The sequence below is a fragment of the Rutidosis leptorrhynchoides genome, chromosome 1 (genome assembly GCF_046630445.1).
Source record: "Rutidosis leptorrhynchoides isolate AG116_Rl617_1_P2 chromosome 1, CSIRO_AGI_Rlap_v1, whole genome shotgun sequence".
NCBI classification, from domain to species: Eukaryota; Viridiplantae; Streptophyta; class Magnoliopsida; order Asterales; family Asteraceae; genus Rutidosis; species Rutidosis leptorrhynchoides.
Window position 1 is genome coordinate 489301716 of NC_092333.1, and position 72089 is coordinate 489373804.

At 33.3% G+C, this 72089-nt stretch overlaps 1 protein-coding gene across 1 annotated transcript; it reads left to right on the forward strand.

The window, feature by feature from the left end:
* The first annotated feature begins 25308 nt into the window (after nt 1-25308).
* LOC139840634 (secreted RxLR effector protein 161-like) lies at nt 25309-26079 on the forward strand. The gene has a single exon (XM_071830890.1). The coding sequence runs from the start codon at nt 25309-25311 to the stop codon at nt 26077-26079; it is 771 nt and encodes a 256-aa protein (XP_071686991.1).
* Nucleotides 26080-72089: the final 46010 nt, after the last annotated feature.

Here is a 72089-nt window from a genome sequence, read left to right on the forward strand (position 1 = left end):
GGGCTGAGAATACATGCGCTGATTTATAAATGTTTTACGAAATAGGCACAAGTACTAAAACTAATTCTATGTGGGTTTAAACCAGAAATATACCCTTAGCTTGGTAACATTAAACTACTTGTCTATGTACGGTAGGCGCGAATCCTAAAGATAGATCTATTGGGCCTGACAAACCCCATCCTGACTATGGGATGCTTTAGTACTTCGAGGTTATTTTAAACACACCTGATCTGGTGTACTTCAGAGGGTAAAACATGAACGTTAAGGCTTGTTACCGGGTGCCTACAATTTATAGAATACTCTTATACACTTGCGAGTGTACATATATTTATAAACGGAAATCTTGTGGTCTATTAATATATTGAAATGATTGTTATGATAAACCTATGAACTCACCAACCTTTTGGTTGACACTTTAAAGCATGTTTATTCTTAGGTATTAAAGAAATCTTCTGCTGTGCTTTAGCTCATTTTAAGGATATTACTTGGAGTCATTCATGCCATATTTTGAAAGACGTTGCATTCGAGTCATTGAGTTCATCAAGATTATTATTATGTCAATTATAGTTGGATGTATTATGAAATGGTGTGCATGCCGTCAACTTTCGTTGTAAAGAAAGTTTATCTTTTAAAAACGAATGCAATGTTTGTAAAATGTATCATATAGAGGTCAAAATACCTCGCGATGCAATCAACTATTGTGAGTCGTTTATAATGTATATGAACGGGTCCTTTCAGTTCGTATCAGAGCGGTGGTCTTAGCGAACCAGGTCTGCATTAGTGTGTCTAACTGATAGTCGTTAGGATGCATTAATGAGCCTGGACTTCGACCGTGTCTGCATGTCAAAAGTTTTGCTTATCATTTTTGTCGGAAATTGCCTGCTTATCATTCTTAGTCTAGACACGTCTTACTGCATTGATTGCATGAATAGTGTATAGAAAAAATTCATATCTTAGCGTATCTGCTAATCCATATTTTAGCGTATCTGTTACTGTAAACTTTGCCTGACATATCCCGTAATTTCCTCCGTAATCTACGAAATCTTTTGCGCTATATATATAGATATTCTATGTAATTAGAATACCACCCGATAGCCGAAAAATCATTTCATATTGAAAAATTCTTTATTCAATCGAACGAAATGGAATTCGTCATTAGTTCAAGTCCCTCGAATTCCGATATGGAATCCCACTCAAGCTCCGAAAGCAGTGTGACCGGAATGGATCAACCAATTAGCCATCATCTATTCTGGATGAATTGGGGATAGGTTCGTAGCCTCTTCAATAATTGGAGACAAGAAGAAGGTGATCCCTTCCATCCACCACATTGCCCTCTTGGCGATGAACCTGAAGCACTTACCGGCGAACCGGTCCGAAACACCATTTTCTCTCTCATTTTCAGAGTATCTCATCACGATTATATACTACATCAAATTCTAGATTTTATTTATCCGCTCATCCGAACCGACAATCACCCCGGTGTAATAGAAGAAGTCAACGAGCTTCGCGCTCGAGTAGTGGCTTTAGAGAATATGGTGCAAGAGTTACAAACACCAACAAATAACGAAGTATTAATTCATAATTTCAATTCTATTGAATAAATACTCCGTAAAAGTTTGTAATTTCTAAAGTCTTTAGGGATTATTCAGTTCTAGTTTCAACCGTAAATCAAATGAGTTTAATTTAATATTAACTCATTAAATCTATGTTACATCTGAAGAAAATATGCACATATATATTTTCATAAAGACTGTAATAAAATTCTATTGTACAAAATATTAATTGTGAAATTTTTTTTAACGGGTAGGTAATACCCGAGAGATATATAAATTCACAATTAATATATTACATTTTTCGAATCTGATTAAGCAAATCATCAACTATACTCCCAAAATCTCACAACAATATACATTCTTGTATAGAAATCAAAGCAACCATTCTCACCCAAATTTGATTACGCATTCTGATTTTGACAAATCAAAATCCAAGTCATGATTTAACAGAAGACATCAATCTTAGATTCCTACATCTTTCAAAGCTATACTTTGACTTCAGAACCGTGTTAGAACATCATATGTATATTAATGATTACAAACTGTGTTCAAACTCTCCGGAGTTTTCGAAGACACTTCAAACAATGAACAATCGAGATGATGATCCAACCACATATTACCTACATTTATGTACCTAAAAAGCTCTCGAAGCCAAAGTCATAGTTCGACGCGTATCCGTGTCAGACCCTTTGGTATTTATTAGCTAAAATGACTTTTCAATTCCTTTTCAAAGTAGACAGTTTTGTCACAGCTCCAGCAAGTCAACTTCGACTTTTCAGTCGGACTAGTCTTATTATAACCTCGATAGATACGTTGCCCTTTCGTCATCGTTACTGGGGACCTTTCATATCTCGCCACCTTAGCAATAAACTTACCAACAACTTCAATTATCTTTGACTTTTCGAAAAATCATTATATTTATTGAAATCACATCATTTACTCATTCGCATCTTGTAACGAGAATTGTCATACGAATCATCGAAAAACAGTAACCAGTATTTTGAAATCTCGCAGCATGTCTACGCCAACAGTTATATGTGTACGTAAAACGTCTATCTCCTGGACTTACATACTTTGAATGTGAAGTTCTGAAAAATATTTTGAACTGCAAACTAGTTCTTGAAATGCTGACGAAGCATCAAAAACTGTAAACGATCTTAACAGTAAAAAGTTTGATGACAAAGAATAGTAAGGTGGAAAAGCTGAGAAAAAGAGAAGGTTTGGAACTGGAAAACGGATTGAACAGACTACGAAGGAGGCTGTGGACAAATCACAAAGACTAAATCTGCCTTTAAAGAATCCAAATGATTCAGTGCCTGCTAAAGTCATTAACGAATACCTTACTCTTTATTCTAAACCTTTACAGACAAATCTTCATCATCATCCATCAATATTAGAAATTCTAAGATATTATCATATCTTTCATTATAAATATCCGTGATATTTCTGAAGATATTTTCACAACTAATCTTATCTGAAGTCATTTATCTCTTTACGCTATCAGTGTTACATCATATAAGAAACTATTAGTTTCTATATTCTATAAACTTTCGAGTTTAAATTATGAATGTTTTGAAGTAGTGTTGGGAACTGAAGCATGAGTTAGTATAATATAATGACACTTGATCAATATGATTATATTACAGTAAGTCATGCTGAGTTTCTAATGGGACATGACGATTCACAGACCATGCCGTCATCATGTTCCATGTTACACGACTCTTGTATTCTATTTAATCTCTAAAAATATCAAGAATATATTTTCTTGATGATTCGGTCTTTTCAGGGTATTCTGGTAAATTAACAAATTAAGATCGTGCCATTACCATTTCCTTCTTAGAACATTAACCATGTTCATTCTGAAATTCATATCTGCGAATACTGGACCATTACAAACGTTTCTTAATCGCAAGAAGAAGAAACGAAAGGACAAAACTCCAAAATAGAAATTGGAGTATAAATCGCAGCAAATAGAAGGGAGCATTAACTGTGGATGTCAATGATTATAGAAGACAAAAGCAGGGGCTTTGAAATATAAGGGAAGATATAAAACCCAACAACCACCCAAAAATTATAAGCCGTATATATCGATGCATATAGCAATATAAAGACACGGAAGAACTAAAAACACTATAAAATCGAGAGTATAGTAGAAGTAAATAGATTCTTCCGGAGGCAGATGAAAAAGAAGAACGACAGATATGAAAGTGAGGAGTATATCGAGAATCAGTACTGGATGAAGCATATTGACAAATACTTTAAAATATGAGTTGAGGGAGAAAGAATAGAAGGTGTGAGTTGTAAGGAAACGGAGGTGGATTTATAGTGAATTACCCGACAGAGAAATCAAGATGGATTATCGTATTAATTCGAAGAGAATCATAATCTCCTTAATCACCGAAGCATCAAATCCAACATAGATTACAAAGATTTTCTTTAAATTCGGAGATCAATTGTGATGACGTCAAAAGATATGACGAATCACTATAATCTTATTTCCTTCATTTACGATAACTTACCTCATACGCTTTGAGTAATCGAATTATTTTATCCATACTTCTTAGACATGATAAAACTTCATAATCGTCATAATAACATTCTCATTGTTAGCCATAACGACCTCTATCAAATTTCGGGGACGAAATTTCTTTAACGGGTAGGCACTGTGACGACCCGAAAATTTCCGACTAAATTTAAACTTTATCTTCATATTATTCTGACACGATAAGCAATGTTTGTTAAGTTAAATCTCAAGGATTTTAAACTATGTTTATACATTCATTTAAACCTCGACCAAATTCCAATGATTCACGAACCATTAAATGAACATATATGAATATGTGTATATGTTATAAATTGAAAATGTCAACAAAGTATTTAAAAGTATAATGCTTTATATGAACGTATTTGTTTCAATATGATTATCGACGAAATTAAAAAAAAATATATTAAATGATTGAATTATCAGAAACATTGAATTATGATTACAAGTCTCTGTTGAGAGGTCCACTATGATTTGAGAAATCTATTCCTCTTAACGATATTCGGAATAATTTGTAAAGCTATTTATAAATAAAAATAAAAAGTGTCATTTACGAAAGTTAGACAAAAGCTAGTGGAGAATTGGTTTCCATAATATTCTATTAATCTATTTTCAAACGTACAAAAACGTTTTCAGTTTAAAAAAAACTTTATTATTAAAACGTATATAACTTTTATAAATATCTAGAATCACTTTTGACAACTCATTACTTAACCAGTATAATAAATATAACGATATTTATATTTTATTTCATTAAATATATATAACGATTTAAATTAATATTATATATATTTATACGCGTATTATACATACATAGTTTTTATACTTTTACTATACTTTAACTTTACCTTTACTTTATTTTTACTTTACTTTAACTTTAATAATTCACTTTAATAATTCATACTTTAATAATTCACTTTAATAATTCATACTTTAATAATTCATACTTTAATAATTCACTTTAATAATTCATACTTTAATAATTCACTTTAATAATTCATACTTTAATAATTCACTTTAATAATTCATACTTTAATAATTCACTTTAATAATTCATACTTTAATAATTCACTTTAATAATTCATACTTTAATAATTCACTTTAATAATTCAAAAATCTATTATAAATAGAATTCAATAGGTTTCATTATTTCATAGAAACTTGAAAATATATTTCTCTAAACTCTCTCAATCGATTTATATATATATATATATATATATATTTGCTCTGTATTATTTTAAGATATTATTAGTATACATAAAATATTACGACGGAGTGATGTCCGAGTGATTTCAAAATAGTTTTTTTGAATGAGTCGAAGCTAAGGAAATTATGGGTTATAGCTATGGAGGTGATGGGTATGGTTCATGGGTATGCTCGTGAGGTCAATCTAGTGTTTATCATCTCCGTTGCGTCTACGTACTTTCCTGCAATATTGAATCTCAATATTGATACGTGAGCACTCATAACTTAACTTTTATATATCAATAGTGTATCCCTGACTAGTGCTCGAGTATATAGGATTATGCATACTTGTACATTCGATATTGTCCTTAGATAGGTTTGTTGAATCCTGAATTAGATACATATGCTACTGAGATAGGGTATATGATATGCCTGTCATTAGAAAGCTAGCGAAAAATTAAGAACTTTTCATTTAGATATCGAATGGTTTCGATGAACGGATTTGAAGTTATAGTCAACTGAATTTTAGTATTATTGTTAAAATGATTATTATTACTATCGTCGTTATTATTTTAATAGAAATATCATTGTTATTATAAAATATCATTATTACTATTATGTTAATATTATCATTTTATCATAATAACATTTTTAGTAAATATAAATATTGTTATTTTTTATAGAATAATAATAATTATTATTACAAAATAATACAACTTTTACTTATTATTATTATGATCAATATTATTTTATCAAATAAATAGGGGATACAAAGATATTTTTCACCACGCGTAATATAATTACATTAATAATACTTACCACTATAGTTTTAAGATATTAAGTGAACTTTATAAATTTTACTACTTAAGATATATAAAAGTATATTTTATCATATATAAACGTTAATTTAAATTTTTATTAATAAATGACTTTTATTATTATAAAATCTAATAAATATATTTAAATATATAAAACGACTATAGTTAAGTTATAAACACGTATAAATTTTAGAAGTCATTTTGGGTTAAGTTGACTTTTGTTGACTTTTGCATATTAGTCTCGAGCATTAGGATTGTGGTACACTATGACTTGACCAAAAATTGTTAGACAAATATTGACCAACATATAAATATATATAATTAATATAGGTTCGTGAATTCGAGGCCAACCTTGCACTTGTTAAAAAACGTTATATGTATTTTTACTACGAAATACAGTATGGTGAGTTTCATTTGCTCCCTTTTTATATATATTTTTGGCCTGAGAATACATGCGCTGATTTATAAATGTTTTACGAAATAGGCACAAGTACTAAAACTAATTCTATGTGGGTTTAAACCAGAAATATACCCTTAGCTTGGTAACATTAAACTACTTGTCTATGTACGGTAGGCGCGAATCCTAAAGATAGATCTATTGGGCCTGACAAACCCCATCCTGACTATGGGATGCTTTAGTACTTCGAGGTTATTTTAAACACACCTGATCTGGTGTACTTCAGAGGGTAAAACATGAACGTTAAGGCTTGTTACCGGGTGCCTACAATTTATAGAATACTCTTATACACTTGCGCGTGTACATATATTTATAAACGGAAATCTTGTGGTCTATTAATATATTGAAATGATTGTTATGATAAACCTATGAACTCACCAACCTTTTGGTTGACACTTTAAAGCATGTTTATTCTCAGGTATTAAAGAAATCTTCTGCTGTGCTTTAGCTCATTTTAAGGATATTACTTGGAGTCATTCATGCCATATTTTGAAAGACGTTGCATTCGAGTCATTGAGTTCATCAAGATTATTATTATGTCAATTATAGTTGGATGTATTATGAAATGGTGTGCAAGCCATCAACTTTCGTTGTAAAGAAAGTTTTTCTTTTAAAAACGAATGCAATGTTTGTAAAATATATCATATAGAGGTCAAAATACCTCGCGATGCAATCAACTATTGTGAGTCGTTTATAATGTATATGAACGGGTCCTTTCAGTATGGTCCACACACTCGGTTCATAAGGTCCATGAACACAGCTGGTGCATTAGTTAAACCAAACGGCATGACCATAAACTCGTAATGACCGTAACGTGTTCTGAAAGCAGTCTTTGGAATATCATCTTCTTTCACCCGCATTTGATGATACCCGGAACGTAAGTCAATCTTTGAATAAACAGACGAGCCTTGTAGTTGATCAAATAAGTCATCGATTCTCGGTAGTGGGTAGCGGTTCTTGATGGTAAGTTTGTTCAACTCTCGGTAGTCGATACACAACCTGAATGTACCATCTTTCTTCTTGACAAACAAAACAGGAGCTCCCCACGGTGATGTGCTTGGTCGAATGAAACCACGCTCTAAAAGTTCTTGTAATTGGCTTTGTAGTTCTTTCATCTCGCTGGGTGCGAGTCTGTAAGGAACACGAGCTATTGGTGCAGCTCCTGGTACAAGATCTATTTGAAATTCAATGGATCGATGTGGGGGTAATCCCGGTAATTCTTTCAGAAATACATCAGGAAATTCTTTTGCGACGGGAACATCATTGATGCTCTTTTCTTCAGTTTGTACTTTCTCGACGTGTGCTAGAACAGCATAGCAACCTTTTCTTATTAGTTTTTGTGCCTTCAAATTACTAATAAGATGTAGCTTCGTGTTGCCCTTTTCTCCGTACACCATTAAGGGTTTTCCTTTTTCTCGTATAATGCGAATTGCATTTTTGTAACAAACGATCTCCGCTTTCACTTCTTTCAACCAGTCCATACCGATTATCACATCAAAACTCCCTAACTCTACTGGTATCAAATCAATCTTAAATGTTTCGTTAACCAGTTTAATTTCTCGATTCCGACATATATTATCTGCTGAAATTAATTTACCATTTGCTAATTCGAGTAAAAATTTACTATCCAAAGGCGTCAATGGACAACTTAATTTAGCACAAAAATCTCTACTCATATAGCTTCTATCCGCACCCGAATCAAATAAAACGTAAGCAGATTTATTGTCAATAAGAAACGTACCCGTAACAAGCTCCGGGTCTTCCTGTGCCTCTGCCGCATTAATATTGAAAACTCTTCCACGGCCTTGTCCATTCGTGTTCTCCTGGTTCGGGCAATTTCTAATAATGTGGCCCGGTTTTCCACATTTATAACAAACTACATTGGCATAACTTGCTCCGACACTACTTGCTCCGCCATTACTCGTTCCGACACCATTTGTTCCTTTCATTCTATTAACCCCTGGTTCGTAGACCTCACACTTCGCCGCGCTATGACCATTTCTTTTACACTTGTTGCAAAATTTGGTGCAGAACCCCGAGTGATTCTTTTCACACCTTTGGCATAGCTGCTTCTAATTGTTGTTGTTGTTGCGGTTATTATTGTTGTTGGGATGATTGTTGTAGTTGCTGTTGTTGTTGTTGTTGTTGTTGTTGTTGTTGTTGTTGTTGGGCCGTTTGTTGTAGTTGCGATTGATGTTGCGATTGTTGGGATAATTGTTGCGATTATTGTTGTAATTGCTGTTGTTGTTGTATTGGTGATTCTTATCACCGTTTTCCTCCCACTTTCTTTTGACTTGCTTCACATTGGCCTCTTCAGCAGTCTGTTCTTTAATTCTTTCTTCAATTTGGTTCACGAGTTTGTGAGCCATTCTACATGCCTGTTGTATGGAGGCGGGCTCGTGTGAACTTATATCTTCTTGGATTCTTTCCGGTAATCCTTTCACAAACGCGTCGATCTTCTCTTCCTCATCTTCGAATGCTCCCGGACATAATAGGCACAATTCTGTGAATCGTCTTTCGTACGTGGTAATATCAAATCCTTGGGTTCGTAACCCTCTAAGTTCTGTCTTGAGCTTATTGACCTCGGTTCTGGGACGGTACTTCTCGTTCATCAAGTGCTTGAATGTTGACCACGGTAGTGCGTACGCATCGTCTTGTCCCACTTGCTCTAGATAGGTATTCCACCATGTTAACGCAGAACCTGTGAAGGTATGCGTAGCGTACTTTACTTTGTCCTCTTCAGTACACTTACTTATGGCAAACACCGATTCGACCTTCTCGGTCCACCGTTTCAATCCGATCGGTCCTTCGGTTCCATCAAATTCCAAAGGTTTGCAGGCAGTGAATTCTTTGTAGGTGCATCCTACACGATTTCCTGTACTGCTAGATCCAAGGTTATTGTTGGTATGTAGCGCAGCCTGTACTGCGGCTATGTTTGAAGCTAGAAAAGTACGGAATTCCTCTTCATTCATATTCACGGTGTGTCGAGTAGTCGGTGCCATTTCCTTCAAAATAGTTAAATGGAACAAGTTAATCATACAGAATATTAAGAGTAGTTAATAGTATTTCGTAGCATAATATGAACTCATTTATAAAAGCTTTTTTCTTCATATTAGCGTTTTATAAGTTTAAATTCGGGTAGTACCTACCCGTTAAGTTCATACTTAGTAGCTAATATACAATTCAACTACTACAATTCTATATGAAAAACTGATTATAATAATATTTCGCGTTCAAACTTTTATACAATATTTTACAAACTTACAATACCGCTTATTTTACATAAAGCATGAAATATAGCACACAATAACTTTGATACAAGATAGTTGTGAAGATAATTCTAGCTAGTACACAAGTCGTTCAGCAAAGGCAATAAAGACACGTAATTCATACGTCCAGAAACAAGTCATGCATTCTGGTTTTACTAGGACTACTTCCCATCCTTGGTCTTGTGCAACATAACCGTTATGGCCGTTGATAAGACAGCGTGTTGTAATGTCGTCAAAGGGACGAGGGTTACGTAATGTCCAACAGTCCCGTAATAATCTAAAAACCTCATTTCTTACCCCAATTACCGACTCCGTCACTTGTGGAAACGTTTTGTTTAATAGTTGTAGCCCGATGTTCTTGTTCTCACTTTGGTGAGAAGCGAACATTACTAATCCGTAAGCATAACATGCTTCTTTATGTTGCATGTTAGCCGCTTTTTCTAAATCACGAAGTCCAATATTCGGATATATTGAGTCAAAATAATTTCTTAACCCGTTGCGTAAAATAGCATTTGGGCTCCCCGCAATATATGCGTCAAAGTAAACACATCGTAACTTATGGGTTTCCCAATGTGATATCCCCCATCTTTCAAACGAAAGTCTCTTATAAACCAAGACATTCTTGGAACGTTCTTCGAATGTCTTACAAACTGATCTCGCCTTAAATAGTTGTGCCGAGGAATTCTGGCCGACTCTAGACAAGATTTCATCAATCATGTCTCCGGGTAGGTCTCTTAAAATATTGGGTTGTCTATCCATTTTGTGTTTTTAAACTGTAAAATAGACAAGAGTTAGATTCATAAAAAATACTTATTAATACAAGCAATTTTTACATATATCATAAAGCATAAGAACACTATATTACATATATTACACCACACGAATACAACTATCTTATTCCGACTCGCTCGTTTCTTCTTCTTCTTCGGTTTTGGTTCGTTTTGCCAAGTTTCTAGGGATATATGATGTTCCCCTAATACGAGCCGTCGTTGTCAACATTGGTTTAGAAAAACCTGGTGGTTTAGAGGTTCCCGGGTCATTGTTACAACTTAAGGACTTCGGGCGTTGACGATACATATAAAGTTCATCGGGGTTGGAATTAGATTTCTCTATTTTTATGCCCTTTCCCTTATTATTTTCTTTTGCCTTTTTAAATTCAGTTGGGGTAATTTCTATAACATCATCGGAATTCTCGTCGGAATCCGATTCATCGGAGAATTGGTAATCCTCCCAATATTTTGCTTCCTTGGCGGAAACACCATTGACCATAATTAACCTTGGTCGGTTGGTTGAGGATTTTCTTTTACTTAACCGTTTCATTATTTCCCCCACCGGTTCTATTTCTTCATCCGGTTCCGATTCTTCTTCCGGTTCCGATTCTTCTTCCGGTTCCGACTCTTCTTCCGGTTCCTCTTCGGGAACTTGTGAATCAGTCCACGAATCATTCTAATTTACATTTGACTCTTCATTATTATTAGGTGAGTCAATGGGACTTGTTCTAGAGGTAGACATCTATCACATAATATCAAACGCGTTAAGAGATTAATATATCACATAATATTCACATGTTAAAAATATATAGTTTCCAACAAAATTTGTTAAGCAATCATTTTTCAAGTAAACACGGTCGAAGTCCAGACTCACTAATGCATCCTAACAAACTCGATAAGACACACTAATGAAAAATTCTGGTTCTCTAAGACCAACGCTCGGATACCAACTGAAATGTCCCGTTCTTATTGATTAAAAACGTTCCATATTAATTGATTTCGTTGCGAGCTTTTGACCCTTATATGAGACGTTTTTCAAAGACTGCATTCATTTTTAAAACAAACCATAACCTTTATTTCATAAATAAAGGTTTATAAAGCTTTACGTAGATTATCAAATAATGATAATCTAAAATATCCTGTTTACACACGACCATTACATAATGGTTTACAATACAAATATGTTACATTGAAATCAGTTTCTTGAATGCAGTTTTTACACAATATCATACAAACATGGACTCCAAATCTTGTCCTTATTTTAGTATGCAACAGCGGAAGCTCTTAATATTCACCTGAGAATAAACATGCTTTAAACGTCAACAAAAATGTTGGTGAGTTATAGGTTTAACCTATATATATCAAATCGTAACAATAGACCACAAGATTTCATATTTCAATACACATCCCATACATAGAGATAAAAATCATTCATATAGTGAACACCTGGTAACCGACATTAACAAGATGCATATATAAGAATATCCCCATCATTCCGGGACACCCTTCGGATATGATATAAATTTCAAAGTACTAAAGCATCCGGTACTTTGGATGGGGTTTGTTAGGCCCAATAGATCTATCTTTAGAATTCGCGTCAATTAGGGTGTCTGTTCCCTAATTCTTAGATTACCAGACTTAATAAAAAGGGGCATATTCGATTTCGATAATTCAACCATAGAATGTAGTTTCACGTACTTGTGTCTATTTTGTAAATCATTTATAAAACCTGCATGTATTCTCATCCCAAAAATATTAGATTTTAAAAGTGGGACTATAACTCACTTTCACAGATTTTTACTTCGTCGGGAAGTATGACTTGGCCACTGGTTGATTCACGAACCTATAACAATATATACATATATATCAAAGTATGTTCAAAATATATTTACAACACTTTTAATATATTTTGATGTTTTAAGTTTATTAAGTCAGCTGTCCTCGTTAGTAACCTACAACTAGTTGTCCACAGTTAGATGTACAGAAATAAATCGATAAATATTATCTTGAATCAATCCACGACCCAGTGTATACGTATCTCAGTATTGATCACAACTCAAACTATATATATTTTGGAATCAACCTCAACCCTGTATAGCTAACTCCAACATTCACATATAGAGTGTCTATGGTTGTTCCGAAATATATATAGATGTGTCGACATGATAGGTCGAAACATTGTATACGTGTCTATGGTATCTCAAGATTACATAATATACAATACAAGTTGATTAAGTTATGGTTGGAATAGATTTGTTACTAATTTTCACGTAGCTAAAATGAGAAAAATTATCATAGTTTTTAATTAACTAACCCAAAACAGCCCGCGGTGTTACTACGACGGCGTAAATCCGGTTTTACGGTGTTTTTCGTGTTTCCAGGTTTTAAATCATTAAGTTAGAATATCATATAGATATAGAACATGTGTTTAGTTGATTTTAAAAGTCAAGTTAGAAGGATTAACTTTTGTTTGCGAACAAGTTTAGAATTAACTAAACTATGTTCTAGTGATTACAAGTTTAAACCTTCGAATAAGATAGCTTTATATGTATGAATCGAATGATGTTATGAAAATCATTACTATCTTAAGTTCCTTGGATAAACCTACTGGAAAAGTGAAAAATGGATCTAGCTTCAATGGATCCTTGGATGGCTCGAAGTTCTTGAAGCAGAATCATGACACGAAAACAAGTTCAAGTAAGATCATCACTTGAAATAAGATTGTTATAGTTATAGAAATTGAACCAAAGTTTGAATATGATTATTACCTTGTATTAGAATGATAACCTACTGTAAGAAACAAAGATTTCTTGAGGTTGGATGATCACCTTACAAGATTGGAAGTGAGCTAGCAAACTTGAAAGTATTCTTGATTTTATGAAACTAGAACTTTTGGAATTTATGAAGAACACTTAGAACTTGAAGATAGAACTTGAGAGAGATCAATTAGATGAAGAAAATTGAAGAATGAAAGTGTTTGTAGGTGTTTTTGGTCGTTGGTGTATGGATTAGATATAAAGGATATGTAATTTTGTTTTCATGTAAATAAGTCATGAATGATTACTCATATTTTTGTAATTTTATGAGATATTTCATGCTAGTTGCCAAATGATGGTTCCCACATGTGTTAGGTGACTCACATGGGCTGCTAAGAGCTGATCATTGGAGTGTATATACCAATAGTACATACATCTAAAAGCTGTGTATTGTACGAGTACGAATACGGGTGCATACGAGTAGAATTGTTGATGAAACTGAACGAGGATGTAATTGTAAGCATTTTTGTTAAGTAGAAGTATTTTGATAAGTGTATTGAAGTCTTTCAAAAGTGTATAAATACATATTAAAACACTACATGTATATACATTTTAACTGAGTCGTTAAGTCATCGTTAGTCGTTACATGTAAGTGTTGTTTTGAAACCTTTAGGTTAACGATCTTGTTAAATGTTGTTAACCCAATGTTTATAATATCAAATGAGATTTTAAATTATTATATAATCATGATATTATCATGTATGAATATCTCTTAATATGATATATATACATTAAATGTCTTTACAACGATAATCGTTACATATATGTCTCGTTTAAAAATCATTAAGTTAGTAGTCTTGTTTTTACATATGTAGTTCATTGTTAATATACTTAATGATATGTTTACTTATCATAGTATCATGTTAACTATATATATATCCATATATATGTCATCATATAGTTTTTACAAGTTTTAACGTTCGTGAATCACCGGTCAACTTGGGTGGTCAATTGTCTATATGAAACATATTTCAATTAATCAAGTCTTAACAAGTTTGATTACTTAACATGTTGGAAACATTTAATCATGTAAATATCAATCTCAATTAATATATATAAACATGGAAAAGTTCGGGTCACTACAGAGAATACATGCGCTGTTTTTATAAATGTTTTACGAAATAGGCACAAGTACTAAAACTAATTCTATGTGGGTTTAAACCAGAAATATACCCTTAGCTTGGTAACATTAAACTACTTGTCTATGTACGGTAGGCGCGAATCCTAAAGATAGATCTATTGGGCCTGACAAACCCCATCCTGACTATGGGATGCTTTAGTACTTCGAGGTTATTTTAAACACACCTGATCTGGTGTACTTCAGAGGGTAAAACATGAACGTTAAGGCTTGTTACCGGGTGCCTACAATTTATAGAATACTCTTATACACTTGCGCGTGTACATATATTTATAAACGGAAATCTTGTGGTCTATTAATATATTGAAATGATTGTTATGATAAACCTATGAACTCACCAACCTTTTAGTTGACACTTTAAAGCATGTTTATTCTCAGGTATTAAAGAAATCTTCTGCTGTGCTTTAGCTCATTTTAAGGATATTACTTGGAGTCATTCATGCCATATTTTGAAAGACGTTGCATTCGAGTCATTGAGTTCATCAAGATTATTATTATGTCAATTATAGTTGGATGTATTATGAAATGGTGTGCAAGCCATCAACTTTCGTTGTAAAGAAAGTTTTTCTTTTAAAAACGAATGCAATGTTTGTAAAATATATCATATAGAGGTCAAAATACCTCGCGATGCAATCAACTATTGTGAGTCGTTTATAATGTATATGAACGGGTCCTTTCAGTATGGTCCACACACTCGGTTCATAAGGTCCATGAACACAGCTGGTGCATTAGTTAAACCAAACGGCATGACCATAAACTCGTAATGACCGTAACGTGTTCTGAAAGCAGTCTTTGGAATATCATCTTCTTTCACCCGCATTTGATGATACCCGGAACGTAAGTCAATCTTTGAATAAACAGACGAGCCTTGTAGTTGATCAAATAAGTCATCGATTCTCGGTAGTGGGTAGCGGTTCTTGATGGTAAGTTTGTTCAACTCTCGGTAGTCGATACACAACCTGAATGTACCATCTTTCTTCTTGACAAACAAAACAGGAGCTCCCCACGGTGATGTGCTTGGTCGAATGAAACCACGCTCTAAAAGTTCTTGTAATTGGCTTTGTAGTTCTTTCATCTCGCTGGGTGCGAGTCTGTAAGGAACACGAGCTATTGGTGCAGCTCCTGGTACAAGATCTATTTGAAATTCAACGGATCGATGTGGGGGTAATCCCGGTAATTCTTTCAGAAATACATCAGGAAATTCTTTTGCGACGGGAACATCATTGATGCTCTTTTCTTCAGTTTGTACTTTCTCGACGTGTGCTAGAACAGCATAGCAACCTTTTCTTATTAGTTTTTGTGCCTTCAAATTACTAATAAGATGTAGCTTCGTAAATGTTTTACGAAATAGGCACAAGTACTAAAACTAATTCTATGTGGGTTTAAACCAGAAATATACCCTTAGCTTGGTAACATTAAACTACTTGTCTATGTACGGTAGGCGCGAATCCTAAAGATAGATCTATTGGGCCTGACAAACCCCATCCTGACTATGGGATGCTTTAGTACTTCGAGGTTATTTTAAACACACCTGATCTGGTGTACTTCAGAGGGTAAAATATGAACGTTAAGGCTTGTTACCGGGTGCCTACAACTTATAGAATACTTTTATACACTTGCGAGTGTACATATATTTATAAATGGAAATCTTGTGGTCTATTAATATATTGAAATGATTGTTATGATAAACCTATGAACTCACCAACCTTTTGGTTGACACTTTAAAGCATGTTTATTCTCAGGTATTAAAGAAATCTTCCGCTGTGCATTAGCTCATTTTAAGGATATTACTTGGAGTCATTCATGGCATATTTTGAAAGACGTTGCATTCGAGTCATTGAGTTCATCAAGATTATTATTAAGCTAATTATAGTTGGATTTATTATGAAATGGTGTGCATGTCGTCAACTTTCGTTGTAAAGAAAGTTTGTCTTTTAAAAACGAATGCAATGTTTGTAAAATGTATCATATAGAGGTCAAATACCTCGCGATGTAATCAACTATTGTGAATCGTTTATAATGTATATGAATGGGTCCTTTCAGTTGGTATCAGAGCGGTGGTCTTAACGAACCAGGTCTTGCATTAGTGTGTCTAACTGATAGTTGTTAAGATGCATTAGTGAGTCTGGACTTCGACCGTGTCTGCATGTCAAAAGTTTTGCTTATCATTTTTAGTCGGAAATCATCTACTTACCATCCTTAGGAAATTACCTGCTTATCATTCTTAAGTCTAGACGCGTTTTCCTACATTTATTGCATAATAGTGTATAGACGAATTCTTATCTTAGCATATCTGTTACTGTGAACTTTGACTAACATCTTTCAAAGATTCCTCCGTAATTTATGGGATTTTGGTATTATATACACATATGTAAATTATGTATTGAAGAATACCAAATCTAAATTCTATAATCTATTTCATACCAAAAATTCTTTCCCTGATCATACGAGATGGATCTCTCAACCAGTTCGAACTCCTCAGATTCCGACTGCTATTCCGATATAAATATCTACCTGAGCTCCGAAAGCAGCGTCACCGGAATGGATCAACCAATCTCCCATCATCTATTCTGGATGAATTGGGGATAGGTTCGTAGTCTACTCAATCATTGGAGACAAGAAGAAGGCGATCCTTTCCATCCACCACATTGCCTTCTTGGCGATGAACTTGAAGCACTTACCGGCGAACCTATTCGAGACACCATTTTCTCACTCATTGCTAGAGTATCTCGTCACGATTATATACTATCTCATATTATGAATCTTATTATTCCGCTCGCTCCAACCACCAATCATCCCGGTGTACTAGCAGAAGTTAATGAACTTCGCGCTCGAGTAGTGGCTCTGGAACATATGGTGCAAAGATTACAAACACCATCAGCAGCACCAGCAGCATAACCAGTACCGCCAGTAACATCAACATCGCAAGCCTCAATACCCTAAGCACCAGCAGCATCACCGGCATCAACGGTATCACCATCATCAACACCAACAGTATCATTACCACCATCAACAATCACGTCCGCATCACACGCCTCAACATCACAACCTGTACCTCAGATATCAATATCACATGCACCATAAATACCAAGGAGTACCAACAACAACAAACGATGAAGTATTGATCGGAGAATCATTCTTTGGTGATTATGTAATTTCTAAAGTTTAGAAATTATCTATCCTAGCCTTAACCATAAATCAAATGAGTTTAATTTAATATTAACTCATTAAATCAATATTACATCTGAAGAAATATACACATATATATTTCCATAAAGACTGTAATAAAATTCTTTTGTACAAAATATTAATTGTGAAATTTTTTTTAACGGGTAGGTAATACCCGAGAGATATATAAATTAACAATTAATATGTTACATTCTTCGAATCTGATTCAACAAATCATCCATTATACTCCCTACTTTCACAACAATATACATTCTTTTATAGAAATCAAAACAACCATACTCATTCAAAATCTAATTACATATTCTGATTTTGAAATCTCAGAATTCGATTCAAGATATAACCGAAATCATCACTCTTAGATTCCTACATCTTTCAAAACTATACTTTGACTTCAAAACTGTCCTAGAACCTCATTTCTATTCATGGAACTCACAAAAAATATTTGTATCATTCAAAATCTTAGAACATCATATGTATATTAACAATTACAATATGTATTCAAACACTTCAAAATTCCTAAAGACATGCGAGATGATGATCCAACCACATATTACCCACTGTCATGTATCTGAAAAGCTCTCGAAACCAAAGTTATAGTTTAACACGTATCCGTGTCAGATCCTTTGATATTTATTACCAAATATAATTTTTCAATCTCTTTCCAAAATAGACAGTTTTGTCACAGCTCCAGCAAATCACCTTTATTTGTTTATACGAATAAACCTTATTATAACAATTACCCCTTCATCATTGTTACCGGGGAACCTTTCATATCTCGCCACATTAGCAGTAAACTTATCAACAACTTCATTAACCTTCGACTTAAGCCTCTCCGAAAAGCCACTATACTTATTCATTAAAACCCCATCATGTACTCACCTACATCCTGTAACAATAATTTTCACACCAACTACTGGGAATTAGCAATCAGTATCTTGAATTTTGCGACAATTTTACGTCAAAAGTTATACATATAACGTCTATCTCCTAGACTTACATACTTCGAATGTGAATTTTCTGAAAAACATCCCAAACTATGAACTAGTTCTCCGAAATTGGAAAAATGCTGATGAAGCAGCAAAAACTGTAAACGACTTTAACAGTCAAAAGTTTGATGATAAAGAATAGTATGGTGGTAAAGCTGAGAAAAAGAGAAGGTTTGAAACTGGAAAACGGATTGAGCAGACCATGAAGGAGGCTGTGGACAAATCACAAAGACTAAACCTGTCTTCAAAGGATCCAAATGATTCAGTGTCTACTGAAATCGTTAGCAAATAACTTACTTCTTATTCTAAACCTTCACAGACAAATCTTCTTCATCATCCATATTATCGTATCTTTTATTATAATATCTTCGATATTCCTGAAGATATTTTCACAACTATTCTTATCCGAAATCTTTTATCTCTTCGCAATATCTGCGTTACAACATAAAAAGAAACTTTGTTAGTTTCTAAATTCTAAAAAAAAAAAAAATTGAATTTAAAATAGGAATGTTTTTGAAGTAGTGTTGGGAATTGAAGCATGAGTTAGTATAATATAATGACACTTGATCAACGTGATTATATTACAGTAAGTCATGCTGAGTTTCTAATGGAACGTGATAATTCACAGAACATACCGTCATCATGTACTGTTTACACGACTCTTACATTCTACCCAATTTCCAAACATATTAAGAACATATCATCTTGATAGCTCTATATTTTCGGATATTCTGGTAATTTGCCAAATCAAGATCGTGCCATTAAGATTTTCTTCTTGGAACATTAACTATGTTCATCCAAAAATTCATATCTATGAATTCTGGACCATTATCTGCTTGACTTAAGGTCGGGAAGAGAAAACGAAAGCATGAAGCTCCGAAATATAATGGAGAATATAAAGCCCGATAACAATCTCGAAATTACAAACCGTGTATATCAATGCGTATAGCAATATAAAGACACGGGAGAATAAAAAACACAATAACCCCAAGGTAATGATAGAAGAAAATAACTTCCTCCGGTGGTAGATGAAAAAGAAGAATGACAGATATGAAAGTTAAGTGTATATCAAGAATCAATACTGGATGAAGCATATTAACGAATGCTTTAAAGTATGAATTGGGGAGAAAGACTAGAAGGTGTGAGCTGTGGAAATAAAGAAACGAAGGGGGTGGAATTATAGTAAAATATCAGACAAAGAAATCGAGACAGATTATCGCATTTAATCATAGAAGATCCTGATTTCCTTAATAGCCGAAGAACCAAATATTATTGCAAAGATTTTCTTTAAATCCCATGAATTCCGAAAATCAATCATAACTACGTCATCGGTTAAAACGAATATACGTTTACTCATTTCACTCTCTTGCGATAGCTTCACTTATACTCTTCGCGTAATCAAATTGTTTTATCTATATTACTCAATGATGATAAAACTCTATTTATCAACTCATATTCGTCATGAAAACATTTTTATAGTTTGCCATGACGACCTCGATCAAATTTCGGGACGAAATTTCTTTAACGGGTAGGTACTGTGACGACCCGGAAATTTTCGATCAAATTTAAACTTAACCTTTATATGTTTCCGACACAATAAGCAGAATTTGTAATGTTGAATCTCAAAAAGTTTGGAACTACATTCATGTAATCAATTACCCTTTGACCGTGTTCGACGATTCACGAACAATTATGTGTATATAGATATGTATATATAATATATAATATTAACTGAAAACATTAACAAAGTATTAGATATATGATACTTTACATGAACATATTTGTTTCGATATATTTATCGACAGAATTAAGAGATAATATCAAATAATTGAATTATCAGATACATTATGATATGATTACGGGCCTATGTTATGAGGTCCACTGTGATTTAAGAAATCTATTCTTTTTGACAACTCAATACTTAACCAGTATGATAAAGATAACGATATTTATATTTTATTTTATTAAATATATAAAACGATTTAAATTAATATTATATATATTTTTTTATACGCGTATTATACGTACATAGTTTTATACTTTTACTATACTTTAACTTTACCTTTACTTTACTTTTACTTTACTTTAACTTTAATAATTCACTTTAATAATTCATACTTTAATAATTCACTTTAATAATTCATACTTTAATAATTCATACTTTAATAATTCACTTTAATAATTCATACTTTAATAATTCACTTTAATAATTCATACTTTAATAATTCACTTTAATAATTCATACTTTAATAATTCACTTTAATAATTCATACTTTAATAATTCACTTTAATAATTCATACTTTAATAATTCACTTTAATAATTCATACTTTAATAATTCATACTTTAATAATTCAATTTAATAATTTATACTTTAATAATTCACTTTAATAATTCATACTTTAATAATTCACTTTAATAATTCAAAAATCTATTATAAATAGAATTCAATAGGTTTCATTATTTCATAGAAACTTGAAAATATATTTCTCTAAACTCTCTCAATCGAATTACATATATATATATATATATACTTAGTATTATTTCAAGATATTATTAGTATACATAAAATACTATGACGGAGTTATATTCAGACGATTTCAAAATAAGTTTTCAAACGGGATAGAGCTAAGGAAATTATGGGTTATAGCTATGGAGGTTATGGGTATTGTTCGAGGGTATTGCTCGTCAGGTCAACCTAACGTTTATCATTTTCGTTGCGTCTACGTACTTTCCTGCAATATTGAATCACAATATTGATACGTTCGTGAATCCGAGACAAACCCTGCACTTGTTCAGTGCCGTCATATACATAATTGCTACGAAATACAGTATTGTGAGTTTCATTTGCTCCCTTTTATATATATTTTTGGGACTGAGAATACATGCGCTGTTTTTATAAATGTTTTAAGAAATAGGCACAAGTACTAAAACTAATTCTATGTGGGTTTAAACCAGAAATATACCCTTAGCTTGGTAACATTAAACTACTTGTCTATGTACGGTAGGCGCGAATCCTAAAGATAGATCTATTGGGCCTGACAAACCCCATCCTGACTATGGTATGCTTTAGTACTTCGAGGTTATTTTAAACACACCTGATCTGGTGTACTTCAGAGGGTAAAATATGAACGTTAAGGCTTGTTACCGGGTGCCTACAACTTATAGAATACTTTTATACACTTGCGAGTGTACATATATTTATAAACGAAAATCTTGTGGTCTATTAATATATTGAAATGATTGTTATGATAAACCTATGAACTCACCAACCTTTTGGTTGACACTTTAAAGCATGTTTATTCTCAGGTATTAAAGAAATCTTCCGCTGTGCATTAGCTCATTTTAAGGATATTACTTGGAGTCATTCATGGCATATTTTGAAAGACGTTGCATTCGAGTCATTGAGTTCATCAAGATTATTATTAAGCTAATTATAGTTGGATTTATTATGAAATGGTGTGCATGCCGTCAACTTTCGTTGTAAAGAAAGTTTGTCTTTTAAAAATGAATGCAATGTTTGTAAAATGTATCATATAGAGGTCAAATACCTCGCGATGTAATCAACTATTGTGAATCGTTTATAATGTATATGAACGGGTCCTTTCACTCCACCTTCAGCCGGGTTCAGAATTCACCTATTTAAAGCCCGAATTTTTACCCTAATGAATCATTCTTGCATCCAGACAAATTCCAGCAACTTTTTGACGAACAAGGGTGATTTTTGGGGAATCCCAAGGTCATTCTAACGCATCAATCATTCCGAAAACACGTATCGATCCGTTTATCATTCAAGAACACAATTTTCATTAGGTTTAATTCTTATCATCATAATGAATACTCTTAATTATTTATTTGTGATTTTGTTTTTCACCATGGTTATTCACTAAGCTTTTTAATATTTGTCTAGATTGAATATTCGTATGTGTTTGGATGATACTTTAATGTTTTATTGATTAATGCATGATAATTATGAGTTTTAATTAAGAACCATTCTTATGGGATTTGATTATTGTTACTTGGCTTGATTAGTGATCTTGTTTGAACAAAGGGAACTCTATTTCAATTTAGTGATCTAATTTTCAATTGATTTGTCTTAACCAATTGGGTGCTTACTGGACCAAGGGGGTAAACCGGGTAATATAGATTGAACAAAATAGGGGTGAATTGTGTGGAGCGAACGCGTAACCAATTGAATCTTAATCTTATAATTAGCTAATTACTAAGTCACAAACGAAAGAGGTCTTTGGTGAAAGGGAACCCTAAGCCAATAAATCCTAGATTGATGTGTTTGCTAAAAGAGAACTCTGGGTAAACGTACTCTGTAATTGCATGTATTAACAAATAGAACTAGTGCTTAATAACAAATCATCCGAAAATGCGAATAGGAGATCTAGGCGAACATTCTTTTATCTATTGAATTCAAATATCTTTATTTCCGTTGAGTCTGCATTTATTTTATATAAACTTAAAAACATAAAAATATTGTCTTTTACTTTTAATCTATCCTTGTTTTGGCTAATCGTTAAATAGCCACAAAACAAATCATCTCGTACTTTCAATTTTCATAGATTAACTTAGTTTACTTTTATTAGTTGCAATCTTAATTCTCGCGTGTTAACTGTCCTTGGAAGGATTTCGGAATTACCAAATTTATATTATTGCACGATCGGGTACACTGCCCGTTAGTGTGTAGTATTCTTAAAACCGGCATTTTCCAGAGATAAATTATATACTAGAGATAAATTATACACTAACGGACAGTGTACCCGATCGTGCAATAGTATAAATTTGGTAATTCCAAAATCGTTCCAAGGACAGTTAACACGCGAGAATTAAGATTGCAACTAATAAAAGTAAACTAAGTTAATCTATGAAAATTGAAAGTACGAGATGATTTGTTTTGTGGCTATTTAAAGATTAGCCAAATCAAGGATAGATTAAAAGTAAAAGACAATATTTTTATGTTTTTAAGTTTATAGAAAATAAATGCAGACTCAACGGAAATAAAGATACTTGAATTCAATAGATAAAAGAATGTTCGCCTAGATCTCCTATTCGCAGTGTCGAATGATTTGTTATTAAACACTAGTTCTATTTGTCAATACATGCAATTACAGAGTCGGTTTACCCAGAGTTCTCTTTTAGCAAACACATCAAACTAGGATTTATTGGCTTATGGTTCCCTTTCACCAAAGACCTCTTTCGTTTGTGACTTAGTAATTAGCTAATTATAAGATTAAGATTCAATTGGTTACGCGTTCGTTTCACACAATTCACCCCTATTTTGTTCAATCTATGTTACCCGGTTTACCCCTTGGTCCAGTAAGCACCCAATTGGTTAAGACAAATCAATTGAAAATTAGATCACTAAATTGAAACAGGGTTCCCTTTGTTCAAACAAGATCACTAATTAAGCCAAGTAACAATAATCAAATCCCATAAGAATGGTTCTTAATCAAAACTCATAATTATCATGCATTAATCAATAAAACATTAAAGTATCATCCAAACACATACGAATATTCAATCTAGACAAACATTAAAAAGCTTAGCCAATAACCATGGCAAAAAACAAAATCACAAATAAATAATTAAGAGTATTCATTATGATGATCAGAATTAAACCTAATGAAAATTGTGTTCTTGAATGATAAACAGATCGAGACGCGTTTCCAGAATGATTGATGCGTTAGAATGACCTTGGGATTCCCCAAAAATCACCCTTGTTCATCAAAAAGCTGCTAGAATTCGTCTGGATGCAAGAATGATTCATTAGGGTAAAAATTCGGGCTTTAAATGGGTGAATTCTGATCCCGGCTGAAGGTGGAGCGGTGCTCCATATATGGAGCGGCGCTCCATATGCTGTTCACCTGATCTCTGGACTTTTAAAAGCTCTCGAACTGAAATTTCTTCCTACTGGAGCGGCGCTCCAGGTTTCTGAGCGGCGCTCCAGGCCTCTTTTGCTGATTCCGTGCTAAAAACTCACTAATATTCGTCCAAACTTGAATCGAACCAACCTCTTTCACTCGTTTCCATAGAAAATCACTAAAACCATCAAATATCTTCAAAATTCAACTCCTTGGGCTTAGAACTCGAACTTTCACAACACTTATCGAATTAACAGCAAATCGTATCCAAAAGGACCAAAATGTGCCCGATATCGCTAAGGAAAACACGTATTAAATATGCGATATCATTTAGGCAAAAGGAAGGTATTGTCTTTTTTGATACCTATGCTCCTGTTGCTAGAATTTTCACTATTAGATTGTTGTTAGCTCTTGCAGCTATAGATAATCTTGTAATTCATCAAATGGATGTGAAAACTGCATTCTTGAATGGTGATTTGGATGAGGAGATTTACATGAAATAACCTGAAGGGTTTGTGATGCCTGGAAATGAAAATAAGGTGTGCAAACTGAAGAAGTCATTGTATGGTTTGAAACAAGCACCTAAACAGTGGCATCAAAAGTTTGATGATGTAATTTTGTCTAATGGTTTTGCAATAAACCAAGCTGACAAGTGTGTATATAGCAAATTTGATAATTTCGGTAAAGGAGTTATAATTTTTTTATATGTAGATGACATGTTGATTTTTGGTACTGATCAACACCAAGTTGATACAACCAAAAAGTTTTTATCATCTAGTTTTGAAATGAAAGACATGGGGGAGGCTGAGGTGATTCTTGGTATTAGAATTAAACGAGGAAGCAATGGAATTTCAGTTTCTCAATCTCATTATATTGAGAAGATCTTGAATAAGTTTCATTTCGAAAATTGTTCACCTGTTAGTACCCCTATGGATCCTACTATTAAGCTATTTCCTAATAAAGGACATCCAGTGTCTCAGCTTGAATACTCAAGAGCTATAGGATCCCTTATGTATGCCATGATAAGTACTAGGCCTGATATAGCATTTGCTGTAGGAAAGCTTAGTAGATATACTAGTAATCCTAGCTCAGTTCATTGGCAAGCTTTAAATCGAGTATTTAAGTATTTAAAAGGAACTATGGATTATGGTTTGTTTTACAGTGGATTTCCTTCGGTGATAGAAGGTTATTCGGATGCTAGCTGGATCACTAATATGGAGGATCACTCCTCAACAAGTGGTTGGGTTTTTCTTCTTGGAGGAGGTGCCATTTCTTGGGCATCCAAGAAACAAACGTGTATTACGAATTCAACGATGGAGTATGAATTTGTACCGTTAGCTGCAGCTGGTAAGGAAGCTGAGTGGCTTAGGGATTTGATTTATGAAATTTCGTTATGGCCCAAACCGATATCCACCGTATCTATCAGATGTGATAGCGCTGCTACCTTGGCTAAAGCTTATAGTCAGGTGTACAATGGGAAGTATTGACATTTAGGTGTTAGACATAGCATAATTCGTGAGCTCATTATGAATGGTGTGATATCTGTGGAGTTTGTGAAAACTGATTCAAATTTAGCCGATCATTTAACCAAAGGGTTAGCTAGAGATCTTGTGCACAAGGCGGCTAAAGGGATGGTTTTAAAGTCCATTTGAAATCTTTCATATTAAGATACCCAATTCCCATCTAATATAGTATTGGATGCTGAATTCAATGTGGAAAGCTTGATATCTAAAGATTGGAACACATTATTCATTACATCCCAAGGTATGTGTTCAGTACTGCAAGTGAGTTAGATTGAAATTATATTTCTTAATAGTTCTTTGAAAAATTGCATGTGCAGGTGCGAGAATAAAGAACTACCTATATAAGCATGAAGTTTAGCTGCTTCAAGAAGTTAGGGACTTTATTTTGATATGCTTATTGAAGGATAGGACATAGGCTAGTAAAATATTGTGTCAAGTTAGAACATGAATGTGTAAACTGTTGTGTATATTTTCTTCATTATATTCACTATGAATAGAAAGGGTTCAATTTTTAGTAACACCCTTGATATTCGATTATATGAATTGAATTTATACTAATATGAAATTCAATCGTCACGACGTTTCATTTATGCATCAGTTTGTTTGTTATGAATTTACTTTAAGTTAATCAAGATTACACTTAAATGGGGGAGGATTGTTGGTGATTTGTGTCACCAATATGATTTAAGTGTAATGGGATTAATTTGTTAACCAAATTAATCTTGATAAATATCGAACAAGTTTGGGAAAGTGTTGAGTGCACACTTGTTTGAACTTATATTGATTATGACGAGGGTTCGGGGGCAGCGCCCCCGATAGCGGGGTCCAAGGGGTGGCAACCCCTGGCGGGGTCCAAGGGGCAGAGCCCCTGGCTGGTTTGACCCAAAATAAAAGCCCGGTTTTGAGCCGTTTTTAGCAGTTATAGATTGAACTGTCATTCGGCAGTTATAAATCCCGTTTTTGGTTATTTAATTTCCTGGTACGTTTTTCAAATTCACATACTCAAAAAACACAGATTCATTGTTCAAATATTCTAAGATTTATCCGATTGAAGATTTCGATAGTACCATCGAAATAATTTGATCTGAAAGTGATTACACGACTCTCAGAAATCCGAATTCGAAACTCTCGTTTACAACAGCTCCTTTGTGTAACATGTGACCCTTTAGTCATGGAGATGATGAGGCTTCCTTTCCTCTGATCCAATAGTCAACTTTCCCTTCAAGGTAACAAGGTATTTATCTTATATTATTATTTGTTATTTGTTATTTATTATTATTATTATTATTATTATTATTATTATTATTATTATTATTATTATTATTATTATTATTATTATTATTATTATTATTATAATAATAATAAAAAACTTAAAAGTTTTAAAACTTACAAAAAATTAGTGGGAAGCCTAGAGACAATCTGGGCCCCCACACCTCTAGTAATAGCAAAACCTATCCTAGTAAAAATATGAGCAGCAGCACCGGCACTAATATCTTGCGCCATCGAACTCTTCTGAACCCGCTTTAGCAAAGAAACAGCCTCCTTCTCTAATTCCCCCAGGGAAGAAAATGAGAAAGGAATGAAACCATAACCAATCGCCTGACAGCTAGATTGGTACTTGACCCGCTTCCGACGAACCGCATCAACCACAGCACGTCCGGGGACAAAGTCAGAAAGCCCAGACTGCGTCAAAGGAGAAGACCCTGTCAAGTCAACACAAACATCGCGACCACAATCCCAGGAATAAAGTAACACATCTGCAGGTCTGAGGGTCCTGCCGTTCTCTCCAGACAACCCAATGTCAACCTCCTTTCTCGCTGAAATCCCAGATCGATAACAAACATCAACAAGGGAATCCCGAACAATATTATGTCGATGCTTAATACCCACCATACCAGCACAAGACACGGCGTGATCCCCGAAAATATTCCCAGTAAAAACCCTTGAACAGGCAGAGCATGCCGTCGAGATAGAGAACAATGGAACACCTAACCGGTAGCACAACACACATCGGTAAGTCTTTGCGTTCATCGTCTGACCCAACCACAAAATAGGGACTGCCCTTAGCCAAGCAGATGTGTGATCACCCTGCTGTGATTTCCATAAGGCCGATTGTCGGGGAGATAACGAAAAAGTGGATTCTGCAGAAGCGGTAACCTTTGTGAAATAAACATTTGCCAATTTCTTCATGAGTATTGGGGCAGCGACCTCACTCGGATTACCTAAAATATCAAACCCAACCGTATTATTAAACAGACCCAATGCATCTTCAAAAGCACGACCAAGACCAACAATACCCGTATGACGTAAGAGCTTGGTCTGCAACCCAGCAGACTGTAATCGAGAAGTCAGAAAAGCATAATGACGAACATCTCCAGCAGAATAAACACCAAGCCCTCCAAATGCAAATGGCAAGGTGGCAAGCCGCCACTGCCAATCACCAAACCCAGGCCCTGAAGCAGTAACAATACGCTCCAAGGAAGATCGAATGGCTCCATCGAAAGAAGAGGAAATATTATTATTATTATTATTATTATTATTATTATTATTATTATTATTATTATTATTATTATTATTATTATTATTATTATTGTTGTTCTTTAACAAAATTTAGCTTGATTCTAACTTCAAAAGTAACAATTACATAATCTTTGCGTCTAAAAGAAGAGGAAATTGTACGACCAAGAAAAAAAATGTCTAATCGCATCAAACATGTCATATAATTTGATACTAGAAAAACCAAGTAAAGAATGGTAGCAGGCTAGCAGCTATGATCCAATAGAGACGTCCCTTTTTAGTCCAATTACCTGAAAATTCATTCGCTCCACTCTTTAACTTTGGTCCAAGTTATCTTTGTTTTGATAGCTGTTAATCGTTAAATAATTGAAAATTTGCATTTGTTAATTTGGGAAATATGCATGGGTTGGGATGTATCGGTGAATGGTCTGTGTCACTATTCATTAAATGACCTTGTCTTCTTTTAAATCCACCTGCACACTCATATTACATTACAGTTTTGCGGGCAATCTTCCTAACAATATTCATTGCCTATGTTATTTAATACACTATATCTAATATTTATATCTATACTATGTCATTTTTTTTTTTTGCAAAAATAATATATATATATATATATATATATATATATATATATATATATATTTTACGAGGAACCCCTACTACGAACGGGCACATTGGCCCCCCCGCAGCGGGTAAACTCCGGGTAAACGGCAAGCCAACCCTCCAATATATATATATATATATATATATATATATATATATATATATATATATATATATATATATATATATATATATATATATATATATATAGTGGACCAATCCATGGATAAGCACTAAATGGGGTACAAACTGGATAACTAAAATTTCAATTTTTTTTTTTTTTAAAAAAGCGATCCTTTAATATGCAAATAGAAGAAAACGAAAAAATTTTAAAAAGTTTTTTAACAAAATCGTTCGTAAATTGATGATGAATAGTAAACATCGATGATGAATGGTAAACATCGATGATGAATGGTAAAATTAACCATTCATCTGGTTAATTTATCATTCTTTTTGTTCGCGATGAATGATAAAATTAATCAATGCTAAAATAAAGCAGATGAATGGTTAATTTAACCATTCATCTGGTTTTTTTAGCATTGATTAATTTTATCATTCATCGTAAAGAAGATGAATGGTAAATTAACCCGATGAATGGTTAATTTTACCATTCATCATCGATTTTTGAAAGATTTTGAACTTTTTTTTTTATGAAAAAAATTGATTAGAGGTGCATTTTAATGCAGATTTATGAATGTAAAAAAAATTAATTTTTTTTTTTATTTTGCTTATCCCGTTTGTACTTCTTTTAAGCTTATCCATGGATCGTGCCCATATATATATATATATATATATATATATATATATATATATATATATATATATATATATATATATATATATATATATATATATATATATATATATATCATAAGGATAAGCAGCAGATTACAAATTACACAATTGTTCAGACCTGATGATCTGTGTGGTTCGTGATCGAACCCAATACATACAAACATTGGCTAATACACAAGTACATCAAATTGTAAGAAAACAATCCCAAAGCAATAATAACCAAGAGTTCCATAACCCGACCCATCTGCATCTCTGCCAATCTCCAAACCTATCTATACTATGTCATTTATATGTGAGGATTTTCTTGGGTGTAAACTAACTGAAGAGCTCGGTTAGGCTTGACCTTGGCTCATATAAAATACAAAGAAGTTGAGCTCGAGCTCGGCTCATTTCGAACTTAGTATATTATGTTGAGCTCGACACTTTTCTGAAAATTATACAAGTTCATGCTGGGCTCGAGTTCGACTCGTTCATATATAAATATATATATATATATATATATATATATATATATATATATATATATATATATATATATATATATATATATATATATATATATATAATATAATAGTTATAGTTATAATAATATTTTAATAAAAACAATAACTACTGTTAATATATATAAGTAAAAATACTCAATTAGGCACGCTAGCTTATTCACGCTCGATATAAAAAGCCCGAGTTTGAGCTAATTTACTAAACGAACTCCAAAATATATCCGACCCCGAGCTTGTACTATTTACGCTCAGCTCGAATCAAGCTTTTAACGAGTTCAACTCGTATAGCTCGTTCGACTCATTTTTTTTTATTTTTTTTTTTTTCACTTTTTATACTATGCTACTAATTAAGATAATTGATATCTATCCTCATAGACTACCATAAATTGAACTTCAGATATGTTTAAAACTTATGAAAATTTGATTCAACTATTTTCATGGCGTATCACACTTTTTTTAACCTACTTATTGGATAGAGGTTCATTCGGAAGCAATCACCCTATCTATAGAACTTTGAGAGATGACTTTCTCTACTCTTGTGATGTGTCACTCTGAATAGAGAAATAACTTCTCTTTATTCTAGGATAAGGAAATGATTGTCTACATCTTATCTCCCTCATACCTCACTTACGGTGGAATTGAGTTTTTGTTGTTTGAGTTTTTGTTGTTTGAGTTTTTGTTTTTGTTGATAGACCACCTAACAATCTAACACGACCAACAGTTCGTTAAATTAAATATAATACTAATAATTAATATAAAATATATATATTTTTGTGTGCAATGAAAATACTCTACAAAAATATAATAAAAAAGTAGAAGTAGTTACAAATATAAATAAAGTAGAAAATGGAAGTCGATTTCTTTTTTTGGATATCAGTTATAGATATTTGACCCACCAAAACAACATACCGAATGGCGTGAATTTGAAGAGATTTTGACATATAACAAACAAGTGGTGACTGATGCTTAATATTAGGTAGATTCGTTTGTTTTTTGAAATACGAGAATTTAAATTAAAAGATATGCGAAGATCAAAAGTATAACACAACACTCATCCAACGATCTTTTAAAACAACTATTGGTCTAGACCATATTGCACAAATGCTAAACTATATACCAAACTATCTAATAAGCAATAACCAACAAAATACAAACACAACCAGTTACAAACATCCAATTCAACAAAATCACCTAAACAAACCAACACTTGAAACACTGATCGAGATCCCGATGTCCTGACACACCAATGCAGCCTTCTTACTACATAGAAGATCCAACAAATGACAACAAACCACCACAAACAAAATCTAAATCCGAACTAGAAAATCACCCAACTATACACAATACCGGACATCTTCACATTCTAGATACAACATCAAACAGCTACAGATCAAGGTTCGTCGGACTGAACAAACAAGTGAATGATCTAGATAATCACCACAAACAATAAAACTAAATTGAATGAAATCTAAGAAACCACAAAACGAAGAGTTTATCTCTTAAACCAGAAAACGATTACAATGAAGACTGAACTAAAACTTCTACACTATCCAACCCTAATATGCCCTTTTATACATCCAGAAAGCCAAGAATGAGAAACTACAATTAGACCCCTGGACTATTAAAACTTTGTATAAATAACACGAATGGTCCATGTAGTTCTTTCTGTGTATAATAAAAATGGATACTCAAACACAACTACGTCCCATCTGTGTACTATCTACCTTGGACCCCACACCAGGTGCATTATCCATAAATAGACAGCACATGATTCGCAAAGTGTTTGAGCCTTCATAAACAGCTACACTCTGAACCTTGACTGCAACAAAGTCTTCTTGCATGATCCAAGAATGTAACCACCACTAGACCATCTGCATTCCTGTTACTCAACCAAACAACCATTAGGAAGTGATAAAATACACAATCAAATGTTTAGATTGTCACTTTAACACCCCCCCCCCCCCCCCCCAACAATCTAATCATTTGAACAGATTTAACAAACACAATTGATCACACAAGTTACATCAGCAAGTGCTCTATACTCAGCTTCAGCTGAGGATCTAGAAATGGTAGCCTGTTTTTTACTCTTCCATGAAATCAGTGTTCCATTTAAAAACACACAGTAACCTGTGACAGACTTTCTGAACATACAAGCTTTACCCCAATCAGAATCTGCAAAAGCCTTTAACTCAACACCACAAGTTTTTGAAATATGTACACCCAACCCAGGAGCACCTTTTAGATATCTTAACAACCTTAATGCACACTTCAAATGTGACTGTAGAGGAGAATGCATGAATTGACTCAATAAGTGAACAGAGTATGATATATCAGGCCTTGTTAATGTAAGATACATAAGTTTACCTATCAACTTTTGATACTTATTAATATTTTCAAGACCCTTATCAGATTGTGTACACTCTGTGTTTAAAACAAATCCTGTTTCCAATGGTGTTTGTGTAGGTTTACAACCCAAAACACCAAATTCAGCCAACAATTCTAAACAATACTTCCTTTGTGACAAACAAATACCAGATTGTGTTCTCAACACTTCTATTCCCAAAAAATATTTCAACATTCCTAAATCTTTTATTAAGAATTTTAAACTTAAAAACAATTTAAACTTATCAATTTCTCTCACATCATTTCCTGTAACCACAATGTCATCCACATAGACAAGTAAAGCAACAAACACACCACTTTCTGACTTAATAAACAAGGAATAATCATTTTTACTTTGTTTAAAGCCATGCTCAACCAAGGCAGAGGACAATTTTTCATTCCACTTCCTTGGGGCTTGCTTTAAACCATATAAACTTTTTTTCAACTTGCAAACCCTTTTTTCAGATTCATCAAAATATCCTAAAGGTAAAGACATATACACATCTTCATCTAAATCACCATAGAGAAAAGCATTATTTACATCAAGTTGATATAAATCCCAATTATTAACAACAGCAAGATTTAATAAACATTTTACAGTGGTCATTTTAACCACTGGAGAAAAAGTTTCATCAAAATCAATCCCCTCTCTCTGATTAAACCCCTTAGCAACTAATCTTGCCTTATACCTATCAATTTCACCATTAGACTTATATTTGATTTTATATACCCACTTACACCCAATTGGTTCTCTATCTTGAGGTAAATCTGTAAGTTCCCAAGTGTCATTTCTATATAGAGCTTCCATTTCTAAGTTCATAGCATCAACCCAATACTGTGACTTACAGGCCTCCCAATAAGTGGAAGGTTCAACACTCTTATTCAAAGAAACAACAAAACACAAATTATCAAGACTTAAACTACTATAATTAACAGTTTTCTCAATACCATACTTAACCTTTCCTTCAACAACAAAATCATCAAATCTTTTAGGCTGAATAATGTTCCTTTGAGACCTTCTCAAAGTTGAAGAGGGTCCTGGTGTATCACTAGTATTTAAGACTTCTTTTGAATTACCCTCAGGGTGATTTTCTTCAGCATGTAATGTTGCATCAGGTAGTTTACTACCAGTTTGCTCTGCAGAACCAGAATTACCTGGCAGACTACTCCCTGTGCCATCACTACTTAAGTTATCTTCCCCTTCTTCATTGGGTCTTAGGGTATTTAGGTTATCATTTTCATACATATCAAAAAAATTTATTTTATTCAAACCATTTGACTCTTTATCACTAACAGAAGTTTCAATTGTTTTAAAAGGAAATACATTTTCATAAAATTTTACATCTCTAGAAAATAACACAACTTTACTATCAAAACTATATAACTTGTACCCTTTCTTTACAGTTGAGTACCCTATCAAAGCACATTTTTCAGATCTTGAAGAAAACTTATCATGATTATTTAAAACATTAGCAAAAGCAAGACAACCAAATACCCTTAAATGGGAAAGATTAGGTTTTTTTATGATACACCAGCTCAAAGGGACATTTTCCATTCAGAATAGATGATGGCAGCCTGTTAATCAAGTATGTAGCAGTTAAAATACAATCAGACCAAAATTTAAGAGGAACTCCCCCTTGAAACATTAATGACCTAGCCACATTTAACAAATGTCTATGTTTTCTTTCTACAATTCCATTCTGTTGTGGAGTGTGCACACAACTTGTTTGGTGTATTATACCATTGTTTGAAGTAAACAAATTCATCTTAGCATTTACAAACTCAGTACCATTGTCACTTCTCAAAACTTTAATCTTTGTATTAAACTGATTTTCAAGTTGTTTACAAAACAATTCAACATACCAACTAACTTCATCTTTAGATTTTAACAAAAAAATCCAAACAGCTCTTGTGCAGTCATCAACAACAGTCAGAAAAAACCTAAAACCATCTCTGCTAGTGACCCTGTATGAACCCCACACATCTAAGTGAACAAGTTCACCTAAATATGTGGTTTTATGATCACTAAGATGGAATGGTTCTCTTGTTTGTTTTGCCTTATGGCAAACATCACAAGGATCATTCTTTTTATCACTGGTAAATTGTAAGTCATTACTTAAAACACCTAAGACTTGGTCTGCAGGGTGACCAAGTCTACAATGCCAAACAGATTTAGACAACATACTGAAATTATGATTTGTTTTACTAGACTCACCAACACAATCATTTTTGAAGATATAAAGACCTTCACACAAACTACCAGTCACAATGGTCTTCCTTGAGACCAGTTCCTGAATATAACAAGCATTTTGATCAAACCCAACAAACAGATTATTATCTCTGACTAAACAATATACAGACAACAGATTCACACAATATTCAGGAACAACAAGCACATCATAAAGAATCAATTTATCTGATATTCTTAAATTTCCAATCATTTCAATCTTAGCCCTAGTCCCATTGGGATGACCAACTGTTAAATTTAGACTGGAGACATCACAAGCAGACTCAAATCCTTTATCAGAATTAGTCATGTGATGATTAGCACCTGAGTCTATTATCCAGCCAAAGTTAACATTGGTTTTATCAATCAAATTATATGACACAAAGAACTTATCAAAATTACTATTAAAGAACACATTCAAATTCATAAACTCACCTGTCATATTGGAAACAGAATGTGCAGGTGCACTTTTTCCATCAAGGAAGCTAACAAGTTTAGCAATCTGCTCATTTGACAAAGTGAGAGAAGTAGACCCAGATTTGCTATCACCATTATTATTAGAACTAGACACACAAGATGAATTATTGAAGTTTCTCCTTTTAAAATTTGGTGGATATCCAACAATCTCAAAGCATCTATCCACAGTGTGATTAGTCATACCACACTTGGTACACTTCAAGTTATTGTTTCTTGGAGGATACCCAACAATTTCATAACATTTTTCAATAGTATGACCAGTTCTACCACATTTTTTACACTCAACCTTAGTATCAGAATTAGTATTTCCAATCCTTGGTTTACCAGTATTAGCAAAGAAAGCAGATGACTCATTAACAGATTTTTTTATCTTGTGCACCTCTATGTGACTCTTCTCTAGAGACAATAGAGAATGCTGTTTTAACAGATGGTAAAGGATCACTAGTTAATATAGTGGTCCTTACTGGCTGATAAGAATCATCCAGTCCCATCAAAAACTTCATTAATTTTCTCTGATTATAATGTTCCTTTCTTTCCTTATCAGCAGCACAATCACAAGATGGCAATTTACACAGAATATCATATTGTTTCCAAAGTGAATTAAGTTTGTGATAATAATCAGACACAGGTGTACCATTTTGTGTTAATTGTGCAATTTTCTGTTCCAAATTAAACATCACAGAGCCATCAACTTTGTCATAAGTTTCTTTCAACTCATCCCAAACAACAGAAGCAAATTTAGAATATATTTGACCATAATACAAATCATCAGAAACACAACCTAGAATCCATGAAAGGACAACAGCATTACACCTTTCCCATTGACCTGCTAAAACTTCATCTTCATCATCTTTTTCAATTGTACCTTTTATAAAACCAATCTTGTTTTTAGTTTGTAAGGCTAATTCCATTGCACAAGCCCAAGATTTATAATTCTCAGTTCCTTTAAGTTTGAAATTTATTAAAGGTGTACTGCTGATGTCACTTGCATGAAGGTAAAGTGGATCTCCAAAATCCAATTTACTTATCATGGTTACAGAATCACCACTAACACTCATTTTGACAAGAAAAACAAATAAACAGATAACAAATAATAAACAGATACCAAATAATGAACAGATAACAAATAACAAATAAAAGAAGATTGTCCTGGCTATAGGCCAAGTATAACACGTAGGGGCAGTTGATTCCTGTAAGCACAGAAACTCCCACGTGTAGGAACTTGCTACAAACCACAGGTAGGAAGAAATATCCTTACAGAGTACTCCTCCTTTATCTTCTTTTAAGACGCCAGCGGAAGCAACTTCTTGATCTTGAATAACAATCAAGAACAAACCAGAAACACCAATTAGGGTTTTGAACAACAAACCCTAAATAACACAAACCACGTCCTCAGATCTAGCCCGATAAGACAAATCAAACACACCAATTCTGTGAAAAAATAGAGATCGCAAATAATCCCTAATTTGATCGAAAAATCAACAGATTCACGAAACCCTAAATCGAATCAATCGAACTCACTAGAACCGAGCAATCGCTCTGATACCATGAACAAACAAGTGAATGATCTAGATAATCACCACAAACAATAAAACTAAATTGAATGAAATCAAAGAAACCACAAAACGAAGAGTTTATCTCTTAAACCAGAAAACGATTACAATGAAGACTGAACTAAAACTTCTACAGTATCCAACCCTAATATGCCCTTTTATACATCCAGAAAGCCAAGAATGAGAAACTACAATTAGACCCCTGGACTATTAAAACTTTGTATAAATAACACGAATGGTCCCTGTAGTTCTTTCTGTGTATAATAAAAATGGATACTCAAACACAACTACGTCCCATCTGTGTACTATCTACCTTGGACCCCACACCAGGTGCATTATCCATAAATAGACAGTACATGATTCGCAAAGTGTTTGAGCCTTCATAAACAGCTACACTCTGAACCTTGACTGCAACAAAGTCTTCTTGCATGATCCAAGAATGTAACCACCACTAGACCATCTGCATTCCTGTTACTCAACCAAACAAGCATTAGGAAGTGATAAAATACACAATCAAATGTTTAGATTGTCACTTTAACACGGACGAAAAACAAGCAGCACAACCGAAAAATACAAAGAACTAATGTTTGTCGAGAGCTTCCTTGAAAACCCAAGCCATATCCATCTGAAAAAACTAGGGAAACTGAAGAGTAGGAGGAAAATAGGCGTCGGAAAAAAAACAGTGGCAAGGGCAAAGCCTCCATTTACATGAAGACACGAACACCTGATAATGAACATGCATGAACCAAATCAGTGTAGGGTCTAGAGTGGTGGTACTAAATTAACCCGATACAACACAGATTAATCATCTACCATTAAACATAATAACAAGCCGCGATCTCTAATGAGATTTGAAATTGATGAGAACCGAAACTTGAACAAAGTATCTGTTGATCAATGTCGCCAATTGACAATAGGTTTTACCAGCGAGAAGTTAATGCCATCTACTCACATCACACAAATCACATCAGTGATGTCAAAAACCAGAAGAGTCAACTTACTGGAGTAAAACTTGGCGCGAAAGTCCGGTATGACAAACCTTATCACTCCAGCATCACAGCTTCAACGGACAGTATATCGTGGAATATCCACCATATTCGCCGCCTAACGACCAGAATCGAAAGGAGAAAATCACAGTCGTCAATGACCATCTCTAGAAAGCGATTAAAACCATCGATGGAGTTTCATTGACAAACCACCACCGAAACCAAACCCACCACGAGGCTAACATGCGATTCAACGGAAAGGAGCATGGAGATCCGGCGGAAAGAGGAAAGATGGAAGAAGGGAAGGAGTAGGAAGAAAAAAACAGCTTAAAATCAAAGGATTTAGGCCACCGCCGAAATGTCGGTGTCCTAAAAGGGAGAGATTCCGGCAAACAACGCGTAGGTTTGAAGTCTACAAAAACTTGTAAGAAAGAGAAAGGGTGTGTACTATGGTGTGTTATTCAATAAAAAAGTAAAAACCATCATGTATGGCGGATCTTTCTTTTACGAAAAACAGGAATGAAATGTAGTAATAAATAAGAGTTAACCATCAAAACGATGATTTCCATTTACTGTATCCCCTAAAGTTACATGAAAGACACGATTACAAAGTGATTACAAAGCACACTTTCTAACACTAATCATAACAAACAACCTTGCCGAACAAACTACGACACATTAGAACCCACAGCAAGAACATCCAAACGTCATTATATTACGGAGTATTATTATTTTATAACTATGAAATGAAAGCCCATTGAAACACATTCAAATTACCAACGTTATCAAATATTGCCAACATGAGAACTCCTCTTTAAGGATCAGCTATAGGGATCTAACCAAATTTTCCATATTCTACAATTATCTTCCAGAATTTGTTGTCCTTGCCTCCCATACTTAACCATCATTCATGCTTTAGATCTGCTATTTGTTAGAGAATAGACACACTATTGACGCAGGTAACACCCATCACAGTTCACCCGTTCTACCAAGAGAAAAGATCGACCAAATGTAATTTGATGATTTGATCGAGGACAAAATAACAATAGATGCTCCACCAATTCTTCAGCTGCACGACATCAAATACATGTAAATTTTTACTAAAAAGGAATGATATTCCTATTCCTTAACACTTACTTGCCCTGAATGCTTCAATGAATAGCTAAACATAAACAATGGAATTAGACATAATTATATTACTCCAAATACAGTTCGTCCACTCTGGAACGTGTCCCTACTTCAAATACATCGACTCAATTAACACACTACCACTCCAACCTTCCAACTCACACTACAAGAAAAATGAGCATTAGTGACGGATCAGTCACAAGTTTTTTATTTAAATTAATAAATATTAATCCATTCTTGCCTAATTTTTTTTTTTTTGGACAGCTGTTACGATCACCCAGGGGACTTAACCACACACACATTCATCTTCTACACAGTTGTGAAATTGTGACTTAACTACCCACCCATATGAAATTGTGTCGTGCCTAATTTATTGTCTAGTATTTCATATTGGGATGTTCCAAATTAATTTTCTACTTCCGTAAATAAAAAAGAATAAGAAGATTAAGTTCTATTATGCCCTTAATGTATATAGATAAAATTTAAAGAGAAAGAAAAAATAAAGGTAAAACTGGAAACTAGACAGAAAGAAACTACACTACTTTTATAACATTTTATTAAACTGTGTGTTTTTTGTCTGGTAAGAGTGCTCCCAATGGTTGGGTCTTGAGTCCCGCCCAGACTAGTCCCGAAGGACACCATTGGCAGCAACTAGTTCAGGGGCTACTTCAGGTCCCTTACCCCTCCTTCTCGTGCTTCTTTGAAATATTTGTGGACGGATGTAAATGTATATATTACTTGTACCATTAGCATTAAAGCTTGTAAACTCTTTGATTAATAATTTAAACCGGTCCCAATTTATTTTGGGGAGTATATCATTGTTGATAGTGTTTAGCCTAGATTAGTATTGAGAAGAAAGTAGTGATGTGACGCTGATGTAGCAGCTAATCCTTAGGAGGAAGTATGTGTTGATTTCTTTTATTTATTTATATTTATTGTTGTTGTTATTATAATAATAATAATAATAATAATAATAATAATAATAATAATAATAATAATAATTATTATTATTATTATTATTATTATTATATTATTATTATTATTATTATTATTATTTCTGATATCTATATTATTTAATGAATATTAGTATTATTGTTGTTATTCTTATTATTTAAGTGTTAGTATAGTTATGATTATTTTTAATAGTTAATCATCAATATTAATTAACCTATTACTCCGTAATATTTATTTCCCCAAATTGCTTATTGTAAACTAGTAAAAATAAATATAAAAAAATAAATGAATTGGGGTAGAATTTTGTCCAATATACATGGTAAAATGAATACAATTGACGACAATTATTTTTATTAACCGCTAAGATGTTTGGAAATGTTAAAGTAGAAGGTTTTTTTTGTTCGGGGCTATCGGGATGGCGAGTACTTTGATGTATGCAGTCTAGTAGACTTATTCTTTTCAACCCTTCCCTCGCATCACATAATATTCGTCTTAGACAAGATTCGAATTTGAGACCTCTTGCAAGGAACTCAGGGCCTTAACCACCGCGTTATTTGAGACCTCTTGTTCGAATATGTAATACAGTATATTTTTATTGGGACAAAAAAAAAAAAAATCGTATCGTGCAATATTAAAAAAATAATAGATAATACTACATAATAGTTATAAATAAAATCTTAACTTTCAATTTTTGAGATGAACCCAACATTAAAAATTAAATCAATAAATAAATTTAGGATTTATAAAATCAAAAACATATAAAAATATAAAAATTAAATTGAATTAACTATAATGATAACAATTAAAAAGAAATTGTAAATATCGCACAAAAATCAAATAAACTCAGAACATGTAAATTATTAAAAAAAAAATTAGGATTATGATATAAGAATGAAGAAAATATGCATACTAAACTTTTACAAATAAAATTTATGTAAAATGAGGTGGTCGAATTATGAATAGTATTCAGGATGTTTTCATCTTTTCACTTTTTTTTTCTCTTTCAAAAAAGCCTCCCCACACTTTGTTCAAAATTTAAAATTGACCCCCCAAACAGAGGGGTAAAATGTCAAATCAATATTTTCATAAAAAATTCTTAAATAAACTTCACTCAAATATTCAACGGGTCATATCTTCTCCCTGCAACGAGTTAAATTTTCACGACACCATCGTTAAGCCCGAAATAATTTTACGAATACAATGTCACTAACTATACGCAAAACAGACGCTTTTTAAAAAATGCTAAATATTTGAGTTCACCTTTCATACACGTTGATTTTTTTTTCTCACGGGCTCCGTAACTATTTTCATCTATTAACAACATATATATATATATATATATATATATATATATATGAGTCTTATTATTTTCTAGAAAAAATATTTAGTAAGTTTTTTGATATTACTCAGTAAATATTCGATTCTTAAATCATACGGAGTGTTAATATAAGCTAACGAGTTAATTGCGTTAAATTTAAAAAGTCAACAACTCCACAGCGAAACACGAAAATACACATATATTGTTAATTTAAAATAACATCTAAATTTTTGACGGGTTATACACTTTCGTCCGACTCGAGTTGCGTTTCAACGACATCATCGTTAGCCACGAAATAATTTTGTAAAATAAACATAATAAAATACATTGGAAACCGAAGCGAGAGTTGAAAACCCAGTTTATACTATTTGATTGGTTAAACTCAATGTGATGTTATTTTGTAAATTTTGGTTAGTAAGATTTATGTAAGTCCAGTATTTCGCAAAATAATGACATGAATGCAAAATATTCGGTTTAATTATGTTGTTAAAAAGAGAAATAAAGGTATCAAGAACCTTAATTTAAGCCTTCCATGTGCATTTATTTGTGTAGTGACATAAAGTCCATCACAAAAACTAATCAAAAATACTAATATTAGTAGATTAATAACACTTTACTCAACTTAATTGAAGTTATAATATCCTACATGCACCAAACCACATGATAAAATAAAACTTTACCTAGACAAATCAATCCTTGAAACACCATCAACGACATGAGCTTGAAGTTGTGCTTGTTGTTTCATAGCTAGAACTTTGTAAATTTCAATAATTATTTTCTCATCATATTCTTTAATTGGTCTCGTTTCAAATTTCATAATTGCTTCACCATATCCATAGTTACCAGCAAATGATTGCGAATTCGCCATCCGCATCATCATGTTGACGTACCCATCACGCATCTTGATTAGTAACTTTTTTGGTGACAACTTTAATTTGAGCTTTAACTTCAACTTCAACTTTCTTGTTATTCGTATTTGCCAAAAACGCCTGCGACGAACACCTGAATCGTCACGGGCGTTTCTACCAAGACGCACATAATTTTTTCTTCTTTTCAAGTAGTTTTTGACTCGTTTGTACATTCGAGTCGAAATACCATCTCGATTCGAGGAATTCATGGGATTCATTAGTTGTAGAAATTTATTGCAATTGTATGGATATGGAGAATTGAAGTGGGAGGGTGGATGGGTGGGTGGGTTATAAGTAAAGAGGATTGTGTATTGTGTGGGTTTTTAGTATGTGTAATGAAATAATGGAAAAAATGGGGCTGGGTTTACTTTAAGTATAGGTGTGGGGGAGTTTCGGTAATGTGTGGACCAATAATCTTGACCGTAGATTTCGGTGATTGACTTTGATCTAAATTGATTATTTGTGTATTTATTTATTAAGGACGGTATGAGTAACATGGTATTTATTATTTATTGTTTTAGAGAAAAACATAACTAATATAAATATGATAATTTAATGAAGTTACAAATCATACAGAATCAACTTGTTGATTCGAATAGATCCTGTGCTTTTATATGTATTATTAAGTACAAGTATTTATTTAAATAGATAACAAATAAATAGATAGATAAGATATTGGTATATGGTTAATTACTTGGTCAAGCAATTGTATTATAACGGATGACATCAAAATTCCTAAAATCAAAATTCTGAAATCATAAGCACCTCTTGAAACGATCCGCAAAGCGGCTCTAAGAGATGCACGAGCCGAATGCCTGTCGCAACCGGAGAGACAATCGCCTCATAGCCTAAAGCAGTGAACTAACCAGATATCTCCAAATTAACAACTAAAACTATGGTGGAAGATATTAGTTAACTACAATTTTATGATTATAAGTGTAACACCCCGTTTTTCTTAACATGACGTTCGGGGCGTCATACGGAGCCCAAGAATGGGTATTTGATCATTTGGACATTTCTATTTGACCACGTTTAACCTCGGATGTTATTAAAAGTAGAATTTGGGGTGCATCAGGTCCAGTATCGCGTTTTAGTAGGGTTCATTGCGTTTGGGCATGTCGCGATTCGCGACAGACTGGATCAGAACGCGACAGTCGAATTTCTTTGGGACCTGATCACTATGTCGCGTTTCAAGTGTATGTACCGCATTTGGATGGGTCGCGAAACGCGACTGGGAGTCGCGAAACGCGACAGGTACGCTGAAAGACCATTTTGTGCTTGTTTTTGGGATTTAGTTGGGGGTATTTGTGTCTTTTCACTTTGAAACCGGGATATATGCTAGAGATCAGTTCCAAACCTTATCCTATCTTCATTTTCACACACAAACACTCTCATCTTCAAACCCTAGAGAGAGGAGGAGAGTTTAAAGAGAGAAAGCTCCATTTGGAGAAGAAAAAGAGTGTTTCGAGTCGAACCTCAAGTGTTAAAGTTGTGCTACTCGTCGACGGCATCATTTTGGTGGTATTGGTAAGTCTCGAACTCCGAATTTCATCTTTATGATTTGATATTCAAGTTAGGGTTTTGAGTTTGTTAGTTGTAAGACCCATTTAGGTGATGAAGTGGGTTTATGAAAACTAGTTATTTTTGATACTTGGCGGGTTTTGGGTTGGTAGACGTTTTGGCCATGATTAGGCTTTGATTTTGGGTATAATCACTAGTGTTAGTGATTATAGAAGTGTTGGAACCCATTTGGGTGTATTTGGGTTGACTAATTTTGAAATGGGTCAAAATTAGGGTTTAGGTGTCAAATTGGGCAAGATAAGTGTTTAACACTTATGATTTGGTTTAATTAGAGTATTAGGACAATTCTCACTTGTGTTAGTGATTATTGGTTAGTTTGGGTGCGGTTTGTGCTTGGAAGTGCATTTGGGTCGAAAATTGCACTAAATGTCAATTTGAGTTGATTTGTAAATCCACCCTAATTGTGTTGTTTGTTATGTGATTAATGGAATAGGTACATTCCATTGGCGATTGCGGATTATTCGGTTGCATTCATCAAGACGATAAGGTGAGTGTAAATATATTATATGCGTATGTATGCATAGGATGGGTGCGGGTTGGTAGAGTGATCCTTGCTCGGAGTCACTCTACATGTGATGTGAGAATGAATTCTTGGAGTTTGAGTCCATGTTGTACGCTTACGCGTTTTGGGTTATCACTCTTGGGGTAGTGAATCTTTGGAATATATGGATTCACGTTGGCATGTCGGGCCAACCCCGCCGTTGTTGATGATGTTGAGGAGGTGAATCTCGGGTAGTGCGGATTCATGATGATTCGGGTAGTTCGGTCATCTTAGTGATGAGGTGGTGAATCTCGGGTAGTGCGCATTCACTAAGGCTCGGGTAGTTCGGCCAACCTCGGTTGTTGAAGCGGTGAAGGAAGTGAATCTCGGGTAGTGCGAATTCACTAAGGTCCGGGTAGTTCGGCCAACCTTCATATGTATGAGGTTAAGGGGTTAACCTTGGTGTCTTGGTTATCTATTGTATATGCGTATATATATTTATTATATGTTGTAGCTAATCTTGCGGATTTGGCTCGGTGGTACGTTAGGTATAGCTTGCTAGTTAGACTTGGATTGCGGTATGTGTGTACTTTATGTGTTCGGTTGTACGTATTCATTTTATGCATATGTATGTATATAGTATGTTTATACTCACTAAGCTTTCATATCTTACCCTCTCGTTGTTTACTTCGCACGGTGACGGCTTGGGTAAGCATGGGGACTAGTGCTTGCTGGTTGCTTTAGAAGATTGTGCTTTAGACTTTTGATTAGGATTGGGTAGCGTTCCGAATCACCATGCTCGGTCTTTTTGTTGGAAAACTTATTAGTATCTTTTGGTTATGTCAAATGGGTCTCGGGTTATATGCCCGTTTGTGTTTCAGCTTATGTAATAAATGTTTTAAAGTTGATTAAACTTGATATTGTAATGAAGATATTTTTGAAAACATAATTGAGACCTAAATGTTAATAATATTATTGCGTTAAAAAGAAAAAAAAATATGGTCCGGTTTAAATACGGGTTGGGTTGTTTCAATAAGGGACCAATATTTTCTTTCACTAGCAGATGTGGGAAGGGTTGTTACAAACTCCCCTACTTAAATTCCTGACGTCCTCGTCAGGCCGAAACATAATCAATACCTAGAATCACTCATGCCCACGATCGATGTGGGATTCGACTATACATATCGTCCTCAACGAGGTTTGTCCCACCATCCCGAACGGTACATGAGTAGCTCTGATACCAGATGAAACGACCCGCATAGCGGCCACAAGAGATGCACAAGACGAGTGCCCGTCGCAATCCGAAAGACAATCGCCCCTCATAGCCTAGAGCAGTGAACTAACTGGGTATCTCTAGGTTAATAACTAAAACCATGGTGAGAGATATTAATTAGCCACAAAATTTTAAGCTTATAAGGGATAAATACTTTCTTTCAGTAGTCGATGTGGGACGGGTTATTACACCTCTTGTGTCATTTATTCTCGTTTAAACCCAAAATAAGGAAGCTTTCATATTCTATATATACAAAACTCTACTGGCCTAATCACACATATTTACTTTAACATTCAAAATCATAAAAAAAACTAAAGAAATAGAAACCTGGAGAGGCCGGTAAAGTACGCTTATAAGAGGCCGATGCGTGTTAGCTTCGGTTCATAATCGATTAAGGTAAAGCTTACCCTAACTCGTATATTAACTTCGTTACAGAAATGGGATATGCCAGTAAACACGCGCATAGGAGCTCGTTTTTTATATCTCAAACACGAACTTCCAAATTAATGGGATGACACTGATATACTTAAAAACTACTTTGATTACCTTGTAATACAATAACACGTACAAGAACGTCAATACACGATCAAACTGAAACACACACATACACATACAATATTGACAACAAACACATTGCAACTAACATCACAAAATCATTCTGAGTACCAACCTCGACATCATCACACACTCTGATCCCAATGAAACCCCAAACAAATGAACGTGGTGAAGCTAATGATGGCGCGAGACTAGCAACATCTTAGAGAATCAAGATCGAGCCCAAAAAACTGATCTACTTAGCCTAAAGGGCGAGGATGGAGGTATCAACTTGTTCTAAGGGCTTATTGGGCTCATTTTCAAAAATAAATTTACCTAGAGATTTTAACCTGTGACATTTTGTGAGATCTTATAGAAGACTTTCACGATCAAACTATCTCCAGATCGTAACCTTAGGTGACTAGGTGATATAGCACCCCTCAGACTTCCTTGTCCAAATCTTAAGGACCACAAAGTTATTCAACTAAGATGCGGGCTTTCTATGAGACCCATATAGCAAACTTTCTACCAACTTATCCAGACCAATTGGTCATGGTAAGCTAGGTGATATGATACCCCTCCGGTATATTTGCTCGAGTTGTCAAAAGCCCACGGTTGAGATAATCGATTCAAAGAAAACTTTTCATTGAGAAAAAAAATGTGTATCTCTAAAATTTTGAATTTTTTTTTTTTTTAGAATTTTGATTCTTTTATGTCAATAAACTTTATGAAAAAGAACAAGTGAAGGATTCACTTTCCCTTACAAACTTAAATTGTGCAATGCTCTCATTGCATAAAATGGAGAATTTTGAAAGCATAAAGTGAGAAAGGAACTTATGATAATAAAAAACAGTGTACAAATTAGCCATTAAAAAAATACTTCAATTTATCCAAAAAATTTAAATGTGCCGCACCAACATATGCTCTGGCACTAAGAGTCTTAAAAGAAATAAAATAAGCACTTATAAAGACAAATTATTGTTATTACAAACTTATTAACACTAATTTTATTAAAGAGTCGTTAGCTTGACTCCTCTTGATGAGGTAATTAGTTAACCTCGAAGACGTTCCCACTTTCAACACTCCTCATTGTATCATCTTCGTTTGGAGGCTCTTTCCCTCACACTTATTCGTTGCAGTGGTGATGACGTTTACTATCTACAAATATGTTTTTTATTTAAGGGCTACAACAAAGAATCTTTTAAAATCCTCTTCTCTAAGGGTCATCGAATTAAAACTTAGATCAATGGTTGAATCTGCAGCGAAAACAATGGTCTCCTAAGAATAATAGGGTGACTATCATCTTCGGTAACGTCTATTACAAGGAAGTCTACCAAGTAAGCAAGATCCCTAACGTTATCCCCTACCCCTTTGATTATTCCCAATGGTTATTTGGATAGACTCATCCATTAAACTTATGGAAATGTCGGACGGCTCTAATGGACATAAATAATATGGGTATGTTTGGCAAACTAGCTGGTAGCTGGTAGCTTTAAGCTTGTAGCTGGTAATTTGTAGCTGGTAGCTTTTAGCTTTTAGCTAATAGCTTTTAGCTGTTAACTTTTTAAATATATTTTGATGTTTGGCAGAGGAGCTAAATATATTAAATAAAGTGTAAAATGACAAAAAGCTAGAAGCTAAAAGCTAAATGCTACTTCTAGTAGCTTTTAGCTTTTAGCTTTTTCCATCTGTCTAAAAGCTTTAAGCTCGTTTAACTAAACGTAGCCTTTTATTAAATAAGAGTTTTTTCATAAAAGCTAAAAGCTAAAAGCTAAAAGCTAAAAGCTAAAAGCTAAAAGCTCCAAAAAGCTCCGTGCCAAACATAGCTTGTGTCACGACCCTACTTTTTCCGTTATCTTTTACCGTTTATTATTTAACGTCTGTTAATTGTTATTCGTGCCACGTCATTTCTATGTCCTATATTATTATTTTAGTAATAATATATTAATTATTATGTGTTAAATGAATATTTGTATTCATATTTTAAATTGTACGTTTCTACGTGTCGTGGATTTCTATCCGGCGAATCTTTTCGGTTTTCAAACCAACGGTCAAATTTTTGGGATTTTTAAATCCAAATTATTTTAAATATGATATTTTGATGTCATATATTTTTATATAGTGTTTATATATATTTTTCGTCGCGTATTTAATATCTCTCCGAATAATTAATCGCGTAGCGGTGTTTTCGCGTTTCGGGCTTCGATCGGGCGTTCGGGCTAAAAGCAATTTATCAAAACATCAAAGTGGTCCACTAAGGGGACTACACTTGCTAAATTCGACCGAACCCTCATGGGAGGAGGGTATAGGCTCATTTGTTTTCCATTTTAATTTTATCACATTTCATTAAAACTTTTCCTAACCTAATTTCCATTTTATTTTCTCTCTTCTCTCCCTTTTTATCTTTTTGGCCGTCGCCAATCATCATCATCATCACCATCATTTCACAAAAATTATAGCTTGGATCAAGAAGCTTTCATCATCATCGCGTTCATCTCTTCGATCTCTACACGTTCATATCATTCAATTCTTGATTAGGGTATAAACCCTAATCCTAACTTTTTAATTTTTCATTTATTTTTTCTATATTTATATGTTATTATGATAGTATGATAATTGTATGTTGTTGTATTGTTGATTGTATGCATAGAAACACTTGTTATAGCATGATTTCGGTTTGATTGATTTTGGACATCGGAGTATTTGATCATTTCTGTAAACTTAACTTATGTAAATATTAAATTAAAGTGTTTATATGTGTTCCTCTCATCAAGACATTGAATTTAGACTCCGGATTCATGTTATTTCGATTCCCGGAGCTTAAGTTATGATTAAAACAGTGTTTTATTGAAATCAAAATATAAAAACGAACTGTTTCAGGTTTGGTCCAACTTTATGACCATTTTTGGAGTCTTTAGGGTGTACTAGTGTGTTAGAATTGATGATTGGATGAACATACATGTTTGGGTCATCGAAATCCGAGCCATGGATAACCCGTTATGACTAAAACATGTTTTTGAACGAATTAAAGCTCCAAGTTGATATAGGGCTGTTGGTCACGACTTGGTGGCTGTTCTTGGGGTTTACTTGAGTACACTAATGTGTCGGGTGGGTTAGTTAGGCGAAGATATATATAAGACTCGCCGAAAACCGATACCCGGGGCTCAAGTTATGACCCGATGAACTTTTAATTAAAACTTATGGTTATTAAATAAGACTTATGACATAAATAATGATTTTCATTATTAATAAATTACTTATGATATAAAAAGTAATTATTTTAATTTAAGACTTAAGATATATATATATATATATATATATATATATATATATATATATATATATATATATATATATATATATATATATATATATATATATATATATCATTTAATAATTACTTATGATTTCATTAAACATTTAATTAAACTTATGATTAATAATACTTTATTATTAATGGAAAATACTTATTAAACTTATGTTATGAGATTATTATAATAAGACTTATAATAAGGATTAATTAATTATTTAATTATTATAAGACTTAGTTATTATTTAATTATAATTTAATTATTAAATACTTATGATTTAATGATTATAATTAGAAAGTTATGATATGATTAATAATTCATTATTAATTAATAATACTTATGATATGATTAAAATTTATTATTAATTAATAATACTTATATTATGATTAATATTTAATTAATTAATTAATTAAATACTTATGTTATATTAATTATATCATTTAAACTTATGTTAACTTTAATAATTCAATTTAATTAAACTTATGTTATGACATAATTATACATATTTGACTTTAATTAACATTATAACTTATATTATTATTATAACTTATACTTTAAAATTCAATGTTGACTATGTTTGACCAAGATTGACTTTTGAGTTAACTTTCAGTTGACTTTGACTTTCAGTTGACTTTTGTTGACTTTCTAATTAAGGAAACTTCCCTAACTTATAAACTTTCCAAAAATATCAACTTTATAAATATGGAAAATTTCTAAAAATAGAAACTTTCTAAAAATAGAAACTTTCCTAAAATAAAAACTTTCCTAAAATAAAAACTTTTCTAAAATAGAAACTTTCCTAAAATAGAAACTTTCCAAAAATGGAAACCTGCTAAAAATAGAAACTTTCTAAAAAATAGAAAGTACGTGTCCTTACGCTGTTATGATCAAACCGAAGCTTGTTGAGTGTTGTTCTATGTTTACTTGCAACAAGTACTATAGCTATCATACTAAGACTTGACCTAAGTTAGTTATTTATATCGACCTACTTTATTTATAGGTCGGCGTTGTGATCATTCTTGATCACTTTACTTCGTTTGCTGTTCACTTTTTGTGTGGTTACTTCATTTGCTTTAAGGTGAGTTATAGTCCCATTTTTCTATTTTATATCTTTTGGGATGAGAATACATGCATTTTATTTTTCAAGTGGAAGTTGGTTTAAGTTATTCAGTGTGAGTTGAACGAAAATATTCCATAGTCTGGTAACTGTAATCACTGGTTTCTACTGGTGAACGCGAATCCTATGGATAGATCTATCTGGTGTGACCACTCCATTTCGTGCTAGTCGCGCTAGCAGTTTTTAAAGACGGAATGTATTAGTACTTCGTAATTATTTGAAGATACACCTGTTCAGTGTATATTGTGTTTGGTAAGAGTGCAATTGGTTAAGTGGTTATCAGGTGGCTCACGGGTTAATGGAATAATGTTTTATATGTTTTCGAGCATATAATTTTTGTGGTCCAAAATAAGGCTTTATGTTTTCAAACATAAATTTTTACGGTTTAAATTAATTATTGTTTGAAATATTAAACCTATAATTCACTCAACATTTTTTGTTGACAGTTACTCGCATGTTTTATTCTCAGGTTCATGATTGATTGCTTTCGCTGTGCTTAGAGAGTCTGCATATTTATGATGGCAGCTTTTGTTAAACATTAACTTGCATTCTATTTTGATACCTTAAATTGTGGGTGTTTGTTGACTTTGTTTTGGTCAACTTTTAATTAAGTATTTATGTATGGTTTTTATAAACTTACATATTTTGGTAGGTTTCCTTTATAGGAAATTATTTTTAAATAAAGAATGCAAGGTTATTTATTAAATTCATTTAGAGTTATGATCAAGCTGTGGGACCAAGATAACGATGGCCGTCAAGTGTACTTTGACGGGTCCTTAAAGTTGGTATCAGAGCCTTGGTTGTAGGAAATTAGGCTGCATTGATGTCGTTACCCGTGTCAATAGGGTGCATTAGTGAGTCTAGTCTACAGCCCGGCCTATAATGTATTATTATATGTGATTATTTGTATCATATTGGATGTATATTGTTTTCATATACGTACATCTCCTTCTTATGTCCGGAATCCGGGAGGAACTCCCATTCCAAATTTAACGTATTCTCTGACTCATACGAGTTTATCTTTATAAGAACACCTCGGGTAGTGAAACCGAGGGATGTCATTCTCGACTTCTGAAATTCTCGACATTTTCATGTCATCTATTATGGTTATGTATATAACGTTTGAGTTATATTACGCAAGACGTCATTCTTGACTTCTAAAGGCTCGGCATTTCAATGTCAGCTATTATGTTTAGGTATATAACATTCTTATTATATTACGTGCCTTTGTGCCTTTGTGCCTTTGTGCTTTGGGTTGCGAACCGGAAATGTCATTCTTGACATTTAAAGATTCTTGATACTTCAAAGACATTTTTATGTAATCGTTACTCGCATGTTTTATTCTCATGTTCATGATTGATTGCTTCTGCTGTGCTTAGAGAGTCTGCATATTTATGATGGCAACTTTTGTTAAACATTAACTTGCATTCTATTTTGATACATTAAATTGTGGGTGTTTATTGACTTTGTTTTGGTCAACTTTTGATTAAGTATTTATGTATGGTTTTTCTAAACTTACATATTTTGGTAGGTTTCCTTTATAGGAAATCATTTTTAAGGATGAAACTTATCATTAAGTTTATTGATAGAAACCCTTACACCACTTTGGATGCCGGTTTTATAAAATTTGTTGGAAAGTCTTTGCGCTCATAAAATTTTCCCTCTTATGGTTGGACATGGCCAAAACGCGGACCGATAAATCAATTTTCTGGGGTACACTCGGTGGTCACCCTATTGTAGAAAAGGCGCTAGGTGGGTTTGTACCCCAACTGTTGTTATAGTGGGTATCATGGATATATATTACACTAGATCGTTTGAGGAGTTTCTACTCTCAATATTCGCGGTTAACCGCAACACCTTCGTAAACATCAATCCTAGGATTCAATACTTTGAGGTGCACAAAATTATTTTTGGAGATTCATCTCACCTGGAGTCAGCCATTCTTTATAACCCATGATTCGCGTTCTTTTCATCCGCACATAAACTTAAGAATATGGATGAATCATAGGTTGCCTCGCTCATTGTACAAGGAAATTCACTCTCGTTGAAAGATCACACCTTTCGTACGTCTTCCGTTCAGAAATGTAATGAAAATTTACTTTGAAGTCCATGATCCTCGTTATCTCCTTTGAGAGAATTGCCTTAAATATCTATGCCGCTGATGTGACTACTCCATATATTTCTTCCTTCATTGTTGCAACTATATTTCATTCATCCTAGTTCGTCCCCTTGGGGAGCTCCTGTATTGTTTGTTAAGAAGAAAGATGGTTCATTCCGATGGTGTATTGGTCATCCCGAGTTGAACAAGCTTACTGTTAAGAATTGTTATTCTCTTCTGAGAATTGATGATTTGTTCGATCAGCCCCAAGGTTTGTCCATTTATTCTAAAGTTAATCTCCGTTCTGGTTATCACCAATTACGCGTTAAATGGACTGATATTCTGAAAACCGCTTCCCGTACCCGTTGTGGTCACTACGAATTTATTGTTATGCCGTTCGGATTAACCAACGCACCTGCTGTGTCATGGGCCTCATGAACCGTGTGTGTAGACCATATCTGGACAAATTCGTTATTGTATTCATCGATGATATCCTTATTTATTCCAAGAGAGATCAAGAGCACGAAGAGCATCTGAAGTTAGTGCTTGATTTGTTAAGAAAAGAAGAGCTGTATGCTAAGTTTTCAAATGTGCATTCTGGCTGAAGGAAGTTCAATTCCTTCAACATGTTGTTAGTAAGCAAGGAATACAAGTTGATCCTGCAAACATTGAGGCAATTGAGAAGTGGGAAATTCCGAAGACTCCTACTCAGATTCATCAGTTTCTAGGGTTGGCAGGCTACTATACAAGGTTCATTCAAGATTTCTCTCGTATAGCGAAACCTCTGACTGCTTTAACGCACAAGGGGAAGAAGTATGAGTGGAAGTGATAATGCTAAAAATGAACATATATTTCATAGCATTATCCTTCAATAAAGACAAGCTTTTAGTTGCAATTGTTCTAATTCCAAGTGATATTCGTTTAAATAATAAAAGGTGAAGACAAAAGACAGAATCGACGATTTGAAGACGCAAATGACCATAACGCTAAAAAGTACAAAGTACAATCCAAGTGGTTCAAATTATTGATGAGAAACGTCTAAAAATGACAAGAGTACAAGCCGCGAAACGCAAAGTGCAAGATATTAAATCGTACGAAAAGGCGTTCGAAAATCCGGAACTGAGACATGAACCAATTATCAACGTACGACTCAACGGACCTGAAATTACAAGTCAACTATGCACAAGAATATAATATAATATATAATTATATATATATATATATATATATATATTATAAAATAATCAGCAGCCCACGTTTAATTCATTTGGTGAGCTGGAATCTAAACCTCCGCGACTGCGGAGCTGTGAGGCACAAAAATATCGCGATTGCGGAGCAGCACAGGATCAAATTGTCCTATAAAAGGCCGAGCATTCTGCCGATCAAACCACCCATTTTTCTTTCTTTCTATCTACGAATTATATATATATAATTTTAATTTTAATTTTAATTTATGTTAATAATAATAATAAGGTTATTGTAGCGAATGTTTTAAGGTTTTGTAAGTCGAAACTCTGTCCGTGTAACACTACGCGATAAATACTCATTGTAAGTTATGTTCAACATTTTTAAATTAATGTCTCGTAGCTAAGTTATTATTATGCTTATTTAAGCCTAAGTAATCGTGATGTTGGATTAAATATTAAGACTGTGTTATTGGACTTTGGACCATAATTGGGGTTTGAACAAAAGACCGACACTTGTGGAAATTGGACTATGGGCTATTAATGGGCTTTATATTTAATTAGCTAAATGATATCTTGTTAATTTAATATAAAGGTTACAATTTGACATATCTATATATAACCACATACGCTTGACTGGGTACGGTGGGCGGGATATTTATTAATACTAATAATTGTTCATTTGACCGAACACGTGGATGGATTAATAGTCAATGGACTCATTAAAACAGGGGTGGATTACATTCAAGGGTAATTGGTGTAATTGTTAACAAAGTATTAAAACCTTGGATTACACGCAGTCGATAACCTGGTGTATTCATTAAACAAAGTATTAAGACCTTGTTACAGTTTGAATCCCCAATTAGTTGGAATATTTGACTTCGGGTATAAGGGTAATTTGACGAGGACACTCGCACTTTATATTTATGACCGATGGACTATTATGGACAAAAACCAGATGGACGTATCAAATAAACCAGGACAAAGGACAATTAACCCATGGTATTAAATTAAAATCAACACATCAAACACCATGATTACGAAAGTTTAAATAAGCATAATTCCTATATTTTATATCTCATCGCACTTTTATTTATTGTCATTTTATTTATCGTACTTTAAATTATCGCACTTTTATTTTTACGCTTTACTTGTATTTTTTAATTATCACACTTTTATTTATCGTCATTTACTTTACGCTTTAAATTAAGTCATATTTATATTTAATATTTTACATTAGATTTTAACTGTGATATAAGACTTAAAATCGACAAACCGGTCATTAAACGGTAAAATCCCCCTTTTATAACAATAATAATATTACTTATATATATATATATATATAAATATAATATATATATATATATATATATATATATATATATATATATATATATATATATATATATATATATATATATATATATATATATATATATATATACAAATATAGTTTAAAATAAATATAGTGTTAAACTCAGCTATCCCTGTGGAACGAACCGGACTTACTAAAAACTACACTACTCTATGATTAGGTACACTTCCTATAAGTATTGTAGTAAAGTTTAGGTATATTAATTCAATTAATAAATAAATAACTTGTGTAAATTGTATCGTATTTAATAGTATTTTGTAGTAAAAAATAATAGTATTTCGTACTACCCCTCGCACACATCAAGCATTTTTGGCGCCGCTGCCATGGAAAACGCCAAAGCAAAACGCTATATTCTAAAAAAAAAAGATTTTTATTAAGTTTTAATCTATTTTTGTAAAAAATATATATTTTTTATAAGTTTTAAATATATATATATATATATATATATATATATATATATATATATATATATATATATATATATATATATAATTTATATTTTTAATATTTAGTTTATAAATTTATTTCTAATTTAAGTTTTTAAAATATAAGTTTTATTATATAATATTTTCAATAAATTAAAATCAGAAAATTAAAAATAAAAAAAATATTAAAACTGAACCTGCAATTTTGGCCTGTACGAATTCTGAACCTGCATTTCTCCGCAGTCGCGGAGCTTCTCTGTAACAAAATAACCGCAGTCGCGGAGCTGCTCTGACAGCTGCAACCTTGTACACATTAATTACATATTAGGGTTTTAATTATTATTATTATTATTATTATTATTATTATTATTATTATTATTATTATTATTATTATTATTATTATTATTATTATTATTATTATTATTATTATTATTATTATTATTATTATTAACCTAATTAGGTTTTTATTTATTTAATTAGTATTTAGTATTTAGTTTTATTTAGTAATATTAAGTTTTAATCTTATTATTAAATATATAAAATTAATATTTTTATAAAATAATAATAATAAAAAAATAATAATAAATTTATTTTTATAAATATAAGTAATTTTATCATTTTTTTTTAAATTGTATATTTTAAACATATAATTCGTAATTTGTATATTTATCGTTCGTAACTAGTTTTAAGTTATAGTTTTTGCCATAGTTATTTTTTATTCTTAGATTTTTAAGCTTTGCCGTAAAATCCCTCAAGTACTTTTTCTTTAGATTAAGATTTAGGTGCTTTAGAATTTTACGACTCCGTTTTAAGATTTAAGTGCCCTTTTAAGTTATTACCGTTTTCCGTTTAGAATTCCTTTTAAGCTTTAATACCTTTAGACGCAAGTTTTAATTTTTAGTTTTTAGACTTTTAAGTTTCGACGCTTTACTTTTTTATTATTTTTTGACAGTTTGTTTTCCGACTTCTTATTTTTCGACGCACTCTTTCTTTTTCATTTCTACGCTCTAGTTTTTAGGACATAGATTTTTATCTTTTTTAAATTTCGACCGAAAAATTATAAAAAGCGATTAAATTGATAGACATTCAAATTTTATGGTTCGTAGTAATAGTTGGATTTGTTAGTGGCGAGTTGTGGGCTTCCCATTTAAAGGGTCCTGGCTACCTGCTGCATCTATTGGCTATTCGAAACGTGGGTAAAATCAGAAAAGTCTATTAATTTGATAACTTTAATAATTTTTATCTTTATAACTAATAGGATATTCAGTGAATGCACCGAGCAAAACGTTCACCACCTTTCATACGTTCACCACCTGTAACTCGATCAAGACATCTAGCCAATATTGTCGCCGTTGATTTTTCTTTAGAATCATCATCTAGTCGAACGAGTACTCCAATTCAAATTTCCGATAATCCGTTCTTTGAACCCGACCTCACAATTGAGAACTTGGAGGATATTCAAGGACAATTCAGAGATCCTGAACCACTAATCATTCCTCCTGAACCACAAATCATACAACCAGAGGTTATAGAGGAAGAAACCATTAAATCAGAATCCTCTAGTGATTCAGATTCAACAAATTCAATCATGGAAAATCAGGAACCCCTAAGTATGGAAGATCAAATGAGAGCTACACGCACGGGCCAAGGTCATGCCATTACTCAACCAGACATTAATGCACCAGATTACGAAATCAAAGGACAAATCCTACACATGGTAACTAATCAATGCCAATTTAGTGGTACACCAAAAGAAGATTCAAAACGAACATCTTCGAACATTTAATAGGATCTGTACTCTATTTAAAATTAGAGAAGTTGAAGATGAACAGATCTATCTCATGTTATTTCCCTGGACTTTAAAGGGAGAAGCCAAAGATTGGTTAGAATCGTTACCTGAAGGAGCGATTGATACATGGGATGTTTTAGTTGAGAAATTTCTTAAAAGTTTCTTTTAGGCATCTAAAGTCGCGAGACTTAAAGGAGAAATTGTTACGTTCGCATAAAAGCCAAATGAAACATTATATGAGGTGTGGACAAGATTCGGAAAGTTGTTAAGAGGATGTCCTCAACACGGTTTAGATACTTATCAAATAGTGCAAATATTCTACCAAGGATGCGATGTTGCTACACGAAAAGATATTGACACAGCAACTGATGCTTCCATTATGAAGAAAAACGCAACTGAAGCTCACAAAATTATTGATAACACAGTCTCCCACTCACATGAGTGGCATCAGGAAAAAGATATTTTTCGTTCATCTAAAGTCGCTAGAGCCGATTCTAGCCATGACTTTGATTCCATTTCCGCAAAGCTAGATGCTTTTGAGAGACGAATGGAGAAGATGACTAAGATATTCATGCAATACGAATTAGTTGTGAGCAGTGTGGAGGACCACATTTGACAAAAGATTATCTCAGTATTGAACAAACAATGGAACAAAGAGAGAATGTTTTATACATGAATCAAAGGCCTGGAAATAATTATCAGAATAATTATCAACCTCCAAGACCAAACTACAATCAAAATCAGAATTATAACCAAAATGTTCCATACAACAACCAACAAGCTCCTAGCAATCAACAAGTATGTAATAATACTTACAACCAGCAAAGACCTATTTTTCCAAATAAACCACCACAAACTGATGATAAAAATCCAAATTTAGAAGATATGATGTCGAAGCTAGTTGAATCTCAAACTCAATTTTTCACATCTCAGAAACAAACTAATGAACAAAATGCTCAAGCATTTAGAAATCAACAAGCTTCTATACAAAATCTGGAACAAGAAGTAAGCAACCTAGCAAGGTTAATTGGTGAAAGAAAACCAGGGAGTCTGTCGAGTGATACAAATGCTAACCCCCGAAGTGAAACAGCTAAAGCCATTACCACAAGAAGTGGTATTACACTCAAACCACCTGAAATGCCTGTAATTTCTGATGACTCTATTCCTACTACACAGGCATCACAGCCTGAGCAAGATAAGGAAATAGAACCGGTAGTTGAAAAGGTTAATGAAGATAACACAATTAAGGCAAAGCCTTATGTTAAACCATACCAAACACCACTTCCTTACCCGAGTAAAATGAGAAAAGAAAGACTTGAAGCCGAGCAATCCAAATTCTTGGATATGTTTAAACAAATAAATGTCAATCTTCCTTTCATTGATGTGATTTCAGGAATGCCAATATACGCTAAATTCTTGAAAGATCTAATTACAAATAGAAAGAAAATGGAAGAACTCTCGGCTGTTACAATGAATGCTAATTGTTCTGCAGTGCTGTTGAATAAGATACAAGAAAAACTCTCAAGTCTAGGAAGTTTCACAATTCCATGTTTTCTGGGTAGTCTTAGTTCAATAGAAGCATTGGCAGACTTAGGTGCTAGTATAAATTTAATGCGATATTCATTATACACTAAACTAGACCTTGGAGAATTGAACCAACACGAATAAGCATACAACTAGCCGATCGATCAGTAAAATATCCTAGAGGGATAATGGAGAACATGCTAGTTAAAGTTGGTATGTTAGTATTTCCAGTAGACTTTGTTATTCTGGACATGGAAGAAGATTCTCGAGTTCCTCTTATATTAGGAAGACCATTCTTAAACACGGCTAAAGCAATAATAGACGTGTTTGGCAAGAAACTAACCCTAAGTATAGAGAACGAGAGTGTTACCTTTTTAGTTGATAGAGCCATGCAACAACCGCAATCAGTAGATGATACATGTTATTATATTCAAACTATAGATTCACATGCAAAATTGTTACAAGAATTTCCAGAATTATAGGGAACTGGAGAATGTTCTTTAGGAGAAGGAACTGAACCAATTGATGAAGCTAAAATGTTAGCTACACTCATTGTTAATGACTACAAACCAACAAAAGAAGAACTTCAAATGTTAAAAGAAGAAGACAAATATCGATACAAATCATCGATAGAAGAACCACCGATATTAGATTTAAAGCCACTTCCAACCCATTTGGAATACGCTTATTTACACGGTGAATCTGAATTACCTGTAATAATCTCGTCTTCTCTTACGAAAAATGAAAAATCTCAACTCATTTCTGTGCTAAAAGCTCACAAACCAGCTATTGCATGGAAAATCCATGACATTAAAGGTATAAGTCCTTCGTATTGCACACATAAAATCCTTATGGAAGAAGGTCATAAAACATATGTGCAACGCCAACGAAGACTAAATCCAAATATGCAAGATGTTGTTAAGAAAGAAATTATTAAACTGCTCGATGCAGGTTTAATTTATCCAATCTCTGATAGTCCATGGGTAAGCCCAGTTCAATGTGTACCTAAGAAGGGTGGCATGACTGTCATCACAAGTGAAAAAGATGAGCTTATTCCCACCAAGACTGTAACAGGATGGCGTGTTTGTATTGATTATAGAAAATTAAATGACGCCACCAGAAAAGATCACTTTCCATTACCTTTCATTGATCAAATGTTGGAAAGGTTAGCTGGGAACAGTTACTATTGTTTTCTTGACGGTTTCTCCGGATACTTTCAAATTCCAATCGCACCCGGGGACCAAGAGAAAACCACCTTCACGTGCCCTTATAGTACTTTTGCTTACAAACGCATGCCATTTGGACTTTGCAACGCCCCTGCAACTTTTCAAAGGTGCATGATGGCGATTTTTCACGACATGATAGAGGAATGCATGGAAGTTTTCATGGATGACTTTTCAGTCTTCGGTGATACTTTTGAAACATGTCTAGTTAATCTAGAACGAATGCTTATTAGATGCGAGCAATCAATCTAGTACTTAATTGGGAGAAATGTCATTTCATGGTTAAAGAAGGCATCGTTCTTGGTCATAAAATTTCAAGTGAAGGAATTGAAGTGGATAGAGCTAAATTAGATGTAATTGCTAAACTTCCACATCCCACCAATGTTAGAGGAGTTAGGAGTTTTCTAGGGCATGCCGGTTTTTACCGACGTTTCATAAAAGATTTTTCTAAAATTGCCACTCCTATGAACAAACTCCTAGAAAAAGATGCTCCATTCATCTTTTTAGATAAATGCATCAAATTTTTTAATATTCTTAAAGAAAAACTCACTAATGCGCTGATCATGATAACTCCAATTTGGAATCTGCCATTTGAACTCATGTGCGATGCAAGTGATTTTGCAATGGGAGCCGTTTTAGGTCAAAGGATTGAAAAAAGATTTCAACCTATTTATAACGCTAGTAAGACGTTACAAGGAGCACAAATGAATTACACAACTACTGAAAAAGAACTCCTTGCTATTGTCTTTGCTTTTGGCAAATTTCGTTCATATCTCGTTCTAGAAAAAACGGTGGTCTATACTGACCATTCTGCTCTTAGATACCTATTTTCAAAACAAGATGCTAAACCAAGATTAATCCGTTGGATCTTACTCTTACAAGAGTTCGATATTGAAATCCGAGACAAAAAGGGAGCAGAAAATCTCGCAGCTGATCATCTTTCTCGCCTTGAAAATCCTGAATTAGAAGTTCTAAATGAATCGACCATACAAGATAACTTTCCTGATGAATATCTATTGAAGATCGACTATAATGAAATTCCATGGTTTGCAGACTTTGCAAACTACTTAGTATGTGGATTCCTTGAAAAAGGGTTGTCGTACCAAAAACGAAAGAATTCTTTAGTGATATAAAACACCATTTCTGGGAAGATCCACATTTGTTTAAAATTTGTCCCGATAGAATAATACGCCGATGCGTATTCGGGGATGAACCTAGTCAAATCTTAAACCATTGTCACACAGGACCAACAGGAGGGCATTATGGGCCTCAGCTCACAGCAAGGAAAGTTTACGACGCTGGATTCTATTGGCCTAAAATTTTCAAAGACGCACACCTTCTTTGTAAATCCTGTGATGCTTGTCAAAGGACCGAAAAATAAGTCAACGTGATGAAATGCCACAAAACGTCATTCGAGTATGTGAAGTATTTGATGTTTGGGGTATTGACTTTATGGGTCCATTTTCAAAATCTCATAATAATCTCTACATTCTCATTGCCATTGATTATGTATCTAAATGGGAGGAAGCACAAGCTCTCCCAACTAACGATGCACGAGTTGTAGTCAACTTCTTAAAACGTCTTTTTGCTAGGTTTGGAACACCGAAAGCTTTAATAAGTGATCGGGGTACTCATTTTTGTAATAATCAACTTGAGAAAGTTCTCAAAAGATATGGAGTAACTCATAAAATCTCAATCGCTTATCATCCACAAAAAAGTGGACAAGTTGAAAATACCAACCGAGCATTAAAACGTATTCTATAGAAAACCATAGGATCAAATCCGAAGGAATGGTCCATAAAATTGGAGGATGCACTCTGGGCTTTTAGAACAGCCTACAAAACTCCAATTGAAACCACACCTTTTAAATTCATTTACGGAAAAGCATGTCACCTTCCAGTAGAAATTGAGCACAAAGAATTTTGGGCTTTGAAGACATGTAATCTTGATTTACATGAAGCCGGACGTCTACGATTAAGTCAACTAAACGAATTAGAAGAATTAAGACATGATGCATATGAAAATTCATTAATCTATAAGGAAAGAACGAAGAAATGGCATGATAAAAGAATCAGAAGTTCAAAAGAATTTAAGGAAGGAGACAGAGTTCTTCTTTTCAATTCAAGATTCAAGCTATTTCCTGGAAAATTGAAATCAAGATGGTCTGGACCATTTATAGTCAAAAGAGTTTTCCCATACGGAACAATAGAGTTAATAAATTCAAATGGAATTGAATTTAAAGTTAATGGTCACAGAGTTAAACATTACATACATGGTCCGATGGAAGTTGACAATGAAATTAATCATAATTTCACCACCAAAGAAAACCCTCAGAATGAAAACATAAATATGTTTTCAACGACATATGAAAAATCAAAAGTGGAAGATGGAGAAATTTTAAATTGGAGTGATGAAGAAGAATTTCTATATAAACCTCCCATTCCAAGAAACGAAGAAAAATATGAACAAGAAGTTCAAGTAGAAGTGAAAGAACCAAGGAAAGAGCACCCGAAAAAGGTTAACAAACCAACTCCACTTACTAAAGTGGGAGACCCAGGTGAATTTATCATTTCTTGCTTGCTTAAAGATGGTGCTACGTATAATGGACTCGCAGATTTAGGGGCAAGTGCGAATATTATGCCTCTTTCCTTATACAAAAGATTAGGTGTGGGTAAATTAAGACCAACCAGAATAGGTGTTCAATTATTTGACCTAACCATTAAACACCCTGTTGGAATAGCCAATAATTTACTTGTTAAAGTGGGAAGTTTGACCTTTGTTGCAAATTTCATAGTTATTAATATGGAGGAAGACCTTGATATTCCTCTAATTTTAGGTCGCCCATTTTTAGCAACCACCGAGGCATTCTTTGATGTAAGAGAAGATAGAATGACACTTAGTGATGGTGACAAATCGGTCACCTTTGTGAACCGAAAGTTTAAATCTCCACCAACCAAAACTGTTAAACCAATAAAAACACCTAAGTGTGGGGAAGATGAAGAAACACCTAATGATGACCCGATAACAAAGAACCCCGTTGTGGATACGAAATTAGTTGAACCCGTTTTTAACAGTTCAACGTAGAAACTTTATAAACGGATTCAAGATGCTAGGATTAAGGGGAACTTTAAGTTATGTAACCGATTAGTATCCAATTTGTCACCTAAAGAAAAGGCGATGTTAGTTAAATTTGTGAATGTTATAGAGGAAATCAACAAATGACTTGAAGCAAAAGTCAGAGATATGCAAGTTGTTGATGTTCAAATTGAAATTAATATGAAGTTAATCACAAGTTCGACACCACAGCTATCTAAGTGTGGGGAGATTCAAATGTTTTAAAGGATAATATAATGCAGTCTAGAGTTAGATTTTCTGTTTTCATGTAGTTTCCGAGAATGGAATCCGAATGGTCTTTCCCTAGCAGACCCTAAAGAACTAGTCTTCTCCCCCCATTCTGAATTTTTATTTCTTTTAGGTTTTACGAGATGAAGAATTCCTTTGATCTGAATCATGGTCTACGACTACATGCTATGATTACTAAACGTAATAATAACACATTCCCAAGTGAACTAGTATCATTCATAAGAGGCAAAATGGACGAAGTGAGGAAAGAACTCAGGAAAGGTCATCATAAGACACATTTTGGTAAAGGAAAATCAAAATCCGCAACAAAAAGAAGAGCACGACACCTTGAAAGATGTCATAAATGCGGAAAATGGTCACACGAAGGGAAATGTTCGAACAATCAAACACATTCGAATTTTGAATTTGTTACTTTATGCAGAGAAGGACCATTCATATGTTTAGAAGAAAAGTTATTGAAAAATCGTGGATACGCTTATGTAGCTATGGAAAACCAAATCGAACGGCTCTCATATGAGTCGACTAAAGCAGGTCTCTGAGAATTCTATCTAATAGGTAAGTATGTACAGTTTTTATTTTATTTTTATTTTATTGCTTTTAACCTTTTGATAATAAACGTTGAATCGTTCGTTATAAAGTATTAAATTGATATTCAATAAAATTAGGTATAATGAACCGAAATTATTGATATCATACAAAAATTTAATTCATCACTGCGAAATTTACCGTTTATTCATAAGGTATAAATATCTTTAATCAATCAATCCAAAATATTTCAGAAATTTGTCAGGAGTAAAACTAGGTAATATAGCCGAAATTACTTTACCCAAAAGAGGGACGTATATTTTTGTTAATATTTGATTGATTAAAGTGGGATAAAAGACCAAAAAGATTTTTATTTTATTTTTGCCTTGTTTTTAAAATTAATATATAACTATATTATTTTCAAATGTAAGTTTGTAAAATTAATGTATATAAATATTATTAATATTTATATGAAATTTTATGCATTTTAAATTTAAGTTTGGTGTGAATTTAAAAATAAAAATGTACTTTATTTCATTAAGTTAAAAAATTGATTTCTAAAATTCGTCGTGAGTTGAAGACTATGTCGTTGAACTGAAATTGCTTTACCCGAGGGTGGGACACGAAATTTTGTTATCATTATTTTTAATCTTATTGATTTAAAGTATGCCAAAAATATTTAAAAAAACCCAAAAATCTTTGCTTTTAAAATAACGCTTTAAAACATCAAATTTTAAATTTTGTCGAGGGACGAACTAGGTGAACGTACCGAAACGACCTCAATCCAAAAGAAACAAAATTTTAATAATTAATTAATTAATTGTTTTAGTAGTAAAAGGTTTTATTTAAAAAATAATAATAAATAAATAAATAAAATCCGCAGTCGCGGATATTTTTGTGTAGCCAAATCCGCAGTCGCGGAGTTTAAAAAATCCAGACCAGATAACTGGTCGACTGACCAGTCCCCAAGCATCCCATCTCATATTTTTCTGTGAAAAATACCCAAAAAACACACACATACTCGCAATTTTTCACTGTTAATCATCAAATTTGTTGCTATATAACGATGAGGAGATACCTACCTAGAAGTTTTTTAAGAAGAACGGTAAATTTCTACATCCAAACACTATTTAATTCGAATTTAAAGTGTTCTTGAGCATATTTTAACCTAATTTGATTTTGATGATTTCTAGCTTAATTGTGCTTAAATTGTTTGTATATTATGCTTGTATAACCTAGATTGATGCTATTTAACATGATTAGAAGCCTTAAACTTCAAAATTTTTAACAATCTAGGTTTTGTGTTCTTGAGAAAAATTGGGGCTTTTTGATATAAACAGGTTATGGCATAATTTTGTTGTTAGTTCATGCTTAATTATGTAGTGTAACATGTTTAGGTTGCTAATTGATCCAAACTTTGATCCTAAACATGATTTTTGAGCAAGATTGTTGACTTTTTGAGTCAAAATTGCATGAACTTGATTTAATTGATATGAAGGCCATTTAAAACTCGTTTAATTGCTATAATGATTATTTTTGACATGTTATTTGAGTTGATTGCTTATGAACATTGTATACATTTTTATATATGCTTATTTGAAAAAGTGTAGAATTGTTAATATTATGAAAATGCGTATAAGTTTAATATGGATTAAACATGTCATTATGATTGTTTTGATTTATGATTTTGCTAACACTAATGCATATTTGGATGCACAAAAATTGTGTTTAATGTGTTTTACAGACTGAAAGGGGTGAATCTTCATCCGCGTCCTAGGTTCACAATGCTCCTCCTGAGAATGCAGATGAACAGGAGATTAACGACCAATACAGACAAAATCTACCGCACCCAGTTGTTTCATATTCAAATATACACGAGGCAGATTTACACCCTAATTTAAAATTTGACAGACGTTGGATAAATTATCCAAAATATCAGAGGAACTTACACATTCTTCAGTCTAAGGATGTTGAAGTGCCCAGGGTAATAGATTGGGAACCGTTAGAAACAGTGGGATTAGCAGAACGAATCAGGGAATTACTTTACCAAAGGTATGGTAATTCTACTTTTAACGATTGGAAACGTTTATTCACTATACGTAGGCCTGTATATAGGGAATGGTGTGTGGAATTATTAAGTACTATTGAAATAAATGATCAGGTAGCTAGCTTAACCGATCAAAGTTTTATTAGATTTTTGTTAGGAGGTGTGATGCACCATATGTCTCTATTAGATATGGCTCGGGCCTTGTGTATATATACGCTTGAGGAACTAGCAGCTACTGATTGTCAAAGGTTAATAATTAACGGTAGAAGGGTTGATGAAAATTTTGATATGAATGGAATATGGAGTAGAATGACTAGCCATAACCGATTTCGTGGGGGATCTAACTCTTATACTGATATTAATAGAGCTGAGCTAAGAGTGATCCATAGGTTTTTAGCAAACTCAATTACACAACGAGGTAGGAATAAATAAAAGGTAAATGAAAATGATCTATTTTACCTCATGTGTATTCGAGACCCACAGAGCATTGTGAACATACCTTATTGTGTGGGTTATTACTTATCGGTAATGATAAGGGGTATGCGAAATAATAGTATAATAGGAGGTGGAATTTTCATTACTTTAATTGCTGAGTATCTCAATGTGGATAGAAGTCAGGGGGGATTATTAGTTGCAGTACCAGAACCCCGTGATAGAATTGATTTACGCATGTATCATGGTGCAAAGGTTTTAAAGAAACGACATAACGTAGCAGTACCATATGATGGCACGCATCCACAGGTAGAACGAGATCAGGAGCAAGGTAATGAGGGTGGAGGAAACCAAATGACAGATATACAAAGAATAATGGCCCAAAGTGCATACAATTAAGCTATGCAACGTGAGTTTCAGGCTTAGCAATATCATCAAGAATATATTAAAGCCTATTTAGCATCTCAAGGTAGGAACTACATTCCTACTGAACCGGCCTATTTTCCTCCATGGACCGACTGAAATGTCCCGTTCTTATTGATTAAAAACGTTCCATATTAATTGATTTCGTTGCGAGGTTTTGACCTCTATATGAGACGTTTTTCAAAGACTGCATTCATTTTTAAAACAAACCATAACCTTTATTTCATAGATAAAGGTTTTAAAAAGCTTTACGTAGATTATCAAATAATGATAATCTAAAATATCCTGTTTACACACGACCATTACATAATGGTTTACAATACAAATATGTTACAACAAAATAAGTTTCTTGAATGCAGTTTTTACACAATATCATACAAGCATGGACTCCAAATCTCGTCCTTATTTAAGTATGCGACAGCGGAAGCTCTTAATAATCTCCTGAGAATAAACATGCTTAAAACGTCAACAAAAATGTTGGTGAGTTATAGGTTTAACCTATATATATCAAATCGTAACAATAGACCACAAGATTTCATATTTCAATACACATCCCATACATAGAGATAAAAATCATTCATATGGTGAACACCTGGTAACCGACAATAACAAGATGCATATATAAGAATATCCCCATCATTCCGGGACACCCTTCGGATATGATATAAATTTCGAAGTACTAAAGCATCCGGTACTTTGGATGGGGTTTGTTAGGCCCAATAGATCTATCTTTAGGATTCGCGTCAATTAGGGTGTCTGTTCCCTAATTCTTAGATTACCAGACTTAATAAAAAGGGGCATATTCGATTTCGATAATTCAACCATAGAATGTAGTTTCACATACTTGTGTCTATTTTGTAAATCATTTATAAAACCTGCATGTATTCTCATCCCAAAAATATTAGATTTTAAAAGTGGGACTATAACTCACTTTCACAGATTTTTACTTCGTCGGGAAGTAAGACTTGGCCACTGGTTGATTCACGAACCTATAACAATATATACATATATATCAAAGTATGTTCAAAATATATTTACAACACTTTTAATATATTTTGATGTTTTAAGTTTATTAAGTCAGCTGTCCTCGTTAGTAACCTACAACTAGTTGTCCACAGTTAGATGTACAGAAATAAATCGATAAATATTATCTTGAATCAATCCACGACCCAGTGTATACGTATCTCAGTATTGATCACAACTCAAACTATATATATTTTGGAATCAACCTCAACCCTGTATAGCTAACTCCAACATTCACATATAGAGTGTCTATGGTTGTTCCGAAATATATATAGATGTGTCGACATGATAGGTCGAAACATTGTATACGTGTCTATGGTATCTCAAGATTACATAATATATAATACAAGTTGATTAAGTTATGGTTGGAATAGATTTGTTACCAATTTTCACGTAGCTAAAATGAGAAAAATTATCCAATCTTGTTTTACCCATAACTTCTTCATTTTAAATCCGTTTTGAGTGAATCAAAATGCTATGGTTTCATATTGAACTCTATTTTATGAATCTAAACAAAAAAAGTATAGGTTTCTAGTCGGAAAAATAAGTTACAAGTCGTTTTTGTAAAGGTAGTCATTTCAGTCGAAAGAACGACGTCTAGATGACCATTTTAGAAAACATACTTCCACTTTGAGTTTAACCATAATTTTTGGATATAGTTTCATGTTTATAATAAAAATCATTTTCTCAGAATAACAACTTTTAAATCAAAGTTTATCATAGTTTTTAATTAACTAACCCAAAACAGCCCGCGGTGTTACTACGACGGCGTAAATCCGGTTTTACGGTGTTTTTCGTGTTTCCAGGTTTTAAATCATTAAGTTAGCATATCATATAGATATATAACATGTGTTTAGTTGATTTTAAAAGTCAAGTTAGAAGGATTAACTTTTGTTTGCGAACAAGTTTAGAATTAACTAAACTATGTTCTAGTGATTACAAGTTTAAACCTTCGAATAAGATAGCTTTATATGTATGAATCGAATGATGTTATGAACATCATTACTACCTTAAGTTCCTTGGATGAACCTACTGGAAAAGAGAAAAATGGATCTAGCTTCAATGGATCCTTGGATGGCTCAAAGTTCTTGAAGCAAAATCATGACACGAAAACAAGTTCAAGTAAGATCATCACTTGAAATAAGATTGTTATAGTTATAGAAATTGAACCAAAGTTTGAATATGATTATTACCTTGTATTAGAATGATAACCTACTGTAAGAAACAAAGATTTCTTGAGGTTGGATGATCACCTTACAAGATTGGAAGTGAGCTAGCAAACTTGAAAGTATTCTTGATTTTATGAAACTAGAACTTTTGGAATTTATGAAGAACACTTAGAACTTGAAGATAGAACTTGAGAGAGATCAATTAGATGAAGAAAATTGAAGAATGAAAGTGTTTGTAGGTGTTTTTGGTCGTTGGTGTATGGATTAGATATAAAGGATATGTAATTTTGTTTTCATGTAAATAAGTCATGAATGATTACTCATATTTTTGTAATTTTATGAGATATTTCATGCTAGTTGCCAAATGATGGTTCCCACATGTGTTAGGTGACTCACATGGGCTGCTAAGAGCTGATCATTGGAGTGTATATACCAATAGTACATACATCTAAAAGCTGTGTATTGTACGAGTACGAATACGGGTGCATACGAGTAGAATTGTTGATGAAACTGAACGAGAATGTAATTGTAAGCATTTTTGTTAAGTAGAAGTATTTTGATAAGTGTATTTAAGTCTTTCAAAAGTGTATAAATACATATTAAAACACTACATGTATATACATTTTAACTGAGTCGTTAAGTCATCGTTAGTCGTTACATGTAAGTGTTGTTTTGAAACCTTTAGGTTAACGATCTTGTTAAATGTTGTTAACCCAATGTTTATAATAACAAAAGAGATTTTAAATTATTATATTATCATGATATTATGATGTACGAATATCTCTTAATATGATATATATACATTAAATGTCGTTACAACGATAAACGTTACATATATGTCTCGTTTCAAAATCATTAAGTTAGTAGTCTTGTTTTTACATATGTAGTTCATTGTTAATATAATTAATGATATGTTTACTTATCATAATATCATGTTAACTATATATATAACCATATATATGTCATCATATAGTTTTTTTACAAGTTTTAACGTTCGTGAATCACCGGTCAACTTGGGTGGTCAATTGTCTATATGAAACCTATTTCAATTAATCAAGTCTTAACAAGTTTGATTGCTTAACATGTTGGAAACATTTAATCATGTAAACATCAATCTCAATTAATATATATAAACATGGAAAAGTTCGGGTCACTACAGTACCTACCCGTTAAATAAATTTCGTCCCGAAATTTTAAGCTGTTGAAGGTGTTGACGAATCTTCTGGAAATAGATGCGGGTATTTCTTCTTCATCTGATCTTCACGCTCCCAGGTGAACTCGGGTCCTCTACGAGCATTCCATCGAACCTTAACAATTGGTATCTTGTTTTGCTTAAGTCTTTTAACCTCACGATCCATTATTTCGACGGGTTCTTCGATGAATTGAAGTTTTTCGTTGATTTGGATTTCATCTAACGGAATAGTGAGATCTTCTTTAGCAAAACATTTCTTCAAATTCGAGACGTGGAAAGTGTTATGTACAGCCGCGAGTTGTTGAGGTAACTCAAGTCGGTAAGCTACTGGTCCGACACGATCAATAATCTTGAATGGTCCAATATACCTTGGATTTAATTTCCCTCGTTTACCAAATCGAACAACGCCTTTCCAAGGTGCAACTTTAAGCATGACCATCTCTCCAATTTCAAATTCTATATCTTTTCTTTTAATGTCAGCGTAGCTCTTTTGTCGACTTTGGGCGGTTTTCAACCGTTGTTGAATTTGGATGATCTTCTCGGTAGTTTCTTGTATAATCTCCGGACCCGTAATCTGTCTATCCCCCACCTCACTCCAACAAATCGGAGACCTGCACTTTCTACCATAAAGTGCTTCAAACGGCGCCATCTCAATGCTTGAATGGTAGCTGTTGTTGTAGGAAAATTCTACTAACGGTAGATGTCGATCCCAACTGTTTCCGAAATCAATAACACATGCTCGTAGCATGTCTTCAAGCGTTTGTATCGTCCTTTCGCTCTGCCCATCAGTTTGTGGATGATAGGCAGTACTCATGTCTAGACGAGTTCCTAATGCTTGCTGTAATGTCTGCCAGAATCTTGAAATAAATCTGCCATCCCTATCAGAGATAATAGAGATTGGTATTCCATGTCTGGAGACGACTTCCTTCAAATACAGTCATGCTAACTTCTCCATCTTGTCATCTTCTCTTATTGGTAGGAAGTGTGCTGATTTGGTGAGACGATCAACTATTACCCAAATAGTATCAAAACCACTTGCAGTCCTTGGCAATTTAGTGATGAAATCCATGGTAATGTTTTCCCATTTCCATTCCGGGATTTCGGGTTGTTGAAGTAGACCTGATGGTTTCTGATGCTCAGCTTTGACCTTAGAACACGTCAAACATTCTCCTACGTATTTAGCAACATCGGCTTTCATACCCGGCCACCAAAAATGTTTCTTGAGATCCTTGTACATCTTCCCCGTTCCAGGATGTATTGAGTATCTGGTTTTATGAGCTTCTCTAAGTACCATTTCTCTCATATCTCCAAATTTTGGTACCCAAATCCTTTCAGCCCTATACCGGGTTCCGTCTTCCCGAATATTAAGATGTTTCTCCGATCCTTTGGGTATTTCATCCTTTAAATTTCCCTCTTTTAAAACTCCTTGTTGCGCCTCCTTTATTTGAGTAGTAATGTTATTATGAATCATTATATTCATAGATTTTACTCGAATGGGTTCTCTATCCTTCCTGCTCAAGGCATCGGCTACTAC

Excerpts from the sequence above, each read along its gene's own strand:
- LOC139840634 (XM_071830890.1), top strand. The coding sequence starts at position 25,309 with ATGTTGATTTTTGGTACTGATCAACACCAAGTTGATACAACCAAAAAG.